Source organism: Centroberyx gerrardi, chromosome 7 (assembly GCF_048128805.1).
Source record: "Centroberyx gerrardi isolate f3 chromosome 7, fCenGer3.hap1.cur.20231027, whole genome shotgun sequence".
Classification (NCBI taxonomy): Eukaryota; Metazoa; Chordata; class Actinopteri; order Beryciformes; family Berycidae; genus Centroberyx; species Centroberyx gerrardi.
Window position 1 is genome coordinate 12,711,112 of NC_136003.1, and position 51,034 is coordinate 12,762,145.

Here is a 51,034-nt window from a genome sequence, read left to right on the forward strand (position 1 = left end):
TCACCGAGCCCAGCTTCCTCCCTGCTGACTTCTGACCATAACCTTATGGGTACAAAGTGTACATTTTGAGCTATACATGCGTCTAATGCAAACTAACTGACAGTCAATCCACAAGGTTTTAAATTTGCGCGATTTGCCGCAGCTAATGGCTTTCTCGCGGCGACCTCAACGTATACTTCCTGTTTACAGTTCACAGTGCATTGTGGGTAAAGTAGTTCTAGCGCGTCCTTTAGAAAAAAAAAACGTTTAGAAAAAGATTGCTTGTTTTGGCATGTATTTGAATAACAAGGTTGCTTGTTTTGGACTTCTTTTGACATCTTAATTTGCTTGTTTCCTTTGTGATATCTACCAATCTGATTTTAAATTCACCACCAGGTGGCATCTGAGCTAAGAAAATTAGTTGCAACAAATCAGATACTACAAAACTGAAGAGATGAATTATTTATCTATGCTATATGTTTAATTCAGTGTAGATTGCTGTTGCACTGTTAATCAGAACAGCCATAATTAGGCTAACCACCCTACATCTCATAGCACATTAACCCAAGCCAGGCTCATAACACCATGCGTTATGAGGCCTCAGCTCAGTGTTGGTCCTTTTCTCTATTCTTTAACCTCTCCATGGCACAGAGGGCTTTTCAGATGTTTAAGTGCTGTGATTAAATAGGCCAAGGTTATCATTTTTTCCCATTAATTGTTGTAAAAGCCATTGTCAAATAATTTCCTAGAGAGGTATTTGTTTTGAATCATGGGGAATAGGGGGTTGCCCCCCTCTAAAACATACATGCAGGAACATTTTGTTTATTTTTGCTTTCTTTGTTGTTGAATTGGTCTGGTGGTGATGGTGGGGGGGTCCCTCTTTATGTCCCAGCATAACATATTTCATGTGTTGAGCAAGTAAAGGTTTCCCCGTCAAGTCAACTTTCTGCACCCAGCATGTAACCCTAGAGTTATCTCCATAAGTTAAAGAAAATAAACCTTTCACACGTGCATTATCAGCTGGGCTATATCTGCTCAATCATGTGTAAACTTTTACACAAGTTAAGATTCATATAATAAGCCTGCTATGATAAAGTCATGTACATGTGCAATCGTGAAGTATCTCAGGGTGTCAGGGTGGAGGACAGATTGGTAGAGATGATTTTGTAATGCATACTGGATTTTGTGAATGACTGTGAAGATTGAGGGTTTCTTAATTCATGATCCATATCAACATTTTAGGACTTTTCAGACCTTGAAACAGGCATCCTTTTATTTGATCTAGGCGGAAATGGGTGGAAGACAAAGAGCAAGACTTTAGTACTTTTGTATGTTTAGAGATCAAAATCAATTGTGAGGCAATAGCACGGCTAAAAATACATGAGCTGAGTCTGTGTTAGATAGAAATCAGCAGCTCTGACCAACTTCGCTAACTGGCTCTGACTCTGGGAAGATCTCTACTCATAAAGAGCCCTTCATTTACACTGTAATGTCATCAGACTTTTCAGCTGCCATTTTTACAGAGCTGGAAAAGTTTGTTGACGTGGCTAACAGTGCAGGGCGGCCACAAAGACGCTACACAACCAAATAGGAATCATTAATTAACAAGACTGACCTGTTCAACCCACCATACTGTGGGAGTGAGGTAGAGTGGACACAAGTAGAGAGGAAAGTAAATGCTTCACTGATGCAATCATAAGAATAACTTGTGCATAAGTTTGTAATAAATCATCGGGGAATCAAAAGCAGATGCTCTGTTGTTTGTGCATACAAGAGCACCAATGTTCAATAATACTTCCATAGCACACAATGACCCAAAACTGACACAAAACAATTTCATTACTTTATTTCATTTCTAGGCTTCCTCTGTATAAACAGAAAACAATATAGACCTTTAATGACATGGTGCCGCTACCTGCCATATACATTGCTTGTCTTTAGCTCCTATTTCAGGGGCAAAAATGAATCAGGTCACTTGAAACATATGAGAGAAACAGCCTTCTCTTTAGGATATATCCTCTCAAAGCTCTTCCAGTTCTTTGAAAACACACATTTAACATGAATCATTACATTTGGTCACAAACAAACAAAAAAGAAAATCAAAGAAAATGATTGTGGCTGCTTTATGTTGAGGCACAGAACACTTTTCATCTTTCAAACTTTGAAGTGACATTCTCAATGGTTCTAACATAAACAACAAAAAGAGGAAACGCTGTAACTTCAGCTTCAAAGTTCAATTTTCCCATCTGGAATTCACTCAAGCCAACACGCCTCTTGTGATTGCCCTTTTGCTGTTACAATATTGGGAGCATCTGCAGGACAGATAAGGGAAGCCGTGATCAAAACAGGCCTTATTTTGTTGTTCTAGCCCACTTTCTTATTCCTGGTGGCATTCGCGAGTCTTAGAGTGCAGGAAACTAGAGCTGTCAAGTGCAGAAATGTCAGATCAATGAGAGGAGACAGAAGATTTCAGGAAATCTGTCCCGTAGCATCTCTTGTTTTTTTCCTGGCATGGGGCCACTAGGAAAAAAATACACAAAGAGAAAACAAGTGAAGGTTTGTTGAATTTTAATGTTGCCAAAGCAATAAACCATGTACCACGTTTGATTATTTGGTGTGTGATTTATACTAGGTGGGATGCGGCCAATGAGAGAGCTCACCAGATGCACACACCCTCTGAGATGACGGGCCGCTCGGTTCATGTCTGCAGGAGAGAGAGCAGAGGGGAAGAGCAAGCTGACATGCAGGGACATGAATCATTTAAGGAAATAATCTACTATGAAAGAATAAATCAGTTGAACAAACAAAATAATTCAGGGAACAAGTGAAAGATAACACTTTGAAAGCCTGTTACCTGCCTGCAGCATGACACATGGTCAGCTTGTTTATCGCCTCATGTGAAGGTCCTTTACCGCTGCACTGAGTGGTGCGGTTGTGGGGAGGTAATGTATTTATAATAACCTTCCAAAGAGCTGATGGATTTGTTGTTCTGCCTCTAAATCATTTAGTATTAGCAGTGTAGCGGTGAGTACTTAAGAGCAGAATGTGGGGCAGGCGTCTTAGCACTTTATGCATCTCTGCCTCTGGAACATGCTCCACTGCTCCACTTTCTCCCCCTGTCTGGAGCCCCCCCACCCCCCCGACCCCCCCCCTCACTGTCTGTCTGTCTGTCTGTCTGTCTCTCTCTGTCACTGCAATTCTCAATTTTGTTGTATCAGAACAGGACATCATTCATACCCGGCTTAGGCTATAATTGTTTTGTTATTTGCAAGATTTTCATGGGAATTTAATTTCACTTTGGAATTCAGCTGCAATTTAGCAATTTAGCAATTTAGTTTCACATTCTTCCACGCTTTCAGATGTTTCTAGTTTTGGATTAGTTCTCTTTTTCAGAAATTATTCGTTTTAGTTTAGTAACAGCCTGAATAGTCTTCTTTATACACTGGCAAATACACTACTGGCAGGACATAAGGTGTGTTTCAGCCTTTCTAATGCTATTTATTGCCATCTTTTGCCACTTACATCAATCCAGGTCTATTCCCACCTGTTCATTTACAATAGCAAGAGATTCACAGTGACTTCATGTTTGGTGGCTTCATACCCTGTTATGCCCTCTGTTGTCATTTCTGGGTTTCCGCTGCTCCATTGCTCTTCATGTAGGGCTCGTCTTTTTCAATAGCCTCTTTTTGCCTGTTGATGATGATAAAAGACACGACCCTCAATATTCAGTGGTACAGCCTTATCATCACAGTTGCTTATTTCTTGACTGGGCAATAAAACACTCTTTGGAGGCTCTTCATTCATGTTCAGTTGTCTATAGACCATCAGAGTTGCAGTGGGTTTCACCTTGTAACTTGACTGACCCATGGAAAATCCCAGGCACCCACCGATTAGCCTGGATCCAGTTAACAGACCAGGACAAATGTCGGGCATTTTCCTATGAAGAAGGTTCTGCTGTTCATTAGTTCATGACAGTGTGCGCTAGCTGTTGCCAGGCTGCGTGGAGCTATAGCCACGTGGCGTTGTTTGCCATTGCCGTGCGAGTGGCCGAGCAGGGCCGGGGGCTGAGAAGATTGCACTTTGAGTCAATTAGCAGCCCCGGACTCAAGAGCTCAGATGCTTTCCCCCCCTCCATTCATCTCTCCATTACAAACTGCAATACACTGTTGTTATGTACCCAGCCTCTTAATCCACACACTGTTGCTCAAGGCAAACCCTAAAATAATCACAGGGGTGATTTCAAATCAATGATGCAGATAAGTCTCTCTACCTCCCTCTCTCTCACACACTCTAACACACACATACATACACACACACACACACACACACACACACACACACACACACACACACACATTCACTTTCTCTGTGTTTATTCGTGTGTGTGTGTGTGTGTGTTCATCATTGCCTGCATGGGTGGGATTGTTTCAAGATAAGTAGTTACTGCTTTGCTCACAAGCCTCAAGTTGCTGTGTGGAATATATTTGTCTTTTTTTGTCAGGCATTGAAATAGTTTCCCACAACTGGCCAAGTCTAAATAAAAATTCAATCCAAACAAGATAAGAGCAGTATTATTTTGGCCTCCACTCAGAAGTAAGGTCGATTTTGTGGTGAACAACATTCTCTAGAACCTGGTAACAGACAAAAGATGGATGATAAAGAGTATACTCACGGTTTGATCCTGTTAGAGAACATCTGCCGCAGGACGAGGGCGATGGTGGTGAGGACCATCATCGTGGTACACATGGTCCTATCCCAAGGATCCCTCGCCTTGGGGCCGCTGCTGGTTAGAGCACTGACACCTCTCCTCCCATTGAACGCATTGAATGGGAAAGGCAGAGTTTGTGGTGTAACAATCTCGACTATTCCTGTCTTGCCTCTCCGCTCTCATGATTGCGGAGATTAGCTCAGAGGATTAGCTGGGATCAAGGAGGGGTTAGATCTTGCTGGCAGGCCTAGGAGGTAAACAGAGCCTGCTGTGTATTTCTATTCTGAAAGCAGCACTCAGCCACCACCATGTAGTCCACACAGGGTATGGCGAGCCAAATTAACCTGTATATTGTCGCTTTTGCAAGGGCAAGGGCAGCATGTTGGTAACAGGACCTGTTCAAACTGGCATTGGCACCTGTTCAAGAGCTGATTTATAGTGAGGATGCTGCTTTTATTGTGTAATGCTGTACTCTGATCCAGCTTTTAGGTTATACTTGAGAGAGTGAATTCTTTTCTAAGGTACTTCAATTATTAAGTAGCTTGTATAGTTGAAGTCATGAGGGTGTCAAGGTTAATATCAAAATGTCCTATGTCAGCATGATATTAACACATAGCAATCAATTCAAATTATTTCTGAGTGATACTGATTCACTGTTATTGTGCCCAAACTGACTATGGGGAATCCTTGTGTCAGAAGTTAAACATATTATGCAGCTCCTACCAGATGCACCAGGCCCTCTAACAGCATTCCTGCAGACCTAATACAATATTTGATGAAAAGAGGCATCCTGGGGTCATTGCTAGATGAATGGGGGTATAAATACTGTTTTCTAGCAGCTGAGCCACCTATACTTAGCACTGCTGACTCTGCTGAGAATAAGGGAGCAGTAGGCCTGCAGAGGGAAGGAAAGGTCTAATTCTTACAATGGTAAGGAGAAACGCAGGGGAATCAGATTAGGGCATGTGTAAATTGAATAGGATTGGGAAGCATAGCATTGACATAACAGGATTTTAATATTTTCTATGTTTTTTTTTCTTCAAAATATTGTTTAATACAGATACAAGTGTGGAGTATAATGAAAACCATGTACAATGTTCACAACGAACTGTTAAAAATGTAAAAATGTCTCTGTATTGAATGAATACGTCACAAGGTGGACACTAATCCTTATCATTCAAGTCCGTGGTGAGGGAATAAAGTGGACAAAGGATAAGGACTGTTTCAGATACAAGGAAACATCAGCAAAACATCACATGAAATGCAGAAAGAATGCCATTTTTTATACGGCAGTTTCCAGATGTACACATTCTGTAGAAGGCACAACCCAGTTACATGTGACCTCTTGTCCGGTGTTGGGTTTATAATGTTTGCATCTTCTTTGGGTTTGTCCATCTCCTTTTATACGGTTTGGTCTTTTACAAGGGTACAAAAAACAAGGAGGAGAGCGTAACACATTAGACTTTTTGTTTTTGTCATGTGAATTGGTCCATCCTCTGTATAATCTCTTACAATTTTTTAGCACACACACACACACACACACACACACACACACACACACACACACACACACACACAGACACACTCACACGCACACACACAGGTTATAAACACATCTATCATCAGTGGCTAGCTATCTGCTGAAAGGGCACAGGACAGGTTCTTAGTGTATAGATAAGAGCATATGGGTCCATACAGCCCATGAGCTTCTGTAAAGATACATTTCCTTCAATAGTCAGCACAGTTGACCCCTCTCCTATGAGGCCGAGGCCTACAAAGTATCAGTCTCTGGGTGTCCACCGTGCTCAATGCTTCATGTCCGTTAGACCCGGAGTGAAAGCTTCACCCGGTCGAGCTCGACAGCTTAGTCCAGCCCACTTCCTCATAGACGGCTGTGATATTCCAATAGACTACAGCCAGGAGTTTGGTCCACGCCGCGGCCACCTCTGGGGTCACGACCTCTGGGAACTCCTCTCCCAGGACTTCCAGTATCACACCACTCAGGATCTGGGCAGGAGAGAGACAGAGAGACACACAGAGAGAAAAATACAGTAGTGTGGAGCTCTTACCTGTTTTTATAGAGGTTTTACTGACATTTTCTTTGGAAATAACCCAAAATGAAGAGTAAGAATTGTTGCATTTCTTCCTAGCTTGTGGAACTAGTGTGTGTGTGTGTGTTTTCTTCTTTCTTCCCTCACTATACCCTACCTTGAAGTACACAGGCTCCACCTTGTGTCTCAGTGCGTGAGCCTTGCCCACCAGCTTCAGCACGGAGGCCACCTTGTCCGAGTTGTCCAGGCTCTCCACCAGGGTGTTGATGGCGTTCATGACTCTGTGCGCGTGCTTCCTGAGCTGGGCGCTCCTCTCCAGCTCCTCTGGCTCCTCGACGTGCTGGAACTGGCTGAAGTACTGCTTGGACGAGGGGAAGTTCACAAACAGCCTGCGGAGGAGGAGAGCAAGTGGGCGACATGAGCGTGAGCAGCTGCGGCGGAGCTCCGCTAATCTCATCGCCCTTCAGCCTCCAGTAGCTCGATCCTGCAAGCCCAGGTGCATTTCTTGGGCTGGCGAGATATCATAAGTAAACATAAGCATCGACATGGGAATGCTGCATATTTTCCCTTTTAATGTTTAACTGTTATCTAGGTGCTGTATGGTGTGTATTTTTTTATTATTTGCCATAGCATTACAGCATATATTTGAAAAGAATTTTGTTTTTCAGTGCAGCTCCATTTAAAGTGACGAATGGAAAAAACATTCAGCCGCTGAGAGATCATTTCAAAATTAGTTTCAAATGCAATAGCCAGTCTACACATTTGTTATAACTGTGATGATGATTATCAGACTATCAGTTTATTTCCTATTCCTTTGCATGCTTTGGCTACTGAAGAAATACAATGGCAAGGGCAAGCATGTGAATCACTCTGCTGGTACTTTTTGTTATTTTAATATCAAAATATTTCATCATCACACAATTTATCATGTAAGGAATGATCAACATGACAAAGAGAACAAATACACAGTTACAAATGTTCCCCTTATTTACTCTACAAAAATCATTAAACATTCATGCACCCCTTGCAGAAATAAGTCTTGCAGTAAATTCCTAAGTCAGGATCAGACTTGACTCCAACAGCGATAGCTCTGATAAGACGTTTCTCTTGAAGGTTAATCTGGCTCTGATAATGCCTGGGAGGAATTCTGTTTCATAACTGTTTCAACTTTGGCTTTGATGTATGCATATGTACAGATCTATATATATCCATATTAGTTTGTTCTAACTAATCTCACTGTGTGTTTTTAGCTGGGGCCCCCACTGAGTTAGCTGTACGCCGGTAGAGTTTAGAGTGCATTGTTAGCTGACTGACTGTTTCCAAGTCCAAGTCCTTCATCATCAAGTAGGTAGAAGAATAACACTCTTTGCCACTCTGCACTCTTTTGTAAATTGGTCCTTCAGCTGCAGGATTTTTCCAAGTTAATCTTCCTATTGAGCTCAGTGTGATAATTAACACAGCAAATTAAGATAGAATTTATTCATTATCACTGTGTTGTAAGGTGGCAGGAGGGTGATAATTGTGCCTGCTTATGGCCATCATGCAGTCCTATGTATCTCAATGGGTAGAACATGGCACTTGCACTGCGAGGGTTAGGAGCTTGATTCCCTCTGGGGCTTCCATGCTATCTATACGTAAGCTACTGCAAGGCGCTTTTTGATAGAAGTCTCCTCTGTTATGTTATTAAATCAATCACTGCTGCGGCCGATGTGCCTCCACATACCCTCTCACACACCTCTGGGTTCACATCCTGCCCCCCAGCTCTGTATGTGGTCTCCCTTGGGAACCTGTTGGCTCAGCTGTCTGATCTCAGTGACTGACAGATGGATTGGTTCTGCACTGTGGCTCCTTTCATGCCTCAAAAAGAGCCCTTTCACCTTAGATCTTGCACCATATGATTGTCTGACAAATGGTGAAAAGCACTAATGACAGAGAGAGAAATTAAAGGGATAATGTCACTGTGCCTCCCTTTTACTGTGTGGTTGGGGTTGCACTGATTATTAAACTCACTGTCACTAACCATTTATGTTAGCTGCAGTTAGCGTAGTTAATATTATTGTTCACATTTTTGTTCATGCTGCAGCTCCTATTATTTGATATTTCCTTGAACATCCTGACCCACAGTGCACTCTTTCTAGGAACAATCGCTCAATTTAAGGAGCTTTTGTTTGACCCCCAGAGGTATCGTAGAGAGGAACCTAAAAGCTCAACCGCTCCCACAGACTGGGGACAGAGCCAGTGCAGCTGGTTGCCGGCTGTCTAATCCTGATGTCCCATCTCTCTCTCCACAAGAACTCACACAAAAGGGAAGCCAGTATGTTTACGTTAGATCAGATCATATGGCTAGATGCAGCTCTTATAAGTGAACAGTGCCCCCTGTTAGAGTTTCACTTATGAATTTAAATGGAGGGTAGATAGTGGTTTTATTCTGTTAGGTTTGGGTGGAGGGTCTACGCAAGTGCTAATGCAATGACTTTCTCGTCTGGAGCGAAGGATTCCTAGTTTCACTGCAAAGTAATGAGGAAGCACAGTGTTTAATCTTTCTCTCTTGTAATTGCATGACCCGTGGTTGCATATAAATAGCCTCATTAGTATTTTATATGGTCATTGGACTGTTAATCCTCCCTTATCTATTCTTTGAGACTAGCTCAAGAACTCAATTCAGAGAAAGTTTCCAATTCCAGCGCCAGTACCGTGATTAGCTGTTTTGGTTGTTATCTTTTACCATTAAGACAGTTGGCTGGGAGGATTGAAGTTGAACACTGGAGTTCACATGAACACTAATGCCTTCACGAAAATGATGGGATCTACTCTCTGGGTCAAAGGAAGAATTTGCCATAGTCCTGCTGCCTATCGATTGACGCTCATTCCTCAGATTCCTGAGGGTCTTAATGTCTTTGTGAAGGAATGTGAATGTAGAAAATAACTGGAAATTCAGTGAAGCCCATTTAGTTCTAACATGTTTTATCAAAGCGGAACTTTTTGTCTTCACAACTAAATCATGATGTTGAGCAAGCTGCATTAAAATCTTTTGCCATTTTTTTTTACAGCAGCAACAGTGCAAGTATCTTTGCTCTCCTGCTGGTAACCTTAACCTCAACCTTCACCCCCTACAATCCTAAAGCAGTACCTCCATGTATTGACTAGGTGAAAGGCCACGCTGCGTCATGCAGTGAAGCTCACCAGCCTTCAAAGGCCTTTCACACCAACGTTTGCTGATTGCCTTCAGATGATCGAATTTTTCAACTGTGGATTTGTTCATTGGTTCCAGCATAAATGTTAATATCAGAAGAGATAAAAGTAGTGAATCCAACAACTGTAGAAATCCTGAATGCCTCCTCAAATAGGATTCTGTGTTCACCTTAATTAGATGAGGTGGATGCTGAAATAAATGACGAAAGGTACTCAGTGGAAATTCCAAAACCCTATCACACTAGAAATTGTGACAGGAAAATCTTTAATCCCTTTGGCCCAGAGACCTGAATGGAGGCAAGGTTTAAACGGTTTGACTGGTACTGATGGAGACATTCCTGTTGCTGCTGGAGTAGGTTATTTCGCCCTCTATAGGTATGCAAAACATGACCTGCCCTTCAAGGGAGGGAGCACTTTCAGAGCCAAAGATCTCTGGCTACAGCAAGATGGATTATAATGTTTATGCTTTTCCTCTACTGTTGGATAAATAGGAGGATGAAAATGGGGGGATAAGTGAGAATATCGTTTGCAAAAGATAAGAGTGACTGTGTTCCTTTGGACAGACCAGGAACTTATAAACTCAAGAAGATCGTTAAAGTTTAGTGCTTTGGTTGCATTCAGAGATAGGATGATCCCACTCTTGGATTTCAAAGATTTAGATACATTTTAATAGACATTTTTACAGTTTACTGAGAAAAAGAAGGTTCTTGACTGACAGAAAAACATCATTAGGCCTTGTGGCTCTAGCAGGTGAATGACATCACTGAGGGGAAAGGAGACAAAATGCAAATTTGACCTTCATCATCAGCTATAGACTAATTGAAGTTGCAAAGGTGAAGGGGAAAATAATGAACAGACCCAAAATAGGAATTAGATGTTATGCATACAGATTTGTGTATCATGTAGTTGCAGTTGCTGATCTCAACAGAAAATGCAATAACCAGCTGCATGTAAATGAGTACACAAGTGTGATGAATGGTGATAAATATCAAAGTAGATCAAATCAAATGTTCTCCCCTTTTAAATCTATACAGTATTCCCTTGTCACCTCTGTAGCACATTTCCTGGTCTCTGGGGTCAAAGTGAACAAATATCTGTGCGATAAGCCTGGCTTCCTGACTCTATGATCAACCTTTGTTCAAATTTCAAACTTAAAGCAGGAAAGGAAAATGAAGGAAAGAAATACCTGATTAGTATGGCCACCCCGACATCGTCACAATTTTGGTAGACTTTGGCCCAGGAGTCCTGGATCATCACTTTCTCCCTGTCAGTCAGCGGGCTGGGGCGCTCCAGGCGGTCCACCTCTCCCTCTCCCTGCACCCTCTCCATCTAGGAATACAGTTGTGCAGATCTGAGCACGTGCAGAAGGCAGGGGTGATAAGAGTTCCCCCCCAAAAAAACACAACCCCCCTCTCTGTATTTCTACCTGTTCTCTATAGGCTATATGCCTCTTTCCTGCTGGGAAAAAAACCCAAACACTTTCTGCTCCCCTTCTTTTCCAGTGTGTGAACCTCTGCTCTCTCCACCACTGAATCTCTGCTGAGTGAGAGTGTGAGTGGAGAACAGACTGTAAAACACGAGAAAAGCACACAGCGAGTGAGGAGGAGCCTCTGTACTCTCTCTTTCACACACTCTCTCTCTCTCTCTTTCTTCCTCTCTCACTCCCTCAACGCAACTCACTTTTGTAGGTAGTGTATGATGAAAAGATGATGAAAAAACAAATCCTAATAAGAGAATCAGATATATGATATGATATAGACAATGTGTGAGCATGAACATAAGATTATGAGGTAAAAATAAGATAAAGCAGAGCATTCTGACCTTTTCCAGACTAACCAGGAGATTAACCTGTAATATGTTATATTGAATTCCTCACAAAGCCCCGACAATGTGAATGGAAAAAACAATTTGCCGATTGAAAATGAAAGCGCTTGAGGCCCATCGGAAATAGGGCAGGCTTTTATTTGTTTTGGTTTGTTCTGTGCTATCTACTGTACAAGATACAGATCTTATCAGCTTGTTTTCATTCTATTCTACAATCTTTAGTTTCCTTTTCACACACGCCCTCTACATAGGCGTCACTGCACTTATTCAAACATAAATTTCCCTGCTGTTTGTTATGGCAGGTGTTGTGTCTGAGGGAAAGCATATCTCACAGTCTCCTTTATAAGAAACTGTGTGTTGTCACAGTTGAAGACTTGACAATGCTCTTGTTCAAGCACCTTATCTCCCCAGCCCCTTTTCTAATTAATGTGTTTGTTAGTGGGTTGGGCAGGTCGGCCTATATAGCCATGAATCAGAATAATATGTGAAGGGAGCAAGAGAGCAAATATTGAAAAGACGCCATATATCATAATCAAGCTACGCTCTGGGTGATATTTACAGCCTTGTTTAGGAGGTGCAATCTAGGCTACCGATGTTACACATTGACAGAGTCCTTCCAAGTATACAATGAAGTTGGTGATGAAAAAGAAAAAGATAATGTTTGTGTTAAAGGTGGACATGCCTCTCTGCTTTGCTTTGAGTGTGGAGGATTATCTCATTGGGAGAAAAACAACCAGAACAACTTGCAGAACAAGCTGGTGCAGGCAATTAGGTCACTAAAGCCTATTGGTAATGTTGGTAGGACAGGAGTGTAATTCTTCTGTCTGTCTCAGTCAATGCCAAGGAAAAACACTGAGATCAGGGCTCATGTACTATCAAGTGTATCAGTGCATAGGTTTATCAATATTAAGCTTGTCAGTATCAATGTGGTTATTGAGGATCAGTTAGGTTATAGGCCTAGTCAAGGAGACTTGGTCAATGATTGTAGATCAACACTGCTACTCTGATGGGTTTAGGTTTCTACATAAAAACGCAGACATCTTATTTTGAGATACTTTGTGAAAACGTTCCGCTGGCCGCACCCATACTGAGGAATTCAGACCACAAGTCCACATGAGTGATGTTATACCTACAATACTCCACCCAAAACTCATAAAGAATTGCTTCATTATGTTATAACCAAAGAATTAATCTCCGCTGAGTCGATATAGACATAAGGAGTAATGTTGACATCTAGTGGAGAACTGGAGTAATACTGGCTTCAAGTGCTGTCAGAAGTGTCATTAATGATGAGAGGAGCGCACATCAACGACCCAGCAAAGTGGTAAATACGACTGGAGGAAGTGGGAAGTTTCTCTGACCCCCATCATGTTGAAGACACGTGATGTTTAGGGGGCGGACAGCATGGAGGCCGTGCCAGCAAACTGATGGTCAAAATGATACAACTTAATTAGTTAAAACATCAATTGTGCGCATTTCCCCCTCTCCATCATTCTACGAGATTCATTCAGTCAACTATGAGTAGCCTAATTCATACATCATCCATTATGTTAGGCTATTTTTAATTAATGTCATATGGAGGATAGGCTTCTGTGGTTATAAAGGTGGAGAAACTGCAACATTAGTCACATTATTAGAGGGTCGTTTGTATATAAAAGTACGCATAAAGCCACAAAGTACGCTAAGGTCGTTATGGTATGGTCGTTATGGCTATCAATAACTTACCAAGACCCTGTTGGACACTACAGTATACTGGGCAAAGACAACGAAATCAAATTGGTATATTTGTAAAACACTATAAATGGACCGAATGTTTGACACTGACATCTAATGACCTCTAAATCACTACACATGCGTAGCCTACTAAGGTTAAGCAATGATGACATTGAGCAAGGAACACATCTGCCAATTCTTTAGTGGTTAAAGTCAATTAAAAGTAATCAACACTACTTACAAAATGTGTAACCTCGGGCTTCCGTAGTTCTGCGCAGACTCAGTGCAGCAGTTGTTACCTTGCTATCCGTTTGTACTGTATAGCAGGTGTCCTATAGCTTATATACAACAAGCGTTTTTCAACAAACAATTGGACATAATTGTTAATAGACTTTTAAATTTACTCTAAAGTTTGTTTTGTAGTTTGTAGCTAACGTCACGTCGCACATTGAGGAGCATTCGTATGAATAGCTCACTTAGCAGGGCAGCGTGCGTTAGCTAACGTTAGCTGAAGTGGCTAACAAACGCAATCGTCAATTGACAAAGCCTGCTGCTGTCGAGCTTCCTGCAGTTTGCATTGAGCCATCAGGAGTGCCAGAATGAATGTCGCTAAAAGTGGTTATCGTGTCTTCTCTGCAAACTCTACAGTAGCCTGCACAGAATTAGCCAAGAAGATAACAGAGTAACGTTGCCAATATTTTTTTTCCAAATTGCTACAATTGTTAACTGCTAACTGTAACGTCAAGGCAATGTATGGGATATGTGTTGTGTTGTTGCTAAACATAAGATGTAACTTAACGTCCCAGCAAGGTAGTGGTAGACAAAGTAACGTTACATGTTTGTTTGGGTGTCTTGGTGTTGTGAGCTAGAGAGCAACATCCAACTAACTGTAGTTGTCATACACTTTTAGAGGGTGAGATTTTCAATGACCAGCAACTTAATTTCACTATAGCAAGGTGTGACCATCATGTGAAGGTGAACAGTTGCTGAGGATAACTGAGTGCTGTGTAATATGGGATTATCCACTGTTGTGTGACCAGCAATAGCTGACTGTTTTCTGTGACATTGAGCACAGGGGAATGCCTGGAGCCTCAACACTTAACGTGGCCAGTAGGCCTACAGTGTGAGACTGTGTCTGACTGTGTAATGAATGACTGGTTGGTTTACTTGAGTCACTGCATTTGACAGAATCTTGTAATCATTACATCTCAACATCATCCCAGTTGTTAAAATCACTGCTTTCTTGTATAGCTACTAACTTTGTATCTTTTGTTTCACAGGCGGCTGGGAGTGGAGTTGGGGAAGTCTGTAGTCTATCAGGAGTCCAACAGAGGTGAGGAGAACCTCATTCCTTTGTAGCCCTCTCTGAAAGCATTAGTGTTACTAGGGGAGGCATGGGGATTTGTAATTATTACTGCAGGACCCCAGGACTATTATCCTGTCCGAAATGAATGTCAGTGCTTTTCTCCCGCTACCCCTGAAATTACCTACTGTATTTTGAGTTCTCTGGCATTTTAGGGTAATTTTAATCCTGCCCGGATCAACATCTGGTGTTTCACACAATTACTGACTTGCTGGCTGACACTACCGTAATGTTGTGGAAAATTACCTTTGTTGAGTGTAGCAAAGATTACTGTGATACATCAGGAACTGCCCTATTATCAATTTATTGAATATACTATCATATAGTGTAGCTTAGAGGTACACACGTAACATTGCCAGATTTGATTCTGAGATGTAAAATTTGGCATTTTTATTTTAAGTGTGCTATCATATCACTTTTTCAGCTTAGATAATCAATAAGCCTCATTGACATTGTAGCTCTGAATGCATTATCAGTGGCAATATTTGATACATAATGAGTGTTGTGGTTTTTGCTCTCTGTGAAAGTGTGCAGTTACTGAAAAGGTAACCAAAACGGAGCCATGTTAAAACCTGCAAGTGCACATCGGACATTATTGACAAAATTAATTAATCATTTGTTCATTTTCCTCTTGATGACAGAGACGAGAGTGGATGTAAAAGAATCTGTTCGTGGCCAAACTATCTTCATCATCCAAACCATACCAAGGTGAGTAAACAAAGGCTTGCCGTTTGCACTGCAAAAGGTATTTAACAACCTCGGTGTCAGAGCTCCGTACAAAGTCACCACCTGCAAGAATGTTGTTTCTTTCCTATCATAACTGAAATCCACCTGTTTGCATGGCATGAGTTTAGCACAGTTTATATATTGTCACTAGCTGAAGCTCACACCATCTGTTTACTATTCTTTCTTTCATACAACCAGAGATGTCAACACAGCCATCATGGAGCTGCTGGTTATGGCCTACGCCCTCAAGACCTCTTGTGCAAAGAACATCATTGGGGTCATTCCTTACTTCCCCTACAGCAAGCAGTGCAAGATGAGAAAGAGGGGCTCAATAGTGTGCAAGTTGTTAGCTTCAATGTTAGCTAAAGCAGGTAAAGACAAAGTGTCTACAAAGTCTCAAATTGACAGAAACATTACACCAATTTTTGACACTGTACTCCATGTGTTAATTTTGAGTTTGACTGTGTTACTCCTCTGTCTTTTACTCCAAAGGATTAACACACATCATCACCATGGACTTGCATCAGAAGGAGATCCAGGGCTTCTTCAGTTTTCCAGTGGACAACTTGCGTGCCTCACCTTTCTTGCTTCAGTACATCCAAGAAGAGGTGATAACCCCATTCTAATGGCTATCGTATGTGTTGAAGGACACACATACACATTCACACTCCCGTCACACCCACAGTGTCAATCAATCAATCATTCTGATGCAAGTATTGAAATTTGTCTTTCTTTATCCCACTAGATTCCTGATTACAGAAATGCCATCATTGTGGCAAAGTCCCCTTCAGCAGCTAAGAGGTAACTGATATGAAACCACAGATTTCACCTCTTTTTGTCCTCAGCTTCCATTAACCTGGTTATGATAAAACAATATGAACTGTAATGATCCTTGTGGGGAAATTGGGTCTTTGCTGCAGCAAATATAGATACAGCAAGCAATAAGACATCTGAAGAAGCATGTATGAATTAAAAGTATGAGTGCAATGTGTGGATTGCAGCTTTATCAAGGTGGGCAAAATAACAGCAGTAGAACTTACTGAGGCAGAAGAAAATAATTGATACAAACAAAAAATGAATTATACAGCAACAAAATCAATATATATGCGGTATATAACTGAGAAGGATTTGAGAATATGAAGAAAACAAATGGGTAAATTTACAGCATATATACGGTATGTGCATCATATCCACATTAATAGCACTACAGAAGGCCATATATATATGTGCAGAAAGTGTCTAGGCATGTAGACGTGATTTAAAAACAAAAAACAAAAAAGATGATGAAAGCAATGAGGATGTCTTCCCCATGTCACCGCTGTGTTCTTGGCTTTTCTCTGTTCCTAGAGCTCAGTCGTATGCGGAGCGGTTGCGTCTGGGTCTGGCCGTGATGCACGGGGAGGCCCAGTGTTCAGAGTCCGACATGGCTGACGGAAGACACTCCCCACCCTGCGTACGCAACACCACCGGACACCCAGGACTGGAACTTCCTTGTAAGACCACCTGTAGATCCCTGTAGAGCTCTGTACATGTGCTTTCAGGTTTTCTGTACAGATTGGTAGGTCTAGTGGACTATTAATGCTTGGTGACCTTTACCTGTACTGATAACATATTCCTCTCTGTTGTTTCTCCCTTGATTTAGTGTTGGCTATTAGCTCAGTTTGATTCCCTTTCATATAGCATACCATGATCAAATTCAACAAGAAATCTTTTGTTTTTTTAATCATTCCAATTCGTTTTAACCCTTAACCACCTCATAACCTAATACAGGTGTGATATTTGCGCTAACCTGTTCAAGCTGGTGATTCTGCTGTTTGTCACTTACAACATCAAACATTTTTCAAGAACATGATTTTGTGTAACTGCACGTTTTAATTCCACAGATACACAACCTCTTGTTAATGCCGCATCCTTAGTCTCGGCAAGCTGCAACTCCTAACTTACAAAGAGCAAAGTAGGAAAAAAATAGAATCGTGTTCCTCGCCTGCGTCTCGGTACATGTTAAGATTTATTTTTAGAAAGAAATAGTAATGTGACTTCGGCATATGGATTTCAACACATTTACCCTGTCCATTCCTGGTAAGGCCAATTTATCGGTTTAGTCTGAAACATGATCAGATGCTTGTGTCATTGGCAAATGACTCCGAAGTAAATTGCATCCAGTGTTCACTTTTTTCCCCTTATTATTTGTTAATATGAATATTCCTATTCTTACTTACGTTGCTACCCTTGACTTAAAAAATCCTTTTGAAACAACGATAACTCGACACTGTTATTTGTAACAGTCTCACAAATTGCTCCAGCTATAATAATAAAGGTATGTCTTGTTCTAAATTTTAACATAATTATCCCCAGTCGTTGATGTGATGCTGGTTTATTACTTCTGTTTAACCTGGCAAGAGGATTTTCCAAGTCTCGGCGTCATGTCTTTGTCATGTCAAGTCTTTGTGCATTTGTGTTAACGTGATGTTTATTTGTTGGTAATAGCAGGCAAACAACAAGCTCCGTTCCCAGGCATAGAGCTCCCAAGTACGACCGTAAACTTAATTTACCTCTGAATATGAAATGATTCCTCTTCAGATGGTTCCTTAATGCGTGCATGTATTGATCAAGGGTTTTTGATGCCTCTTGTGAAAGTACCGTCTGGATCCTGACAAATCTACCAAATACATTGTTACAGCCTAGTCCTGTTGCCTTGTTAAAATCAGTAACATACTAATCTTGTGTAGCCAAATCAACTATGTTTCATTCTTGATATTGTTCACATGGTAGGGTTGAAATAAGCAGCCCCCATGATGACTGTAGCTTGCAAAGACTCCAGACAGCTAGTTCTACAAGATGGCCAAAAACCCTCTGAGGGTTTTTTTTTATTTGTTTAAATCAAACTAGAACTATCCCATACATGTTTTTTTAAATCCATAATCATCTTCAACAATCAACACATCATGCACCAATATTTAATCTGCTCTTAAAAAAACCCTGATTAACATTTGGTCTTCATAATTGCATGTTTTGATAACAATTAAGCATGCTTTTGAAACCTGATGTCTAATGATGGGAAGAGGCAACGGTTTAATTAGACTGCTAATATTCTTGGTATGAGCTGAATGGTTGGTAGGTTTCTGCATACAGCCCAACAGTAGAGTAGTTATGCTTGTATTTGCTACCTTTACTCACTGATAAGATGCTTTGCTTGGTAATAAAAAAAAACAACAGTAATATTTAGTGCAATATTACACCTTTATCCCTATGCTTGAGGTTTTGGGCACGCAATGCAAACCTGTTATTGAAATTTGCCAATGAAACCCTTCAGGCTTTTCAAATCTGTCGCAGGTTAATAATGACTGATGAGTTTTATTGAAAAGTTTCAAGACCTAAATGAATTTGAAGATATTTGACCAAACATGACTCAGGTAGCAATATCAAAACAAGCAGTGAGGACAACAACATGTTGAGAAGTGCGTATCCTGCTAACAACCTGGCTTTGATTATTTTCGGCATATGGTGATAAAAGTCTAAATGTGAGTTTTCTGATGCTGTGGGACTCACGGTATTCAGCAAAGTGTTCCGCAAGGCATGCTCCTCCTCTACTCTCTGCTTCTCTACCCATTTCCTTCCCAATCGGCTTGGCTGGCTGATTGTTTACCAGCTGACTTGTGTTCTTAGTAAACCCCCCTTGAGTGACTACGTTTATATGCACACCAATACCTATAATGCGACTATGATTTGAAATGGGTGATATAATTAAAATTTAAGTCCCAATCCAGTTTTAATGCTCAGTTTAAAAACCTGGATAGTAGAGTGATTTCAGATGCATTATTGGAAGGTTGTGTTGACATACATATACCATATTTAGTAAGTCTGTCACAAGGTGCAACACTTGCCCTTCATCTTCAACATTTTGAGCTATGTTTTTAATTTGGAATTACCTTTTGTGTGACATCCAGTTTTCACACTTGAGATAGACAATTGGCGGAAAGTTACATGAACAGAAATTTCATGGGAGCAATATGACTAGTTTCTGTCAGGAGCAGTGTGATTGGTGCTGCTTGTAGCCTGGGGGTGGGGGCAGTTGATTTAGTAGATGTGCACTGATAGACTCTATAGTATTGGGATCAACGGAGATCCAGCTCCCAAGTACCCATACTTGGATTGGCAAATTAAGCTGTCCTGATATTGATACCTTATTGGTTCTGAAAAATTGGTATCGGTGCATCTCCATGGATTAATGTGAGATTTAATACGATTATTGTGTGCATGTAAAAGTAGTCACTGACAGCGGTAATGTTCAACTGAAGACCAACCTAGAACATTGGCAAGTGTGTGTGAAGAAAGCCTCATCAGTGCTTGTCAGCCACTGTTGTCCTCTCTTGATGGGTGTGAAACAAGATTGGCTGGTGCATATTGATTCATATGCAGACTGCTGTCATACGCCTGCCTCAGCCCCGGGCAGAGATTGTGTTGTCAAGGCAATTATACATTGCCCTCTGATTGGGTATCCTGGGCAGAAAACTCTGTCATTTAATTTTGCATGGCATGTGCTGTAATAAGTTTGGCATTTCAGTTTAATCTCCTAGGGGTAGGTGGGGTAGAATGGGGGGAAAAAAATTATAAATAATAGCACCTCCGGCTTTTGATTGCCGTTTTAAAGTATTGTATTACCCAAAGCTATTTTAAAATTTCTACAAATTATTGACTTAATTTGGGGTGCAGGTTTGCCAAAAGCGTGTACATTTTTTCAACCCATCTTACCCAATCTACTCAGATTTATTTTTGATTAGTTGAAATGGATCATGCATTCCCTCTGTAAGTGCTCTCACAAGTAACTGGTTCTGTTTTCCTTTCCAGTAATGATGGCCAAGGAGAAACCTCCCATCACTGTAGTAGGAGACGTGGGAGGAAGGATTGCTATCATCGTGGTAAGACACTGAGAGCTGTGCGCTTTTTATAGCTTACCTTATTAATTCAGCCATCATTTTCAGCTGCTCTACCTTCCCTTAATAATTCCCCTTTTCTAGTTCTCTTTTTCAGCTCATTTTCAGTCTCATTTTCATTATAAGTGCTAAATTAATTCATCTACTACCAGTGCAAATGTCACATGAGTTATGATACTGAAAACTCAGACGAAGTGTGATCTTTACTGTTCTGAGTTATAATGTTATTGTTACAATCCCAACACCATAGCTCAAAAATAACACCAACAACAATGACACCAACCAGAGTTCAAATGCCAAAAGTTAATTTATTGCACAAAACATAATTCCAGCATAGAAAAGTCCAATCAAACAGAACAAAATGATGGGGAAGATGCAAAACAGGACTACCAGGATCTGTTTTCCCAAAAGACAAAGGGGAAGGAAGAAAAACTAGGCAAAATATCCACCAAGAAACTCAAACATAGAAGAGGGTTACTGTTACTGTGGGTACTCCCCCTCTTACTGCTGCAGGTGCAGATAGGGAGCCAACTGATTAGAGACACCTTGAGAAATGTGTGTGTGTGTGTGTGTGTGTGTGTAAAATTGTTACCTAGACCTTGGTATGTGTTTTTCTGTCTTTCCCCAGGATGACATTATAGACGATGTGGAGGACTTTGTCGCGGCTGCAGAGATCCTGAAAGAGAGAGGAGCCTATAAGATTTATATCATGGCCACACACGGCTTACTGTCTGCCGACGCCCCGCGCCTCATAGAGGAGTCTGCCATCGACGAGGTGAAGACTGTGTTTGAAAAGCCTAAACCAGCTGTTTTCAGTGATGTGTCATGGAGGCCCAGGCGTATGCAGGGGTTCATCACAGTCAAACACCACAACAGCTGAATTCACTGATTAGTTTCCCCTCTCTGGTTGATGTTGTGCTAATCAGTTAGAGTAGTGTTGGGTCAGAATGAAAACTTGCATACTCTGTGACACATGATTGAAAACCACTGGGCTTCTCTCTGTCATAAATTTCATCGGACCATTTCCCCTACCTTCTAGTAAACATCCATGAGGAAGCTAAAGTCACAAGGGAAACAAACATGTCTAGGGTTTTTGCAAATCTAAAGGAAATATTTTAAAGGAAGACAAAGCTCATTAGCTCTCATCTATTCATTATCATGACAATGGGGAAGTAGGCACTTCCCTCCGCATGGAAACTTTTACAGTCGTATTGTTACAGGATGAAATCAGCTGCAACTCCTGTAACGATCTTTGGACTAGAACAAGGAAAGGAACATTATATGCCACAATTACATGTTTAGTTTCAGTTTTCAGTTCCTCCAAAGTATCCAGTGTACAAAAAACAATAGTCACAGTTTAGTTTAAATATTTAATATTATATTTACACTAATATATTACTATTATACTATATTTTATATTGTGTCTGGTGATGTTGACTTTTATATGTTGCATAGAAATGCATTTTTCAGTGGTACAGAAAAATTGTCTGATACCATAGCTCAAGCTTTCATGGGGCACTTTGATCATATTTGTTGCAAGTCCAAATTTATTGCTCACTTAAGCCGGGTGCACACTACATAACTTGAGGCCCGATTTAGCTGTCCCAGACAAGTTGCTGATATCTGAGACGACATCCCCATGTCGACTCGGTGGGCTTGGCCGTCAATGAAGCTCGTTAGATATGAGCGGGTCAGAGATTCCACCTGACCCAATCTTTCAGCTATCTCAGACATCCAGACATTTTCAAACAGTTTTCTGAATCATGAGCAAGAGCTCACGAGGAAACTAGGCAGAAGAGGTGGAAACTACAAAACAACACATCATCCTGGCTTTATAATTTACCTCCAACTCCAAATTCAGCATCTAGCCTTCTTATTTATTTATTTATTTTTTGTCACAAATGAGTAAGTGGTGCGAGCTACTCTTTCTACTGCTACTTTTGGCTTTTGTTTTGGTAAGACAATGGTGTATTGATCACTCAAGACCAAATCCAAGTGAAGAATCTTTTAATGTGTGACCCCCATCTGTGCCACATCATTTAGTACACGCACCACTATGCCAGCCAGACAAGAAACCGGGGACGGGGATCTTAGGTTTTTGACAGTTGTGTAGTTTGCGCTTGGTATTAGTTTAAACAGATCTCATCCTGTAAGCTCACCCTCCCACCCTTCTACCGCAGTGTCTAACTTAAGTCTAAGGCCAGTCTTTCTGTTTGTCGGGCCCTCAGGTGGTGGTGACCAACACAGTGCCCCACGAAGTGCAGAAGCTACAGTGTCCCAAGATCAAGACCGTGGACGTCAGCATGATACTGGCCGAGGCCATCCGCCGCATCCACAACGGAGAGTCCATGGCCTACTTGTTCCGCAACATCACCGTGGACGACTAGAGAAATGCAGAGTAACAGGAGAGAGTGAGGGCAGAGTCGGGTCAGGTATTGAGGGATTTTGGGGGCAGGCGTGTTTCTCTATGTTCCCCCTCTCCTTCCTATCCACATGCTAATGTCATGTTCCATGTATTCTGTCCGTCAGGATTACATGTATCCTAGTTCAACTGAAGGAGAGAATCAAACCCTGAGAATTACCCAAAGTTGTTTCACATCTTACGGTCATCTTAGCATTGTTAATAAATGATGATTATAAATTAGCTGTTCCACTCATAGCTCTGATGCCTTTTTGTCATCCTGCAGTGATATTTGAGGCATTTCTTCCTTCCTCATCTTGCTGCTCACACTGGTTTTCCAACTTGAACAAAATATACTGTATATAAAAAAACACTTATTTTGTCATCTAGTGAGGAACTTCATCGTTAATGACTGATCCTTCAGTTGTAAAAGAGAAGGAGAGGATTTCTCCAAAACCAGCACTTATTGCTTTACCTCCCGTTTTCACCCAAACTCCTGCTGGCCCTCAATGCCAAGGCTGCTTAGCACTGTGACTACTTTGCATTTAGATGGGGTTTGTTGTTTACCAACCACAATACTTGGTCAAGACTGGGTGAGCTCCTGCCTATTGGTACCCAAGCAGTTATGTTTATGCACCCAATTTTTTTGTGATGTGCACCATTCACCACAATGGTCTTATTTGTGAGGGCATGAAGATGTTCTGGCCAGATATCGTGTGACATTAACAAGTGATTCTTTGTGGTAAAATCTCCATCTGAGAAAATGAATGGGTTGTCCTTGTGTATTCTTTTTCATGTTAATATATTGCATCTCTGTGGCCATTGACTGAAAATACTAAGTATAATGCTGTGCTTGTTTTAACTGGTTGAGGTTAACTCTTATCTGGCAGGCTGAGGTTAACTCTTATGTGGCAGGCTATCTGGCAGTGAATGCACACTGAATATGATTTACATATTTGGCTTAATGTTGTACTACAAATTGCTGAGGTGCCTGCCTATGAAAACATCTTGTATCATTAGGACTTGCACGCTTTTTTTGTACCCTATGAGTAAAATTCAAAGTGATGCTCAAGGGAAACTAGTGTATTTCTATGCTAATTGAGCCTTATGCTCAGGGAAATATGCTTAATAAGCCATTGCATTGCATTGCCAGTTTGTTTAGAATGTCTTGCATTCCATACAGCAGTACTGTACGCCTCTGCTTTCTACCGTTTATTCTCTTTTGTTTTATAGATATTGGATTCCTCATGATGTGCTAATTGATGGGTATTTGACAGCTAGATGCAGACGCTGGTGTTCTGTTGGCACAAAGGAGGGGGTTGTCTGTATTAAATGCTGTTGCTATGCCAACTTGAATCCATGTCTCCGATTAGCATATTGATTTCATGTTATGACTCCACTGTGTTCACTCTTCTCCTGGCTTGTCTGTGATGGTAGAGGGCTTATCATTTGAACGTCGACATCTTTTGTCGGGCTCCGCAGCGTTTGGTTATGTGAATGAAAATAAAAGGTTTGGCTTTAGTTGTTTTTTGTCTCTTCCAAATAATGAATGTTATCCCTGAGCTTTGGTGAATGAGCTTAAGTGTCCAAGCTTTTAGTCCACATTAAATGTATGTTACTTTTTTTACAGAATTGTCAAATTCTAATTCCTCTTAGTTGGGAATAGTAGTAATTATTCATAGCAGTAATATGTTATTTGGCTGACTTTGGAGCTTGGGGTCTTGTTATTAGAAGTTATAATTTATACCCTCACCTTATAGCCGATGTTTAAATGTTATGCATGAAGTTGACGAAAGGCAAGGCAAGTTTATTTATATATATATTTATTTATATATTTCATACACAGCGGCAGTTCAGAGTGCTTTACATAAATAAAATAAAAATAAAGACAGAGATAAAAATACAGTGCAAGAAGATTAAAAAGATGAAGAAAAGTAAAAGTGCATTAAAATCACATTTAAAAGAAAATATAAAAGATCAGATGAGTATTGCCCTGAATTTCTTAAAAAGCCCTGGCGACCAGAAAAGTTTTAAGCCCTGATTTAAAAGATTGTAAAGTGGAGGCAGACCTCAGATTTTCTGGAAGTTTGTTCCAGGCATGAGGAGCATAAAAACTAAAAGCTGCTTCTCCATGCTTTGTTCTGACCCTGGGAACAGTAAGCAGACCAGTACCTGAAGACCTGAGGGGTCTGGCGGGTTCATAACACTGAAGGAGATCAGAAATGTATTTTGGTCCTAAAACATTTAGTGCTTTATAAACATGCAACAGAATTTTAAACTCAATTCTTTGGCACACAGGAAGCCAACGCAGTGATCTCAGCACTGGAGTGATGTGGTCCATGTTCTTAGTCCTGGTCTGGACCCTGGCAGCAGCATTCTGGATGAGCTGCAGTTCTCTAATAGCTTTTTTAGAGAGACCTGTAAAGACACTGTTACAATAGTCAAACCTACTAAAAATATATGCATGAATGAGTTTTTCAAGGTTCTTGGACATGAATTCTTTAATTCTTGCGATATTTTAAAGGTGATAGTAGGCAGATTTTGTAATTGTCTTGATGTGGCTGTTGAAGTTTAGGTCAGAGTCCATAACTACACCAAGATTCCTGACTTGGTTTTTAGTCTTCAGTGAGAGGGATTCAAGGTGAGCAGTGACTTTAAGTGTTGCAGCCAGCACAGTCAGAGCAGGAGGAAGAGTCACTGACTTTAACCATCGGCATTTTCCCACAGTAACAATAAAAAAAAGAAAAAAAAAAAAGATAAAAAAGAACAGCAACAGAAAAAATACTTAAAAAACAGCTGGTCAGCAGGGAAAACAGGAAAATATTGCTGAAAATATATAAGCAGGCAGGGAGCAAAGCAGAGAGCGTCTGATCAGGGAGAAAGCCGGAAGTAAAGGAAGCAGAATGACGACCGTATGCTGTATGTCTATATGATCATATTTCTTTCTTTCCTCTTGACACTTGCCTTGTAAAACCAAGGCTTGGGTTGACTTAGATTTATTGATCATTTGCGCATCACGAGTGACGGAAGAAGTACACACATCCCCTCCTAGAGGAAATACTTTGATAGAATGGTACTCTGATAAAAGACATCCATTCATAATTCTACTTGATTAAAATTGTCAGCATAATGACCTATTTCAGTGCTATGACGTCAACTTTTATAGGTCAAGGTATACTATTTAAATGCAATCTTTATCTAAATAATTGCTGATGTTCGAAGAAGATAGTTGAAAAGTTGTTTTTTTTTTACTTTGAAATGTAATAGAGTAAAATTAAAGAAACGTTTCCAGAAATTAAAATACTATATTTCCAGTAGGCCTACCTCAAACCTCAGCAATCATTCCAATTACTCCATAATTTTTGGTATAGACATGCATACAATGTAAATAACAGCACAGACTGTATTCCTCTCTTTTCTAGTGTGTGCTTAAAAGCACTGTGATGATAAACACTTCAGGTAGAGCGACAGTCAGAGACCCTGTACTTGTTCCAAACTTCTCAGGTATCTATTCAACACTGAGGAGCTTTGACCAAGTCCAGGGGCAGAGACAAGCATAGAAACACTCAACATTTATAGTAGAAAACACAATTTGCATTATGAAAACTAGGCTTTCAGTCATAGAAACAAAAGATATGGAGGAAAACATTTTTTCTTAACACCAGTCTTTCTACATTATCCACGCGGGTAACACTGTGAGCAATACAACTGTTAAAAAGACTTTCATTATCTAATGCCTATCTAAAATACAAGATTGCCAAACAGCATGCCTCAAGTTACAAAACGCTCTTGAGGCCTGTGTTCACGGCAAACTGGATGAAAATGTAAGTTCGCACCTGAGCTTTAAAAAAAGGGGGGTCTCCCTTCCCTCCCTGCCTGTGTCCATGTGTCGAAGAGGATGAGTTTGTGTTTGTCTGAGTCACTGCCGCACTGGTGAAGGCAGCTGTGAGTTTAAACGGGACACAAAGAGGAACCGGAGAGCTGATAATCATAGGTCACTTCCTTGTCTGATTGTGGGGAAACAATGCACCTTGTCTGTGAGCGTGGCTGGAAAGGGGAAGCATATCTTTCTCTCTCCCTCTCTGCGTCTGTGTGTGTGCTCGCAGCAGATGTAGGCCTACTTTGGTTTCGGCGGTCGGGAATTTTTTTTTTTGATGACCAGTCATGCAGTTTTTCATTCCAACCAAACACTGCATCAGGGCCCAGTTTTTCAAAACTTGGATCAGAATTATACAGATCAGATGAGACTGATTTTGCTGATTTTGAGCCAGGGTTTCAAAACATTATCAGATAGGATCGTTCTGATCCTCAAGATTACAGAATTACAGATTTTCAGTCTGTAAATAGACCTCTATCTGATCTGTGGCATCTATCCTCATCTCTGGCTTTGAGTTTTGAAAAACATAAATAACATTTAAAAGGACAGGACACCCTCAGGTCTCCGTCTACTGTGTGATTTTGAAAGGGGGCGTGAGAAGTGGGGGGCAGGCACATGGGCACACACATGAGATTTTTTTTACACTATTTTTTTTATTACTTTTATCGTTAAAGTAACATAACAACAAATCAATATAATAATACAAAATACGATACAAGACATCACAAAAACAACACAATACTCTACAATATAAAAATACGACAGTAAAATAGAAGGCTGGGGATATATGGAGTGTTGCACAGTCAAATAGCGTTTGGTAATGTCTTCATGGTTACTGTAGGCATATTGGTGACGATGTTTGGGAGGAATCAGCTCTCAAGGAATGTCAGCAGTGGAATCCAGGAATCTTGGTAGGGTTACACACACATGAGCTTTTGAGGGGAAGGGAGATCAACGCGATCAGAATCAGAGATCAGAAAGATTGCCATGAACATTGCCATGAACAGCTGAAAAAAAGTGAGTTTAGGGTGTCCTATCCCTTTAAACTCCATTAAGTGTAGGATTGGATTACCCATATTCAAATCCCAATCTGCATGATCAGAATGTCATTAAGCAGTTTTGAAATACCCAATTGTCAGATTGAATCCAATTACTGAGATCCTGTCAGAAAAGGTTTGAAAAACTGGGCCCAGATGATTTTTCTGATTGGCTCCTCCTCTCTGGTTGGAGTTGTGCTAATCAGACAAATCACCTGCTGCAGTGTCTGGTTGAAATGACAACCTGCAGACTCTCGGCCCTCCATGGCACATGATTGCCCGTCTCTGCACTAGACAGAGAAATAAGTCACTGTGCAGACACATTTTCTTTTGATAGCTGTTGACACAGTTAGGGTGAGTGCTAAATGTGAGCGGTTGACATAACCGTGTTGTATAACTGACACTGTGGAGGCGGGCTTTGTGGAGGCAGGGGTTAATGTTGTTTATTTAGAGGGGGCGATCTCAATTACAATTTCAGAATCAATTAATTATTATAGCTAATTATACATTACACATTGACATAGTCTGATGACTTGTTAAATGTTTTCTTTTTTGACTTTACCTCATCTGTAATAACCATCATTGGAGAAACAGATTGATATGGTGTTTGGTTCAGAAATGACAAACTGTATTTTTTTTTCTGGTGGGTTTATTGGTTCTCTTGCATCTCATTTCTGTTGAAGCCCCTCAAATGCTGTTTGAAAAATCTTGCTTCCTCATATTCACTTGCAGTGAGTATTCATCCAGCACTGTACATGTGTTGCAGCATATCATCTGCTGCGTTATTGGAAAGTAGTGTGTGTGACCACTAGAGGGCAATGCAAGACAGAACAGTGTAAAAGTTTAAATTGATGTTGAGATAGATTATAGAAGTCCATTTTCTATGGTAGTCCAATCATATGTGCTTTTTAAATGTGGACAAGTCAAGCAAATGATCAAGAAATGTGCTGTTTTGCAGTACTGCTATATTCTTGAATTCATAGAACTAGGTATTTGAGGTCAGACAAGGACTGTCCTCGACTAAAGAAACTGAAGTCAACTTGAAGTCGAATTATGGTTCTACGATTTTATCAAAAGTAGTCTTATAGGCCATTTATTTTATAAATCTGCCAGAGATGTACTTAAAATGTTAAAGAAATAACACATGCACTATTCTTTGAATAATCTTTAACACCGACTAATCAACTAAAAAGTCTTCGTTTCCTAAATCCCTACCAGCTGAATAGTTGCCCAGGCAACAAAGAAGTCAGACAGGTGACTTCTTTGCATTCCATTTACAGGACAGTTTTAACCAAAGCACCTCACATTACAATGAGTGCATGCTATTTTAACATGGGCGGCACCACTAACTCTGGCAGTATTAGGGCCATGCTGTACACATGAATACAACACATTCCATTTGTTTGCACATGTAGCATAATTGATCACTACCTCATCATGTGTAAGATTACTTTGGCTTAATCAATTTCATATAGTTCCCTGTCTGATATAAATAATCACGACAGAACTAAGGCAGCTTTTCATCATCTTAGAAAAATCCTTCAATCTAATAGTGAAAATGTGTCATGTGAGAGGGATTTTAAAGTATTGTGTTATTCTGCCAGCCCATGTCACTGTAGCTTTATCTCAGGTTGTAGTGGTAGTCAGAGCTGAGTGAAAAGAGACTTTACTGTAACGACTGAATCATTTCCCACATCACTGCAGACATTTCACACTGGCACTGTAATGATTTGGAAACATCACTAAATCAATGTCTACACGGTGTCCTGGTGGCTGAGCGCAGTGTCCTGGTTTTGAACCCAGCTTGGGAACATATCATCCCCCCTTTCTCTCCCATCCCTCCTGTCACTCTCTACTGTCAACTATCGAATAATGCAAAAAACGCTCTTTAAAATATGGAAATTCATGTGTGCAGAGTGGGTGATTAGTGAGATCAGCATTCTCAGGCGTTACTGTTTACTGAGTTTCTCCAGTAAACTTCAGTGGAAGAGATGAGGTCATCTGATTCCTAGGAAGAGTGTTTTATTTATCTTGTAAACCAAACATCACCTTGATCTTTACACTTCTATGGTGAATAGAAATTCTTGTAAGTCCTCCAAAGGCTCAAAGAATGGTACAGAAATATACAGCTTTGAAAGAGACATAACTTACAAAACAACAAACAAAAAAAAACAAGCAATGAGTCAAACAAAGAAACAGAAATGTAAGTGCAAAATAATTATTTACATAAAAACTCAAAATGCATAATGAGAATTGCAAAGCGACAGTTTACAGTTGCAGGATGGGTTGCACTAGAATTCAGAACATAATGTTTTCTGTGTGGCTATCGCAAATCTAAATATCTTTCCCAGTTAAATTCTTTCAGTGACATATTGTTCACTTGATTCATAAAAACACCATATACACATCAACAGTCTTTTGCACAAACACCCATGAGTGTCAGTATCTTCACAGTTATTGCACTTTTTTCAACACCAAAGCCATACAGTCACATCACATATGGATATGAGTGAAAACAGAGCGCAGGAAACGTAATGCTGCTTATACACTTTGTCACAATCTGTTAGAGTTTTTTTTTTTCAGTTACACATAATGGCATTCACATCAAGTAGTGTCCTTGCACTATTTCGTTCTTTCAGTGTCCCACACAGTTGTTCAACAGTCTTCTTCTTCATGGTGACATTTGTCTTCATCAGTAGGTGCACCATCTTCATCACAGCATATCTGGGAATGCAGTGATGAGGTTAGTTACAATGCTTACACTGAATGAGGCTGATGAGGAATTGAAGCCATCAATTCTAGCCCAGTTAGTGTTTCATTAGAAGCAACAGTCAGTTTTATCATTAACATATTTAACACTGGATCTGGATTTGTCCCTGTCCAAGCCAGCATCCTCTACCCAACAAAGCCCCTTTCAGTCTCTTTTGGGCAATTTTCTCTCTTCTTCACTGTCTCTTTTTGTGTCTGAGCCCTCCAAGCAGTCCCGCAGCATTAGGAGATGAGGCAGCTGTTGGTCTTGTTCATGGGGGGTCGGTTGTTGCTGTCCTTGGGGAAGGTCTCCCTGCGTCTGCGCAGCACCGGGCTGAGCCGGCTGGGCAGGTTGGCCTGCTGGAGCAGCTCCCGGAACACCTCCATCACGTTGGCGTTCTCTTTGGCCGAGGCCTCCAGGAAGCTGTTGTTCCAGTCCAGCTCCACCGTGGACAGCACGTCCTCGCTGGACACCTGCCGCTCGCCCTGCCGGTCGATCTTGTTGCCCACCACCACGATGGGCGTGTACTTGTCCTCTTTGACCTCCAGGATCTCCTCTCGCAGGCTCTTGACGGCCTCCAGGGACTCGGGGTCGTCCACGGCGTAGACCAGGGCGAAGGCGTCGCTGTTCTGGATGGAGAGCTTGCGCATGGCCGGGAAGGAGTAGCTGCCGCTGGTGTCCATGATGTGGATGGTGACTTTGACGCCCCCCACCTCATACTCCTTGCTGTGGAGCTCCTCCACCGTGCGTCGGTGCTTGGGCTCGAAGGTGTCCTGCAGGAAGCGTCGGATCAGGGCCGTCTTCCCCACTCCAGCTGCTCCCAGGAACACCAGACGCACCTCTGTCTTCTCCTTCACTTCTAGAGACATGTTGGGTTTTCTGCTGCTCTTTTTGTCTTCTTTGCACTTTCTTATTCTCTCTTCTGTCCCTTCTCTTCTCCTGCACCAGACTCTATCAGTGGATCCTGGTTTGAAAATTGTTGAATGTAAAATTGGTAGTTTGAGAAGCTTTTTTGATGGCAGTGATGGAGTTGAAAGTGGTGGTGTTGAAGTGGAGCACAGAGATGATAGCAGATGCATGTGAGAGTGTCTGTCAGGCTGCACTCTGTATTTATGGTCTCTCTCAATCGCAGATACTCCATGCCCCCTTCTGCTCTCAGCCAATCAGGACAGTGCAGGATCTCCCTGACTGAACTTATGACAGCCAATCGGAGAAACCTATGCAAATTGCACAGAAGAGAAAAAAAACGAGGTGACAGAAATGATTGTACTGAAAGCTCTTGGTGTAGAATGCAGAATCCATTTCCAGCATAGAATTGTTGCACATCCTTGACTGCCTGCAAATAGGATCAATTCTTCAATAACTTTTTAAGATGACATTATTATTAGTGTTCATGGAAAGTGTGTGTATAATGCAGACTATGAGATGAGTTAATTTTCTATGTTAACACTGTACACTTCATTCATACAGACTGTTATCCTCTTTTCTGCATTAAGTGTTGTTGGAGAGCTGTTGGAATATTTTTCTTACTTTCATCTCACACTGGTGTTTCATGTTGTGTTTTGCTATTCACTCACTGCCGACCGAGAGCAATCAAAACCAGCAGTCAATTAATTAAATGTGCATAAGTTTTAATATTGACTCTCAGACCATCTGGGGAACAACACAGAAAGCTTTAATCGTACAAGGCAGCACACATATCATGTTTTTTAATGTGCAAAGCTGCATTTCAGCTCTGGCTGCAGCCACGAAGATGCCTCTTTGTTTACTCAAAAACAACATTTTGTACAACCAAACAAACCTACAATCATAATTTATCATAAGCTTTACCATTTCATGGAGCGTTACCCAAGACTCCTTGTGTCATCTTTGTTCACCACCTCGTCTGTTGGAGGTCAGCAGTGTCTATGTAAAGCAACTCTTCTCAGTCCCCAAAGGAGAGAGCTAACCTTTCCCGTTTAAACCCTCCATGTGGGTCCAATCAGCTTTGTTGCATGAAATAACGGCTCTTGCAGTCATTTTGGTGGCCATCATGCAAAGATCAATACATTTAAACCAGCCCTCTCTGGGCTGCCCGGTCAAGATAAATGTGCCAATATTTTTCTCTTGTTGCCCAAGATAAAATGTCATCTGATCTGTGGAAGACTGTGCTGTTGAATATAAGTTAACACCTTCCACAAAGGGATATTCAGTAGAACCATATGAAAGTATAAAAGTGGATGCTTACAGTACAGTGCTGTGTGTAAAAGGGAAAAGTGCAAAATCTAATTTTGTAGTTAAAAGTTAGGAAACTTCCTCTGAGATATCTTTGCCATGTGAATTCATTATTTTAACAAATATGCTTTATGTATGCCGATTTCAGGTCTTCATCACATCAGAGTAGATTTAAATGCCGGCGGACATTTCTCATGCAGGGGCTGAATTGCTTTGCATTCACAACAGAGTGATCACAGAGGGACGTGTCGTATCATCAGGGTAACGCCACAAATGGATGTCCTGAAACTGTGCTCACATGTCAGGGACTGAGGACCTTGGGGGAAATGTTCTTTCATCTCTGCCTCTGTTCCCGTCTGATGTGCCACGGCTTTCACGGCGCTACTCAGGCCTCCAAGTGTTAACCGTGTGGGAGGCTTTCTGCTCTGTACCAAACTGTCAGACACAATAACTCACATGCGAAAATGTTTTAATATGATCACATTGAGATCTCTTTCACATGCTCGCTGTGTACAGACTTTGATTGTCACTTGTTGCTATGATACCCCTGAATCCATTACCTGGGCTGAAAGGCAGTGCTTAATTTGTAAATGATGAGGTCCCGGAACACCAAGTGGTCGGTGTTCCCGCGAGTCGGTCTGGAGGGAAAAGGTTCCGGAACATATCAAGACAACAAGCGCATTGGAGGCAACAGCCTAAACATTACTAAATGACCAACTATATGACCTTAGAGCTCCGACTACTGCTGACCTATAACAATATTTGATTATTGTATAGGCTACATAATGCTCATTTTGTCCAAACCGATGGGTTTTTACAAACCTGCCCTTCAAGTAGTGGACTAAAGATATAACTGCGCTGTGCACAACATAAAAATGCCCACACTTGGCTGTGAGATATCCTAATCATACATAAACACATCAAGGAAACTGCAATGGCTTCAACCATTTACCAGACAAATTCTGGCTCGAGTAGCCTAGTTACGCATTAATATTCAACACAAATACTTTCATAGGATATCTATTTTGAACGTAGGAAACAATGTCAGTGAATAATGAAATGACAGCAATAAAACGTGTCATGGTCATGCCATGCAGCTAGAAGTAAACCTAAATGTGCACACTCAGCTGGACTGCGCTGGTTTTGAAATGCCCACACTGATGTGGGGCTTACAGCCCTTCACGTCAACCAATTATATTACCAATTATTTCTGGACACTCAACATATCATGCTCAATTGCCCACATATTTAACTGCAGGACTTACAGGTCCGCACTCCATAATAATTTCTGTTTCATCTATGCAAACAGGGCCGGTTTTAGCCTGCTATATTAGGGTGGGCTGGTAGAAATAATAGGTGGGCAACTTGGGCGGTAGATAGCTCAGAGGTTAGAGAAGCAGACTAGTAGTCCGAAGGTTGCCGGTTCGAATCCCTGGCCAGATGGCACAAAAATCTGGCAAAATGACAGCTGGCAACCGGAGGGTTGTCAGAGTCAAGATCAGATGCAAGCTCCTGCCATCGTGCCCTCAGGCCTCTCTAGCTTGTGTATGGGGTGTTTGGATGGGTTAAATGCAGACGATTAATTTCCTCATGGGGATTAATAAAGTAGTATTCTATTCTAATTTATAAAGAACAATTTGAAGCAGGGAAATTGGGAGGTAGTGAAGCAGCATTTCTAAGTTTGCTGCTACCCTATGATTTGAGTCAGTGGAGGGCAGATTGATTTACCCTAAAATAAAAAAATACCTTCATCCATATTTTAACATAATCAACTCCATAACATTTCTTTTCATTGGATGAGCTTAGTTCTCAAATAAAATTAAAACCTAATCCAGTGAGACTTCTCACCATAGCCAATATTTACAAAACTAGAAGGTAGTCTTATTCAAACTCAAACTGAAAAGTGACAAACAACAACTAAATCAACTAACTCAAGCCTATACTCAAACTTCAATGTAACTATAGATATATATCTATATAGCATATATAGATATATATATATATATATATATAGCAACGCCTGATTTGGTGTGAATACGGCCACACTCTGTGCAGTGGACGGGTCTGCTTCAGAGCTCTGTGTGTTTGTGCCTGAACACACGAGAAGGGGGGGTGGGCAGTGGGCGACTTTGGAGGCGGGCTGTAGGCTGCCCACCCAATCAGAAGTTAGAAACGGTACCGGAATTTTCTGTGCTATTTTTCCATTGGCTGAACAAAAAAATTGTTTTTTCTTAACTTTTGATTGGGTGGGCAAGACACATGTTTGCCCATAGCTACCGCCGGCCTCGTATGCAAATATGAATTTAGATGTTATTATCCCAGCAGAGAACTGTAACACGTTTACAAAAAAAAACAAAAAACATGCTTACCTTGTCTAATTTTCCAAAAATAGTCCACACAGCGGACATATGGACAGCAAATTCAACTGTCTTTTAGCCATGACGATGTCTGAAGTTTACCATAACACACTCTGCAGAGCAGCTCACTCATGTGACGTGATTACTATGCGCTTGTTGCTACTTTCTAATATGGTAATCACCTGTCTTTATATGGAAATGAGCCAATTAGGTTTTTGGAAGGGAGGGGAAAGGAAGAGTCAACTATTGGGATTATTACATGGCAGACAAAAAAAAACAACAACTTTCATGCCACCAGAGGTGCCGGGTCCACGCAAGTAAGTACCGGAATGCAGGTAGTCCAAAACCACGAGGTGCCGGATCCTGTCCCGGCAGGATCCGGCACAAATTAAGCACTGCTGAAAGGGCTTTATGAGTAGAGACTTGCACCTTATTAGTGCTGCCATTACTTTACTGAGCAGAACTGTTCCCGAGAATGGAAATGGGCAGTAATGGGGTCCGTGGGGTAATTAGGTAAATTGCGAGCACGTTTCATGTCACGATTTTATTGGCCTGACACTCTGTATATGTGATTTAGAATAAAGTGTAGGCTACTTGGACTGTATTCTATTGTTACTATCTCAAAAGTTGTACTTACACTTTTGGTGCATTATTTGAGGATTGATTTTCAGAAAGTGTTGATGCTCAACACCCTGGTCCCTCTTGGCCAGTTCAGGCTGCAGTGACAAATGTGCAGTTGGTTTAACTGATTACATGCTTGTTTGTCATGTTTTTTATTGTATTATAGATGCATGTAAAATTATTTTCTGTTTTTATGACAATTTACTATTGATTTTTCCTATGCGCTAGGCTCAAATGTAAAAGACAAACCTTCTCAAAAAGCATTCTAATTTAAATCCTTTTTCATATGGCTGGGTATCAAGAAACCATAACATATTTTTTTTTTCTGTATTGATATCAAAAGGCACCTAAAAGCTTGGATATTTAGAATGGGTCAGATGTCAGATGTCAAGTTATCTACTAGTTTATGGACATTTAATAGATAAAATGATATGATCATGTAACAAATGAAAAATCTATTTTCATGTACAAATGTCACACAGAAAATAATTTATCATCGTAAATTAGAATTAGAAGACAGCATTTTACGACCAATATTGAACTTTATGTATCAAAAACAATATCAATATTGAAAATTTCTCACTGGCACAGAGTCTCTTACTTTCTATACATACATTATTGGGTGCACACGTCTTCTTGCCAGTAATTTAAAGTTTTATGCTATAGGTCTATTTTATGACAATCCTTAAATTTAGTAAGAATTGAAGAAATATTGAGGAGTTTAGATGGGGTTCCTGTTAACTGCAGACTGGGATTCATTTGAATTGACATTTAAATACACAGAAACTCATGTGTACTATATTCCAGGTGCATGATTCAACATCCACAGACTTAGCTACTAGTAGATAGCTACTAGTCGATAGCTACTAGTAATGGTAAGTGGAGATGTGTATACTCTGGGCCTAGAAGAACGTGCATCTGCTCAATCATAACAGAAAATGTGTTAAGGCATTGTCACATAAAGCCATTGACAGACGTGTGTCTTTTCTATTGCAGTGTTGCATCATAGACAGCTTTTCTGTGGTAATAAACAACGTGTTTCATAAGCTCCCAGCTAGTGATTCAGTGATCTCAGCTCTGGACTCTCTGACCCCTGGTCTGGACCTGTCCTGGATCCTCTCCTCTCTAGACATAAACTAATCTGAAACTAGTGCTCAAGGCCCCCAAGCAATTCAACTCTCTCTCTCAACTTTTTCAGTTTATTAAACCAAGTAGCAAGACAGTATCAGCATGGGAGCGTAGTGTATTTACTTTTTTCCTCATAACCCTCCATTCTTATCAATAAAGTTTCCTTACTTTAGGTCTCACACAGCTGAGCGGATGACAGACAAGCAGCAGAGTAGCACAGCCACAGGTCTTCGCCTGGGTTGGTAGATTTTCCTTCCGCTGATGCACTATTGAGCCGCTGGTCGCACTCGGTGGCCCAGAGGTGTTAGTCTGTGATGACGGTGTAATATCATGGCTGTGGCGATGGGAGGAACAAGCTGTTCAGAACACAAGGTGTTGCATCTGGTTAAAGAAGGGGGATGGACTCTCACAGGAGTTTACACACAGGCGATCAATATTGCTTTCTGTGCATCGGTCACCAGTGTCTTACATTATGAAAGAATAGTACTGACAACGAAGGGAAGATTTGCTCAGTATGTACATGGTTGATTCAGTATGTCTGTGATTTGTTCAATACCTACATGGCTGGCTGTACTCAGGATAGAGGAAGGATCTAGTTTCAGGAGATGGTACCTGATGACATTTACTTAGCTTACACAACAATGTTTGATAAGCCAGTGTCAATATGAATATATATAGGTGGAGTAGTGATAATAACATACAGTAGCAGGATAAGAAAGAGATGAATTTTGTGTATGTGTGGTTTTGTTTGTGTATGTGTGTGTGTGTGTGTGTGTGTGTGTGTGTGTGTGTGTGTGTGTGTGTGTGTGTGTGTGTGTGTTTAATCAGCAGGGTGTGTGTTGATATGAGCAGCCCGGCCCATCAGTCAAACACTCATGTCATGTCTCACTGTGTGTGATGAGGTGACAGAGGAGACAGAGACAGTTTTGCCTTGTGACAGTGTTGTGTTTGGTAACTTGGTCCTGTGTCGCTTATATTGACAGATATGAAAAGGCTCTGGATTCATTTGGAATTTGAAGAGGGATTTACAGTGTAAAACCAATAGGTCATTTTTCTGATGGCATACATTAAGGAGTTTAAAATTCTTCATTAATAAGGTGAAAATGTCCATTAGGACACCAGTAGGAAAATCTCTTTGGTTCCAAATCACAATAGAATCCAAACAGAAACCATAATGTTTTAGAGGATCTTACTCTACTGTTCAGAGTAATCTAAGATTCAAATATATTTTGAATACAAAACCCAATGCTGAATCTCATCTCTCTGTAGTCCTGCCAGTCTGTCTAATAGGATCCCAAAGGACTGCTTCTAAAAGAGGAGAAATACCGAGAGGATTCGGTTGTATTTTGGTACTTGAACTATAGAATTTTCCCACTGGGTTCCTAAAGAACTTTTTGACTGGCACAAATATTTAAACACAAATGTACCATAAGTCCATATAGAGTCTGACCCAGAAACCCTGCAGTAACATGCTGTAAAGTCATTTCATCTTTACAGCCAGGCTAAGTGGGCAATTTAAGGACTCAGTGCACTCCAGTGGAGTGTATGATGATACATCCAAGTCTGAACAGACACAAGATTTGTTTGACTATGGAGTAAAGGCGAGGTAAATTGCTTCAGTAGGTTATTGATCCCATTATATTTTTATGTGTAAGAACACCATGGCTGTAAAGGAGAGTGTGCAGTTTGCCCTTATGTATTTTCTGTCTGTATTTACATAGGGAGCAGTAGAATTACATCGACAGAGGTACAATACTACATGAATTACTGCAGAACTGTATTGCTCATAAACACACTGACGCACACGCCGCACGTCTTCATGAACATCAAAACTTTAGTGAGAAGTGAAAAATGTTTCTTCCAGGAACTAGAGGGGGGGCTTTCGGGATAAACTCGCTTTGCTTTGATGGTCATCAAAGTCGACTGTCTCATTATTTTGGGGGATGAACGGTTGAGTCTGAGATGCGGGCGAGAGACACTGATGTAACAACCAGGTCAAACTCTGCAGTCTGCTCCATCATCCCTCCCATACCGGGGACAACATGACACATTCATAATGGCCGTGGCAAAGGAATGATCTAAAAGCACACTGCGGATAGATTATTCCCCATTTAGCTTGCAGCTGTATGAATCGTTCCAAATGAAATGTCGTAACTTCCACAACCAACCGCTTCTTCACCACTGATCCACTGTGGAGGTTTTTAGAAGGGCTCAGGTTCATATTGGATTTGTATCATTTCAGGATGCTGGTCTTGTCTTAAATTATAGCCACACAGCAGAAATATAACTTGAAACAGCTGGGTAATGCTCACCTGCTTCCCTCCCTATAAATAGAGGTATATACAAAGGAAAAAAATCTGTGTATTTTTAATAGTCATGGCTTCAAAACATTCTGTCATCCTATCTATCCTACAGTCGGCCTGCATACATTGCTAATCTTCTTTTATGGGGTTGATGTGGAATCAAGGAAAAAATACAGAAATTTACTGTTTATTGTTGATTGTTTATTCAGCTGCAGAAGATATATAAAGCCTCTGAAGTATATAAATTGCAAGTTCTCATAAATTTAAATAGAAAACAAATATTCTTAATCAAACACTGTCAGTTACAGATGTCACTACATTTATGTAAGTCAACAAAGAGCAAGGACCAGACATCTTTCAAATGCCCACTAACACCAGCCTGCTAATTTCTCATCGTTTCTCTTAATCCATCCTTCCATTCAGTGGCTTTGTGACTTAACAAAAGTGCACATGCAGGTTGCTCACATGAGTGTGTATTCAACCTCCTCCCTCCTAAGTTTGGTTACAGATCCTTTGACATCGCCCTTTGCCTTTAGAGTAGAACAGCATGTCCTGGATAATGATAGGTGTGGTGGGGGCAGGAACAAGAGGAGCCAGGCAGCGGCCATTGGTCTCATTACACCTCATTACAGTATAAAAGGTGCTCTCTCCACCTTGTGTTTGAGGGAGCATTAGTGGGAGTTTAAAGGCTCCACCTGTGTATATAGCTCATTCCAGAATGAGATATTCACCATTAGAAAAAACTAGCACTTGTGCTTACAGTATAATTTCTGATGTGAAAGTAATACTTGTTTTGGAAAAACTTTTATGAGCCATTTTAAAACCATTGCCTAACAAATACTAACATTTTGTTTGTACAAAAGTCAAAATGTTGGACACATCTGAAGGGGATCTAAAGGCTTATGCTTAAATGCTTGAAATGTGTTTCTTAGACAAATATAAATAGTGAAGTTGATGCCTATGTATGAATTTCTTTCCAAAGCCTTTGCCTTTCCATCAAGGCAAAGGGCGGCTGCTTTAAAGAATCTAAAATATAAGATAGTTTTGATTTGTTTAACACTTTTGCGGTCACTGCATAATTCCATTTGTGTTATTTCATAGTTATTTCATTTTATTCTCAAAAGTCAAAAATAGTAAAAATAGAGAAAAAAGTGTTGTTTTGACTGGTAGTGTATATTTATATATATATTTTTTATTATTATCTTCACACACTTTCTCTGTTTTAGTTCTCCCATGCAGGTGTTTTACATGTGTTTTTTTCATTTTCTTGAAAATGAATTGAGAAAATTGGACTTTTCTCTGTCAGCAGAGCCTGCGGGCTTCTCTTTCAGGTTTCTCCTCTTTCAGGTTTCTCCTTCTCTGTCAGGATTAACAAATTCGTGACAAAAGGAGACTGGCGGCTCCCTTGCTGTGTCAAGGTCAGTGATTGAAGGGGAGTCTTTGCATGTCAACATATGTCTGCAGCACTGACATGCCCATTAGCATAGCATGGCGGGGTGGGAGACACACACACACACACACACACACACACACACACACACACGTGTCCACATGCACAAATGCACACTTATTCGGAGCACATTCAGAACAGAAAACATTTCGGTCTGGGAGCACAAGGACTGTGTTATGCAACCTGTGGCAGGGAGAGGGAGGGCAGCGGGCAGCTGGCGAGAGGCAGCCAGGAGCGTCAGGGCTTTGATTTTAGGTTTGGGGATTGTGAGTGAAAATGACAGGCAGGTACGATGTACAGAACCCTTTGGCTAATCCAATCTCCATGTGCCAGTGAGTCATGTTCACAGCTGCTCGATTAGACTGTGTTTTACCAAAAAGTATCCACGGCAAAATGGCAAACTTACACACACTATAAATAGTATACTCTGAAAACAGATTTAGTGGGAAAAAAATCATACTCAAGCAACCAGAGGGAGAGGTGCTACCTTAAATGAAGTCATATTGAGGGAAAACGAGGTGCAGCAGCTTGTCCAATATTCTCTGGGTTTGCTTTTGTTTTTTGTTTTGTTTTTTTGTGTGTGTTTGTGTGTGTTCACAACCCTCTCCTAATCCGTGTCACTCGTTTACGGGGCCCTATGTTATTTGTACAAGCCTTTTCCTCTCGTATTTGTATCTGATGAAGATTCGTTTAGACCTGAACGTCAGGTTTTTAATATGATTACCTGTTACAGCTTGGACAGATACAACTTGTCCTCTAATTCTCGATGTGCCTTTGTGTTCTTTAAAGGACAAATTGTCCTCCAACTAACGCAATTCCTGTTGTAGATCTTTCTCTGTTATCTTGACATTTTTTACAGAATACTAAAAACATTCATTGTTGGAGCCAGTCCCATCCTTCCTTTGAGTGGAGTCGGTAGTCTGAACCTTGTCGACATGTGTGAATAGAATCTGTATGACAGGATCTTGGGATTCCGTCTCCGTTGCCCCTCAACTGCCCTGTTCATTAGAGGGACAGTCTCCTCATGTGGGGAGTTGCTCTGCCAATTAAAGCAGAGGTTAGTCTGGCAGCTCATGTTCTGTCTGAGCCAGTTCAATCTGGTCACCAGTCATTACCACAGCCACAGGTCTCCATCTCGCTCCATTAAGGTTACTCAACCTGTGATAATGCCATCTCCAATGTGACATTAAGGCAGCTGGTTTCATGTGGTCTCATACTGGAAATAATTCATGGATGTAAAAACATAGACATTCAGGAGAGACTTTCCCACATCCTCACAGACTCTATCATAGACTTAATGCGCTCCTCTCTCCTCATTAGTTCAAGAGTAAGAGTCCCCAAGCCTTCTTTTAGTTGTTGTCCAAAGCATCAGGGAACAGTCTGCAGCATCCATCACTTTCATCTGAACAATAGTTTCTATCTGGGGGCTTCTGTTGTTTGTTGTCTGTGGTTCTTAGTTTCAGTGGGGAGATTATGTATTGTATGTTTATGTGTATTGTATTGCTATGTATTGATGGGCTGCCAAATGAAACCCATATAATAAGATGGAGTGTGCTTCTCTGAGCTGCTGTCCTTCAAATCTAGTTGCAGCTCACTGACAACTCCAGTCTCATCTAAACTTTATATTTTATCGTTTTAGATAAATACTATTGTTGTTTACTAGAGGATTGCTATCTATCCCCCAATTATAATGAGAAAGTAAACATGCTGTTATTGAGTATTAGGAAAGCAGAGCAACAGAACCAGCATGATGTGTAGTGTGTACAAGGCAGCAAATCTAACAGGACTTCTCAAAATACCAATACTTAATATTGTCATAATGTCATATCAGACTGAACCCAGGGTGAACATACACATCATGTTCATACACTGCGTAGGATTTTTTTAAATTTTTATTTTTTAAAAATGAACTGGCCAGAAGCTGTTCTGTGTATTTTTTTGTTTTTGTTTGTTTTACATATCGACTGCAATATAGGAATTATTCTGGAAGTGTGTCTCGGAGCATAAAGTCAGAGATGTTGCTCCATTTTTTTTTTGGAGTTGACCCAGTTTTACACTTCAAGCTTTCGCACAAGGTTATTCTAAGTTTCCACACAGAAGCTTTCCACCCTCTGGCTTTTTCTTATTTTGCCTACTAAAACGGTTGCTTCAGTACGCCTGCGCTCGCCACAGACTGCTGTGACCCTCAGAGGTAATTAGTTTGTTTGTGGAAGTGGTGTTGCTGCCTTCCTGCATCCAGTAGACTGTCCATATCTAACCATCGCTGGGCAGCCAAATTACCCTGCTCTGGCAGCGCAAGATGTGACAAACCAAGTCAAAGCTCGTCTTGAATTCTCCTCCTCCACATCTCTAACTGAGATAATAACCTGGATCCATGGATTTGGGTGGAGCTTTGTGGCAGTCATTAGATTCTTATAGCAAGCTCATCTCTATGTTTTTAAGGACTGTGGTTAGTCCATTCGCCTTAGTATTTTTTCAGAAAACCATGAAGGGAGCCAGAGTAGGGGAGATAATAGAGAGTAGTATTCAAACCACTATGCCAATGGATCATGGGCACATAACAAACTGATCAGTTATTTTTCATGATAATATTATTTTGAATGTGTCTGAAGGTAATAGGCTTCACAGAGTACCAAACAGTCTTATCTGTCTTTCCCCTCTGATTGCCACAGTCTTCATATTGACCAGAAATAATGGTCATTTTCATCATTATGATTATATTTAATAGAATTACAAAGATGATTCTCAGCCTACACCAGACTGAAAATATCATGGACCCCCAGGTCAGGAAGCCAGTTGGAGAAAATAATGAGGTTGGAGTAGTATAATATGATTCACACTGAATATAAGCCTGTTGATTCCAGAGACGATGGTCCTTAACCCTTCGTCTTAGTTATATCCTTCCTCATGGGGCACACATGTATGAAATTAGCATGAAATTAGCACAGAACTCTAATGCTGGGAGGGAAGAGGGAGGAGGGGGAGATAGACCTCTGAAGCTATGAGTAACAGATGGCCTGCCCCCTCCATTTTGTGTCCGCTGTCTATTCTGCTGGTTCTCAGGCACTCACAACTGTCTCATGAAATGTGAAGTGTGTGTGTGTGGAAAGAAAAGGTGACATTATTGTTATCCTAAGAACTGAGATGTGCTGCTTTGTGTCTGGATAAATTTCTGGTGATTTTCATGGTTTATTTGTTTTTCTGAGGGGAAAACACATCAATACCCCTTTCTTTGATAGCACCTTTTTCTTTCTGCAGAAATGCATTTAGAGGTTGACAGAACTGTTGAAAATGAGAATCCTAGCACACTGTGTACTTTTGTATTTGTGTGAGTCTGTCATGCTATTCACGCTCCTGTGTGTGAAGCCTTTCATTATAGATGAATTCCATTTAGATCGTTCAGCATATCAAAAGGAATTCAAATGACTGCCATTGCCAAATAACTGCAAGTGTGATTCACTCTCACCACTACTTGTGTGGTTGTGAAACATCATACTTCTACTACTCATACTACTTGCGACAGTGGAACAGCTCTAGCTGTCATTTCCTAACACTCTTTGAATGCTCCACTTTGTTTTTGAATATTCCTCCAGCATGGTGGAGCTTTCTGATCTCCAGTCTTGCCAAAGAACAAAGAGTTCTGTTTTCTGCTCTGATGACTGAGATTCATTTTGAGATGGGACCAACAGGTAGCTGATAAACACACCTGACAGAACACTTACTGTACGTACCTGCTGTGATAAGTGAGAACTTTTAGACCACAGATCATAGAGATACTGAACTCTACTAGCTCATCAGTATGAAGATAGTCTGTCCTTGGGTGTAATGGCTTAGGTATAGTTCCTGCACTTTCAGAGGTCAATCTCTTCCCGAGAGAAAGATGCCATCCCCAACTACACCTGTAATGTACCGAAGATCTGTTGGGAAATCCATTGCTTTTATCCAGATCAATTTAGCTCCTGGTGAGAATTTGCTGAGGGGAATAACAGCTCTGCACCTGTCTTCCTCCCTGAGCTTCACCTTCTGACAGCTGCAAAACCAACAAGTAGAAACAACATAGAGAGGAACACAGAGAGCCAGAAGCTGCTATATCGCTGTTGCTGAAACACTGTAGGTTGTGTTCTGCATATAGCAGTCAGGTCAGCTACAGGTAAAACAGGGACATTTGAGCAGAAGAAGGAAAAGGTTTTGTATTTTTTACATTCCTATGGTATGATGATGTATAGAGTTGCCAATCAAAAGATCTTCCTATTCCCTATGGTGATTCCCTTGAGGTGAGCAGGGAAGAAGTGTGATCGTGCATACACCTGTTCCCCGATGACCAGAACTAGTTAAATATTCTTTTCAAAGATGATGCCAAGACTTTTAGAAATGTTTTATCTCCTCATGCTTGACCTTGGATAGAGATGCATGTTAATGGTAGAGTGTACAGTATAAGTATAAGCACTTGATATGCAAGGATGGTCCGAACCATGAATCAAATATGAACTCGACAGGTAAACTTTGCTGTCTTCCCAGAGACAAATTTCCCTGTAGGGCCAATTTGGCATATGTGTATGTGGGCCCAGGTCTGTTATGCTTATCAGGACCCAGATAGTCAGCCTGCCCCTAATGTACCAAGGCTTAGAGACGAAGACTCAGCCATCAGCAGTATGGATATGGGGCGATCTGAAGGTGTTTCATGTAGACACACAAAGGAGCCACCTGACTTCGATCAGCTCTGTCAGGGAAATTAAAATTAGGTGAGGGGAATTATTGCTCATGTTGCAAATGCAAGAAGACAATTCTCTGAGGGTTCCTGGGTTGGTTTTGCCTGAATGGGTATGCAGGCCACAAAAGGACTGTAGGTTGAGACTCCAAGGTCAGTGGGTTGCATCGCTGCGCGTTATTGACAGTTGACAGTTTCCCTTAGTGTGGAGTTTTAAAGCCATGTAAAGAAAGATACTAGGCCAAGGCTATCTCTCTCAAAGGCACTATCTGCAATGTAAAAGTGGCATTTCTGCCCATTTGCATCATCTGCTCACATTTGTGTTGTTTATGCTGCAGCAGAAGATGCAGCATTTTCTCCCTCCATTGTCGTACATCCTGTTAGATGCAAAACAATATAACCTTTGTTTTATTATTAGCACAGAAAGACCAACATACAGAATGAGGAATGGCAGAATTGCACGACCTGAATATTTTAACTGCTGATCTGTTTACGATGGTCTAACCCAGACAGGAGTGCTGCTGCAGCAGAACTCTGCATACATTTCCCATCTGGTTTGGTACATCATGCTGTATGGAGTGGTATGGTAAGCACCAGTATACTGGAGCTAACCACGGTCATTAAAATACTACTGGGTCTCAGCAGAGCTCCTGGTGATAAGGTCCTGTGGCAACCGTTTCAGCTCATTTCATCATAGCAGATCTATAGCAAGAGTGTTGAGGCAGTTCTTTTCATCTTTTTTCTGTAGTTTCATATAGCCTTGTCTCATTGATGCTAATGTATAGATAGGATGTTTCATGATTTAAATCCATCCAATGAGCATCTAGTGGTGTGAGATTGATGTACTGGTACTGGTACATTGGTATTGGTACATTGCAATTAGATGTCACATTCATTCATTCATTCATTCATTTTCTGCGTATTCCTATTAATGGTCACTGGGGGCTGGAGCCTATCCCAGCATGCATTGAACCCTGGACAGGTTGCAAGCGGTTGCAAGTCCATCACAGGCGGGGGTGTTACGCCCGGCCTAGGGGAAAACCGAGCATAGCATAAAAGTGACTCCCCTCTTTCCCAACTCCCAAAGATGACCAGTGCCACAGCAGGTGCAGTCCAAACAAAATTGATTTATTTAATCACTCTTCAATACGGTAGCAAAACGTCGGGGGGAGCACAGCCAAAATAACAAACAAAACGATCTATGAAAAAAAGGTAACTAACTTGCCTAACTTAAGCAAACGAAAACAAAAGTACAATCAGCTTCCCTGCCTCCCTATCAGAAACAAGAGAAAAGAAAACAAAGAAAAAAAGGCTTCTCACCCCTATGGCTACCGGGACTGCTCTTCCAAAAGTTATTTACATTCTTAATAACAACGTCAATCTACACCACTAGGTCAACACAGTATTCATGTGGCACAGCACAGCACGGTCCGGTTGGGAGCCAGGAAGGAGAAGGAGTGAGCCGGCATCGGACAGACGCCCTTTTTAAAATAGGCGCCATCAGTCTCCCGTCCAATCACCAGCCGGCACCTGCAACTCAACAAACTGGAGAACACACAAACGGGGTGAACACCACCACCCTCAGGCAGGGAGGGATAAACAACAAAAACACACACTCAAATACAAATTATGACCCAGGGTCATAACAGGGGCTAACAGATACACAATCATTCACACTCACATTGATATCTATGGGCAATTAAGAGTCTCCAATCCACCTGATTTGGATGTCTTTGGACCGTGGGAGGAAACCTTTGTACCGAGAGGAAAACATTCATCATCCGTCGTCTAAAGTTCTGATACCTAGCTGGCTCTTTTAAAATTTATTTGGCAAGGCCTTGTTTTGTTTGGCTCTTTCAAGACACTATGCTACTATGCAGTGTGTTGGGAGTTTCAGCAGTTTTAAATGCATTGGCACAACCAGCAAGGGTAAAATGTAATTTATAGATTTATAGATCTAGAAATTTATAGCGGCCACATAGAATTAGTAATGCTGACAGCTAGAGGATCCAAGTCGAACAATCAAGAATGCATTTTATACTGTTTGTGCTGAAATTTCAGTGTTATGTGGGGGGTAAGGGTGGGTGGCAGGGTGGCAGGGTGGCATGGACAGTGGAGAATGGAGCAAGGGTGGCCACCCACTTCTCTCTCACCTCACTCATCCATGACATCATGGTTACCTCCCAACTGCTGATCATTACCATGGAGACTCTAGACAGCACAGTTTTGATCCAATTTATTTACTTAGACAACATAGCCTCTCTAATCATATTTCTCTCTCTCTCTCTCTCTTTCTCTCTCTGTCTCATCTTCCAGTGATGTCTTGGTTACTGGGTCTATATTTACACACCAGGCTTTCAGATTTGATGTGAGGTTGATGCTCCACACTCCATCCATCCATTTACAAAATCATCCATTTACAACTTGTGTAACAAGCTGCCTAGGGAAACGCTGGGTAATAACGCTCGTAAGACCTCCAGAGAATCACTCTGTAGATCTCTGAGAGTTTGTTTTCCATCTCTAGGCATATAGTGCGTCTTGCTAGATAAACATCTGCAGGCAATATCCACTCATCTACTGTTAAGAAAAGCCCAGGCTTTGTATTGTGTCTCTGAATACCTTCCTCATGATGAACTCATTCTTCAACCAGCGTAGATAGCTTGAGGCATTCAACAACCTTGGTGCGTGATGTGTGTCAGGATGACCTACATGGAGGAAGGCCCTGCCACCTTTCATGTTTTAGATTGAAAGTCACTCTTGGGGTCGTTCACAGAATACAAAGCCTTTGGAGTCCATGAACACTTTATAGGGTGACAAGAAACATTTTTTGTAAATGCTAGAGAAATGTTACAGAAGCTAAACTCAAAAGTAAAAAAAAAACTAGGGATTCACTTATTCCTACTGCAAATACATTGCTTCATTTGCACGTCTAATGATGTAACCTCTTGTGCTTGAATAAGAAATTTGTATTTTGCACTCATGAGCATTTTTGTTTTCACAGTATTGACCTACTGACTCCAACTCCTGAACTTATCAATTGGCACTTTCCTGATTACAGAATTGGAACTGACTTGAGTTGAACTGAGATATTGTGAACCAACTCCAACGTTGCTGCAGTGGTTGATCTTGTGAGTGACCAAGGGAGGGCACAGGGTCGTCACATGTCTCTCTACATCATATCTGGAGACCTGCAGGAACATGGACAGCACCCACAGGTTCCAACCTCGGCTCCCTCACAATCTGTGGTCCTTCAGTGTGGTCTGAGAAGGATAAAAGAGGAACTACATAAATAACAATCACATGGGCTTTTCATTCTGATCTTCTGGGTAATTTGGGCAAACCATGGTCAAATCAAGGGTCTGACCCTAGTAGTATGTATAGTAGCAGTAGTAGCTGTATAATAGTAGTATCTGACATCAATTTGATATAGTAATGTGTTTAGGCTATAGGCCTAGACAGGCAACTGAGTAAATCTGAGCAGCACAATTCTTTGCAGAATATCTTTTTTAGGCTGTGGACCTGCCAACAGAAATAATGGCCTGTCTCTAATAATGGCCTGTTGTGCTCTTTTTCTGGGGTAAAGGCCTCAGCCAGTATTGTAAATTTTGAAAGAAATTTTCAAAGAAATTTGTAAGACTTCTAATTTCTTTACATGCTAGGGAGCAAATTCCTTACAATTCTACTGGAGAGCATAAAATACAGTAGATCTGAGTATGCTGTGGATCCTCCATCACCACCAAGCGGAGTGGAGTACATGTGAATGCTGCTGTTATTTAACATCCCTTGCAGCCCCATTCCTCTGAAACACTGCAGCTTTCAAAGCGAGATGCTCGAGTGGACGCCTCAGTGTTTGTATACAGTGATGATTTTGTTGAATCAGCGATGACGCATGTCTACTCTGCAGTCAATGAGTTCAACCGTGCTGAACTCTCACCTGATTTTCCAGTGCAGGGCCTCATGTTAGTGGCCTGCCAGCTGTAGACTGCAAACACAAAGGCGTGGACACCGGGATGCATACACAGTCTCTCTTACTTTCTCTCTCTCTCTCTAACACACACACACACACACACACACACAAACACACACCCTGCACTCAATCTCTGCAGCGGAAGTGTAGAAACTCTTGAGTGTGGTGAAGGCATAGTGGTTGGTTTCTCTGTTTGGGTTCCAAGGCACATGACCCGAGGCTTTGTTTGACTGTCTAATGCAGCGAGATAATGGATGGTAATGTGACCAGTGATGGCTACCAATTGGCTGAGAATCAGGACAACTGTAAACTACAGTGGACCAAGCACATCTAGTTTTTAACAGGCAAAAAAGGGAACGACGCTCATTGTTTGTGGTTAAGAAGGCTGACCTCCCCAAAAGAATAGTCCAAGGCACACGTCTTTGTTGAAAAGGTTAAAAAGCCTTTGATATATGGGCTACGCCAGCCTCAGCCTCATTCTATGAACACATCTAGTTTTTATCTGATGACAAATTCTGATGGATTTCTTCTGTTTTTGGGGCAAAGCAGCAGTTTCTTTTTGTAACTTTGGAGCATTTAGAAAGTGGTAGTCATCCATCATTTCTGGAAGTCCTGAAGTGTTTGGAAAATAATTTAGGCCTATGTACTCCATGCTGACATCAGGTCCAAAACAACATGACAAGAGCGACAAGTTACCAACAATTAATATTTAATTTGTTTTTGAGGAGGAATATCAACACTGGTTTAAAGATTTTTTTGTGTTTTCTAATCTTACTGTACTAGATGCTCCTAAGAAAGTGGGATACTCCTGAGAAAGTGGACCAAATGTGATAATCATTGATGCATTCACTTGGTGCAATGTTTCAAAGACATTCTCCCCAGAAAAAGGTCTGAGCTGTCAGCCCATATTGTCACACTGTATAAAAAGTTGGCTCTCCACTTCTTTGTTTGCTCTTTGCTCTCTCTCTCTGTCTCTCTCTGTCTCTCTCTGTCTCACTCTTTTCCTCTCACCATCACTCTACCTTATTTTCCTGTCAGTGCCACTGCTCTGTGTGTCTCACTCTGGTTGTGTGTGGGAGGCAGATGCATTACATTGTCTGTCATCTCTTTCCATTCTCAAGAGGGGATACAAGTGTTGCACACAGACATTTTTTGGTGACTATGGCCATTCAGTCAATTGATTCAAACTGCTCATTTAAAGCCCTTATAAGGTAGCAGGGCCTGGGGATGACAGTCAGAGTATCAGATGTATAGCAAACAAGGGCAACTGGATTGAGTGTCATTGAAATAAGTGCCTATAGGTCTATTATGCTCATAATGGTGCTACAACAAGCTGGCAAGACAGAGAAGCTATGCAATGCATGACTACAATGTTAGCACTGAATCTCAAATGATTTACTTATTACGACAGATATGCAAATGCCTTCCTGTCAATTATTTTTCAATTCACCAATTCACTGCAGCCAAATACATAATTCATCATGTGCTCATGAAGCTGTCTGATTAAAGTGTGAGCTTGAAAAGCATCACAATGTTTTGCCTGCTGATATTTTTCGGTAGAGCCTGCATGTTTTTACCTTTGTTTTATTTGTCTTTGTGTAACCAAGGCTCCACTGAAAATGAGGTTGGATCCGCCTCAATGGAACCTGAGATGAAATAAAGGCTGAAAAAAAAAAATGCAGCACTGAAATAGTGACACACACAGTAAGCTGTTGATTTTCAGCAGATGTGT

The 51,034-nt window shown here is 41.0% G+C and overlaps 3 protein-coding genes across 4 annotated transcripts; 1 reads left to right on the forward strand and 2 right to left on the reverse strand.

The window, feature by feature from the left end:
* Window positions 1-5,724: 5,724 nt before the first annotated feature.
* Window positions 5,725-11,453, reverse strand: LOC139921899 (cytoglobin-1-like). The gene is made up of 3 exons (XM_071912286.2): window positions 11,117-11,453; window positions 6,896-7,127; window positions 5,725-6,694 (listed from the first exon to the last, which is right to left on the reverse strand). The coding sequence occupies exons 1-3, from the start codon at window positions 11,257-11,259 to the stop codon at window positions 6,530-6,532; spliced, it is 540 nt and encodes a 179-aa protein (XP_071768387.1). The 5' UTR covers window positions 11,260-11,453; the 3' UTR covers window positions 5,725-6,529.
* Window positions 11,454-13,782: 2,329 nt separating this feature from the next.
* LOC139921893 (phosphoribosyl pyrophosphate synthase-associated protein 1) lies at window positions 13,783-24,412 on the forward strand. Of its 2 annotated transcripts, XM_071912277.2 has the most exons (11): window positions 13,783-14,149; window positions 14,748-14,800; window positions 15,472-15,538; window positions 15,755-15,927; window positions 16,049-16,164; window positions 16,302-16,357; window positions 16,904-17,049; window positions 18,044-18,085; window positions 20,405-20,475; window positions 21,119-21,265; window positions 22,719-24,412. In XM_071912277.2, the coding sequence occupies exons 1-11, from the start codon at window positions 14,067-14,069 to the stop codon at window positions 22,875-22,877; spliced, it is 1,113 nt and encodes a 370-aa protein (XP_071768378.1). In that variant the 5' UTR covers window positions 13,783-14,066; the 3' UTR covers window positions 22,878-24,412. The 2 variants fall into 2 exon arrangements, with proteins under 2 accessions (XP_071768378.1, XP_071768379.1); XM_071912278.2 differs by lacking the exon at window positions 18,044-18,085.
* Window positions 24,413-29,832: 5,420 nt separating this feature from the next.
* On the reverse strand, window positions 29,833-31,614 carry LOC139921902 (ras-related protein Rap-2a-like). Its single transcript, XM_071912289.2, has one exon. The coding sequence runs from the start codon at window positions 31,421-31,423 to the stop codon at window positions 30,797-30,799; it is 627 nt and encodes a 208-aa protein (XP_071768390.1). The 5' UTR covers window positions 31,424-31,614; the 3' UTR covers window positions 29,833-30,796.
* Between the last annotated feature and the right edge of the window lie 19,420 nt (window positions 31,615-51,034).

Bases quoted from the DNA above. Each gene is read 5' to 3' on its own strand.
- LOC139921899 (XM_071912286.2), bottom strand. From the start codon at position 11,259: ATGGAGAGGGTGCAGGGAGAGGGAGAGGTGGACCGCCTGGAGCGCCCC. The intron at 7,128-11,116 runs GTATTTCTTTCC...CCTCCTCCGCAG, and splicing joins GGGGTGGCCATACTAATCAG to GCTGTTTGTGAACTTCCCCT. The intron at 6,695-6,895 runs GTAGGGTATAGT...TCTCCTGCCCAG, and splicing joins TGGAGCCTGTGTACTTCAAG to ATCCTGAGTGGTGTGATACT.
- LOC139921893 (XM_071912277.2), top strand. From the start codon at position 14,067: ATGAATGTCGCTAAAAGTGGTTATCGTGTCTTCTCTGCAAACTCTACA. The intron at 14,150-14,747 runs GTAACGTTGCCA...TTTGTTTCACAG, and splicing joins TTAGCCAAGAAGATAACAGA to GCGGCTGGGAGTGGAGTTGG. The intron at 18,086-20,404 runs GTACGACCGTAA...TTTCCTTTCCAG, and splicing joins CCCAGGCATAGAGCTCCCAA to TAATGATGGCCAAGGAGAAA.
- LOC139921902 (XM_071912289.2), bottom strand. From the start codon at position 31,423: ATGTCTCTAGAAGTGAAGGAGAAGACAGAGGTGCGTCTGGTGTTCCTG.